Source organism: Panicum virgatum, chromosome 5N, assembly GCF_016808335.1.
Source record: "Panicum virgatum strain AP13 chromosome 5N, P.virgatum_v5, whole genome shotgun sequence".
Lineage (NCBI taxonomy): Eukaryota > Viridiplantae > Streptophyta > Magnoliopsida > Poales > Poaceae > Panicum > Panicum virgatum.
Window position 1 is genome coordinate 66,638,411 of NC_053149.1, and position 59,515 is coordinate 66,697,925.

Sequence of the window (59,515 nt, forward strand, 5' to 3'; positions counted from 1 at the left end):
TTATTTGTAATAAAAACAGGGTTCCAGGGGCTTTTCTGCTAAAACCGAGGACTAAAACGTAAATAAACATTAAATCTAAGGGCTATCGTGCAAAACCAACGGCTCTGGACGGCGGGTTTGAATTCTGGAAAGCTCAGGGTGTTAAGTGCTAAAAACCGGACCTGGATCTAATTGTTTTTGAACTACCAGGGACGGCGGGTTTATTAAAGAAAACTCCAGGGTCTAACTCGCAAAAAGGACAGGGCTGGACGGCGGGTTCTATTACTGGAAAGCTTAGGGGCTAAAGTGATAAAAACAGGACCTAACTGAGATTATTTTTGAATAAAGGTGGACTGCGGGTTGATATCAAGAAAACCGAGGGGCTCTTTAACAAAAACGCCAGGCGAACCGGTACGTTTGGATCCAGGCCGTTGGATCTCGATCTAGCGGCTCAGGATGGCTCGGGCTTGGATCTAATCTGGCGCGTTGAATCCGGATCGGACGGCCAGGGAGGTTTGGGGTGCTGGGCGGCGGCGCTGGGTCGCCGGAGCAGAGCTCCGCGGCGGCGCTCGGCCGGAGCTAGCGAAACGGGCGCTACAAAGCTCCGTTTGGGTCGAAGTTTGGCCGTGGAGCACGATATTGACATGCATAAACCACCTGGACACTCAGGTCGGGGGATTGGGGCTTGGTCGGGGCTCGTGGCAATGCAGGGCGGCACTGCGCGGCGGCGCCCGCCGGCATGCGGCGTCTGGCCACAGAAGTGGGCCACGTGCCTAGACATCAGGTGAGCAAGATAGAGGGGAAAGGGGAGATGCTCACCGGGCTCTGGAAAAAGGAGAAGAACGGGCGCAGGGTGTTTAGCGGCGTGGACCGGCGGCGGAGGGGAACAGGGCTCGCGTCCGAGGTCGAGGAAGGGGTGCGCCGGGCTCCTGGACGCCTCAGGTCGACGCGGGGTGCTCCTGTGGCGGCAGCGGAGGGGTCAGTGTGGCCAGAGATGCGGCGGCGGCGAGTAATCGGGAGAGGGAAAACTCACCGGCGGCGGCGGGGGTGTTCTGCTTCGACTCCGGGAACACGGGCGGCGAGGCTAGGGTTTTGGGGTGGCGGCAGGGTGGAGTGCGGAGGCAGGGGCCCGGGTGGGGGCTAATTAAAGGGAGGAGGCCGGGCCTCGGCGTGCGGGTCCAGGAGGTCCGCGGAGAGATCTTCGGCGGGGATTTCGGCGAGGCGTTGCGCTGCGGGGGAGAAGGAGCTGGCAGGCGGGCCCGGGCTGCAGCGAGACGGGGCGAGCGCGACGCTGGCAGGTGGGACCGGGGTGAACGGGCTGAGGCGCGCGGCGCGGGCGACGCTGGGCTGCTGCGCGCGCGCGGTTGGCTGGGCCGGAGTGGCGTGCGGGCTGGGCCGCCCGGGAAGGGAGAAGGGGGAAGTGGGCTTGGGCTGTTGGGTTTGCTGGGCTGGGTTTGAGTTTTGGGTTTTGGGTTTGGCTGGGTTTTCTATTTTCTCTTTCTATTTCTTTTCTATTTCTAATCCAAAACAAACAAAGTTTGATTTCAAACAAATTTGAATTCAAACTCCCTAGCACTCAACCAAAATAAACAACATATGCACCAGCATGAATGCAACAAAAATTTAAGCCTATGATAAATTTTAATTAATTAAGGAACAAAAATTAGATTAAATGCCAACTAAACACAATAAACCTTAGAAAATTAAATAAAGCCAATTTAATTTATTAATAAATGCTGAAATTTAAATTAGGGTGTTACACCTGCGCCACGAGCTCACGGAGGAGTGCCGTCTGCTCATCACGCCCAGTGAGCATGGCCGCAATGGCCTGGGCCAACTCAGGAGGGTTCGGTGGTTCTCCCATTCTGCATTCAACCATGACGAGGTTAGTTCCATCATCCATGGTAAATCAAGACAAAACCGATAGCAACTAATCCTTGCAAGTCATGGCACAATGCAGAATGTAGGGCTTCAAAACAATTCTGAAGGATACTAGCAGGCGGGGTCAGGCGATCGATCGGCGCCACCAATTGGTCTGACCGAGCTGCCCCGGTCCAGCCGAAATTAGTACGGCGGACCGTCCGCAGTACATGGGCGGACCGTCCGCTTCCCAAAATCCTAGTTGACCGGACTGTCCGCGGAGAGTCTGCGGACCGTCCGCCGTGCGCACTGTCCACCAGATTCAGTTCCACCCGGCTCTGGTAAATTTTTCTCAAGGTCTGGCGGACCGTCCGCGGGTCCTCACCGGACTGTCCGCTGAACATGTCTCGCGACAGTGCCTCCGGTCCGGCCGACGACACTCTCGCAACCTTTCACGCCCCCCTACCAGCCCTCTCGATCCGTACGTCATCTACAAAGGTCCTTAGGATCGTAGACTCACACCCCCATCAATTCCCACGGAAAAACCCCAGAAACCCTACAAAAATGAGATGCATACTCGCCGTACGCTCAAAACCCATTTTTATATTTTTAGAAAAACTCGAAATTTAGTGATGCCTGTACCACCCTCGGTGAGTTTCGGCTCTGATACCAGCTGTGACGGAACCGCCAAATTAAAACTCTAATTAAGCGTAATGGCCGTCATTTGAACACATCGGGCTCATTAGCTTAACGGCTTAATTTGGCGATCCTTTCTCAACCCATGTCCCGATCGAAACATCACCGATAGTCCCACGCGAAGGTGGGCGCAGATAGTACAAGCACGGCACATATTTGAATATACAACAAATATACATAGAACTTGACCTTAAGTTTTACAAACCGAGTTTGAATAAACACATAATTCACAAACTTTACAATACTGAAATCCTGGTTCGTCTAGAGGAACGGGGCCTACAGCTACCAAAAGTGAGCCCTAGAGGGATCCCTAACTAAACGTCCGGCTCCACGACCACCCATCCCTCTGCATCCCGGCGGATGAACTTGGCGCAGCAGGGACAAAAGTCTACGTCTGCGTGCCCTGAAAATATTGTGGCAACAAACCCTGAGTATACTAATACTCAGCAAGGCTTACCCGACCAGTGGGTATAACTTAGCCCACATATCTAGACATGCAAGGCTCTTGGCTGGTGGTTATTTTGCAGAAAAAGTAACTAAAGTAATTCCTTACTTTCATTATTTTAGCTTCAGATTCTATATAAATTAACTCTCATCTCATATTCGCAAAGACCTACTATAACAATCATGGTGATGCAAGCAAAATAATTCGATGAGCTCAATATTTTATATAAACATACCTAACTCACTTTCTACATTTTTGCTACGGTGTGACAAAGAGACCAAGGCCCTCATAACCGCGAGACACGGCGAATCGATCCGATTTAACCTTGCAAGGTGGACCTAACCAACACAGCACGTATTTGCCCCGTCGGACTATACATACCAACCATTCCCCTCCCCGCCTCGAACTACAGGAACCAGCCCAACGACATATGGTCAGCCGAGCTCAACGTGAGACCACCAAAAGTAAACACATGCATCCCAATTCTCCGCGACTACTCGACTCGCCCCAGGAGTTGGGTGCGGGTTCCTGTACTTTCGAAGCAAGGCAGTACTCGGCTTACCGGTTTCGACTACCTCCTACTCCCGGCATGCGGTTAGTACAGTTCAATCCCCGATCAGCACTGCCACATCCACCGGTCCTTAATCGACACAGACGGGGCTAAGACACCCAGGAACCCTGTCCTGCTGCCATACCTATCCATCATCCCCGCCCGGTCTCACATTTCCATGTTCATTTCGAAACCAATCTCACATACTGAATCATATAAAGATAATAACGTATCTCGCGAGTAACCGGAAATTACTCGACTCCTAACATCCTACATCTCGCGAGTGCAGGAGACCACTCGTCTTCTACCGGTAACATTAAGCTTAGCACAACTATCGTCCTATACATGCTAGTATAACTCCGGGAATCCTATGAATCATGCAACTAGGGTTCCAAATAATTCCTGAACTTAATGCACAAGTAGTAGAAACATACATATGTGTCTTAATTTAAAATACTAGGATGTGCACCGGGGCTTGCCTTGCGCCTGCTGCTCAACACTGGGGTCAGACGGGCCTTGGGCCGGGTGCTCACACCTCTCCTCTTGGGCTTGCGTCGGTTGCTCTTGTGGTGCCGCGATCACCTCAAAGACGGCTCCCTCAGATGCGGATGCTACACGTATGCATATGAATTAAAAGAGTGCAGCCCAAGAATGTAACTAGTTTACTTTAACTGAAATACCCTGCGGACTGTCCGCGCCCGAGTGGCGGACTGTCCGCCGCACTATCCTACCAACCCAGCAGAGCCAACAACGTCTCTGGAACTTTTTCCCATTTTACCTGCGGACTGTCCGGCCACCCCTGGCGGACTGTCCGCAGTTCAAGTACTCAACCCACCAGAGACGAAAATGTCTCTGGACAATTTCCTAGACTCTACTGCGGACTGTCCGCGCCCAAGTGGCGGACCGTCCGCAGTTCACCCCTGCGAACCCCCCAGAGACGACATCGTCTCTGGAACAATTTCAAGCCTCAACGGCGGACCGTCCGCAATCAATCCTGCAAGACAACCAGAGGCAACATCGCCTCTGGACAAAAACTAACCTGACCGGCGGACCGTCCGCTCCTCCCAGGCGGACCGTCCGCGATAACTAATTTCAGACCTTCGCACTAGGCGGCAGCAAGGGCGGTGACGACGGCGGAGGCCGTGCTCCGGCGCCGGCGACACGCCATGGAAGGGGAAAAAGGCTGTGAAGCATAAGAAACTCACCACGAATCCATTCCCGCGGTCGGTTCGAGTGGAGGGCGACCGGAGAGGCGGATCGGCGGTGGAATTGAGCTTCAACACCTCCAATGGCGTCTGGCGGTGGTGGGAAGGATTCCGGCCGTGAGGAGCCGGTCTGGAGGTTTGGGAAACTGGAGGAGGGGCTAGGGAAGGTACTCACGCAAGGAATCGAGTTAGGATGGCCGGAGAAGGGAGATCGAGGGGAGAGGACGATGTCGAGGCGAGCGGTCTAGCGTCGCTCGGTTCTGGACGAAATGAGGAGGAAGAGAGATCTGACCAGCGGGTTCCACATCCGTCCAGATAAATATCTGGCGATGCCTCGCGGACTGTCCGCCAGCCTCGAGCGGACTGTCCGCGAGTCAGGTGTTACACCCTGATGAAAACTAACCGGCTAAATACATATGCTTCAAATGGAAGTAGAGCATAAGTATGCCAACCTCGCCGTCGCTGGAGCCTAGCGGGTGGAATTTTCGAAGGGTCCGGTGCCTGCGGGCCCCGCATTTGTTCAACTTTCTTTCTCCAGGACATCCTTTCGCTCGTTTCCACCGCACCTCTGGAATCAAATTACTCCCTGCCTCCCCAATCATGCGCTAATTCTCTGCTGCTCACGCGTTTAATCGTTCACACGTGTGAACAACCGTGGCTCCACACTGTTGTCCGTGGCAGCATCATGTGCGAACTTTTTCTTTGGCGACTGTGTCGTGTACGAATTAGACACTAACAGAACTGTTGCTCGTTTAAGACGCGAGTACTTATGTACGGCCGAATCACATGAGATCAGGGCTTCACTGTGGGAAGACAGTCAAGCTAAACAACCCAAACCACTTTGATTCCTCAGAAGACGCCCAACGCTGGAGTACATGTACATCTTTCTTTTTTAGATTATTCCAAAGAGTCTGTACAGTCCACATATATACTTCCCCGTCTTAAAAGAAACATGTTACTCTATCATTCAAAATTTGCAAAACATCTCATTATATATAGCTTCTGAAAGACACGTGGAGCCACCAACATTGATCCGTTACCTCATCCAGTCGCACTGAACCTCCCTCGTCCATTCATTGGCGTTGCCGCTTCATTTAGGGTCCGTTTGGAAGGGTTGCATCCAAAACGGCTTTACTAGTGAAGCTAAAGTTGGAAGTAGAAAAAAAATATCCATTGTACACCCTTAAACTATTATAAAAATTCAATTTTCAATCTTTAACTACAAAACTGGATAACAAAGATCACTAACTATTGAAACCGGGCAAATTTGGCTCTTTAGATGGTTTGTGGTATTCTATTTTATGAGAATTAAAAATATTCAAATTTAAACTAAAAAATTTATACGCAATTCATTTTAAATAAAAAAATACAAAATGGGTATAAATTTTTTTCTTAAAATGTAACTTATCTATTGATACGATACTTTTCAGTTATTCAGATTTAAAATTTTTATTTGCATAATATTTAGTTGCTTGTAATTATGTCTATTGTTTTAAATAACTAAGATTCAAATAGAGCAATAATAAGTAGGTTATATTTTTAGAAAAAAATTGTACTAGTTTCATATTTTTTTGATTCAAAATGAATTAGTTTTGATTTCTTAAAGCTAATTAGTTTTTTTTATTTTTTTATAAAAATACAAAACCATCTTAGAAACCACCGAATGACTAAATTTGCCCGATTTCAACAGTTAGATAGCTTATATTATTCGGTTTTACTCAGCTTGTAGTACATTTTAGCACAATCTTATAAAACAGATCCCCGCTACATTATCATCTCATTTTGCGTGAAACAGGTTACGTCAAAGCCGAAATAAGCCCCACCAAACAGATATATACACGCCACAACTAGTGTGCAAGACTTTCCGAACCACAAATGTACAATGCCCGCTTGAGGAAAACTTTAAGGTCCATTGGTGCCTCGTAATATCCAATCAAATCTTTTTTTTCTTTTCTTTTTTTTGTGTGAGAACCATCACCCTGCTCGTTAGGAGGCTAGGAGTGAAGGAATTACAAACTCCCTTCACTTGACAAAGCAGGCCACCAACGAAGGCACATAGCAAACCTGTAGGGAACAAGAGGCCCATTAGAGGTAAAAAAAAAAAAGCCCAACAGATCAGTTAATTCGGCAATCTGCTGAAACTGGTCCCTCTCAAAAAAAAAACTGCTGAAACTGGTCTACAGCAACATTGCCTAGCACTAGCATATCGATTTGACAACGGCCTATAAAATTTGTCCGTCTGCTCCAAGTTCCGACAAAAATGGATCTAGGTGTCAAGGTTCATACTAGTTTGCACTAATTCCAGAACGTTGATGGAAAGATAATCAAACCCAAGCGGGCAAGGAGTGTGACGTCCGAAAGCCAGAGAAGTCAACAAGTTCCCTAATTGTTAACTGCAAATGCGACTTACTACTGACTTTGAACATCCCAGCAGGTCGTTCCTGCTGGCTGACTATTGACTACATCTTGGGCTGCCACCATCATATACCTTGTCATGGGGTGGATATTCAGCAGCACACTACTCCCTCCGTCCCGCAAATAATGTAGTTTTAGAAAATTTCAGACATATTACTCATCCAAAAAAATGACTTTGTTGCCCCTAATTACTTCTACCAATTATGATTGAAAACCTTAATTTTCTGGATCCTCAATGAATGCATATGCATTAGAACTAGAAAAGTAATAATATCTACTAAATATTTGATTGGCTCTATACGTTTTCCTATGCAATGTTTTCTTGGTACTTGATATTACTTTAATTAAATGGATCTCATTACAAGCTAAAACTACACTCTTTGTGGGACAAAATTTGAATGCTAAAACTACATTTTTTGTGGGACGGAGGGAGTATGTTCTTAACTTTTATCAAAGCCTTGACGGCATCGTAATGTGCTATTTCTTTACCAATTCAACGATCCTAGTGAATGCAGACACAATAAGAATCAGACTGCATGACCTTACTTGATAACCAGGATTATCCCAGACCGTTGTTCAGAATATAGCATTATTGCGGACTGAAATGTACATCCAAAGAAGGGCCTTTTTTTAACTAACGGCTTCAACATCAGGAGAGAATCACAGCACCGGATTTCCCTAGAAGAGGACTGGAATACGTACAGAAGTCAGATTAAATGACATCAAGAATAGCTTCACATATAAACAGCCAATGTGTTTCTGAACTGTGAGCTCATTGCAAGTAGCCCTTTGGAAAGTGAAGACCATCGCACCCCCCCCCCCCCCCACCCCGGGGGAATTATGGCTACACGGCTTTGTTCATGCACCCTATCCTTGCTTTTACTGCTCCTGTCTCTCAAACAGTCGCCATTGCATGCCTCTGATACCCTCACTACGAACCAGCAGCTCTCCGGGAACCAGAAGCTTATATCTCAGGATGGCAGTTTTGCACTGGGATTCTTTCAGCCTGCAGGTGAGTCTTAACTCTTATGCCGTGTTATTCACATAAAGATGAACAAATTGTGAAGTTTTTGAAGGGATTTTTTCCCCAGAAAGTTATCGGTAGAGAAGTTCTAAAGTGATTTACATATAACATAGAATTTCACGTTCAAGTCGAACGTTACAAGTACTAGAAAAGACAACAAAACCTTCCATGCTAATCTCTGAATTAGAATTTTGTAGCATAATTGGTTTATGATGTGACCTGTAACTATATCTGTAGCTGAAGGATCGAATGGCAAGTGGTACATAGGCATCTGGTACAATAAAATCCCAGAACAGACTATAGTGTGGGTGGCAAACAGAGAGAAACCAATCTCTGATCCAGTCTCATCAAGCCTAACGATCTCAGATGATGGTAACTTTGTTCTCCTAGTTAACCACTCAAAATCTCCCATCTGGTCTACGAATATTAAGAACACAGATGTTAGTTCTACAGTTGCCGTGCTCCTCAACAATGGAAACCTTTTAGTCAGACATGAGTCTAATACCTCTGCTGTGTTATGGCAAAGTTTTGATGATTTCACAGACACATGGCTCCCAGGAAACAAGCTCAGCCGCAACAAAAAAACTGGAGTCATCAAACGGATGATCTCTTGGAAAGACCGAGGTGATCCAGCACCAGGGATGTTCTCAATTCAGTTGGATCCCAATGGGTCATTGCAATATATTCTCCAATGGAATAGTTCGGTAGTGTACTGGACTACTGGCAACTGGACTAATAAAACTGGATTCATTGGCGTGCCAGAGATGTCACCTATGAATCCTTATCCCAGCTCAAGGTTTATTTTCCAGTTTGTTGACAATGATGAAGAGGCATATCTCACGTACTATATTAAGAATGATGCACTCTTATTTACAAGAACTATTATTGATGTATCAGGCCTGTTTCAGACTTTGGTATGGGCAGAGGCACAGCAAGCATGGACAATCGCTTTCACGAAACCAAAAGCTAAGTGCAGTGTTTATGGTGTGTGTGGGGAATACAGCAAGTGCAACGAGAATGCTGCTTCACCATGCAGTTGCCTCAAGGGCTTCAGTGAGAATCGCCCAAACAGTTGGAAACTAGATGACCAGACAACAGGTTGTAGGAGAAACATCCCGCTGCAGTGTGGCAATAATGGCTCGGTGACGGTGAAGCATGATAGATTCTATGCTATTAATGGTGTGAAGTTGCCAGATAACGCGCAGAGCATCGATGCAACCAATGTTCATGACTGTGAGTTGATTTGCCTGAACAACTGCTCTTGCACAGCTTACTCTCATAGTGGCACTTGCTTGGTTTGGTACAACCATTTGATGAATCTTCAAGATAATATTGATGGATCAAGTGATGGTATCTTTATTAGAGTGGCTGCATCAGAACTATCCAACTCGGAACATAAGAAGTTGTGGCTTATTGGGATAATCATTGGTGGATTTATTGTTCTAATTTTTGGTGTGGCCATTTTGTATTTTCTTCATAGAAGAAGAACAATAACTAATGGTTTAAATCATGTTGACGGGTCTTTGATCAGTTTCAAATACAGTAATTTGCAACTCCTAACAAGAAACTTCTCAGAGCGGTTGGGTGCAGGATCTTTCGGCTCTGTGTTCAAAGGGGTGGTATCAGACACCACTGCAGTGGCAGTCAAAAAGCTCGAGGGCTTTCATCAGGGGGAAAAGCAATTCAGAACAGAGGTGAGCACCATAGGAAATATTCACCACATTAACTTGATTCGGCTGCTTGGGTTTTGTTCTGAAGGAGTGAAAAGATTGCTTGTCTATGAATATATGCCCAATGGTTCACTTGATAAACATTTGTTTGGTTGCACCACTTTGAGTTGGAAAATGAGATATCAAATAGCTGTAGGGATTGCCAAGGGTTTGGCTTATCTGCATGAGGAGTGCAGGGATTTCATCATACACTGTGATATCAAGCCAGAAAACATACTGTTGGATGCTTCATTTGTTCCAAAAGTGGCAGACTTTGGAATGGCGAAGTTATTAGGTCGGGATTTTAGCAAAGTTCTAACATCTATGAGAGGAACCATTGGATATCTTGCACCGGAATGGATAAGTGGTGAAGCCATCACAACAAAGGCAGATGTTTTCAGCTATGGAATGGTGCTCTTCGAGATCATTTCAGGAAGGAGGAATCTAGAGCACAGAGAGACAAGCATGGAAACATTTTTTCCCGTGTTGGTTGCGAGGAAGCTTCTTGAAGGAGAAGTACAAGGACTGTTGGCCGAAGGTTTGATCAACGGTGTAGATGAAAGGGAGCCAGAAAGAGCATGCAAGGTTGCTTGCTGGTGTGTTCAAGGTAATGAAAGCTCCAGACCAACAATGGGGGAAATTGTCAAAATTCTGGAAGGGGTGATAGATGTTGATATGCCACCAGTTCCAAGGTATCTTGAAGTTCTTCCAGAAGGTTCAGAGAGCGTGAAATTCTTTTCTTATGAGGCAACTAAGTGAATAGGTTAGGAAAGATGTATTTTCTAGACATGTATGAGTGAGATCCTATACTGTAATTTGATGAGAGCAGTGTGAATCCCTCTTCTTAACAATGATTTGCGAAACCAAAAAAAAAGGTTGGCTCACTCATTTTTTCTACTTGTGCCACCAGGTCACCTTAGTCCCTCTACTTTTAAAATGCTCAAATTGGTCCCACCTTTACAGTTTTACTTGAATTGCATGTAATCTGACTTGGATAGTGTACACTGAGTTGGATGCTGCTGGCTCAATCAAGCCCCAAAAATTCCAATGTAATCCCTGTTCTGCTGCTTGGGTTCCAGTGGCAAAGCCAGGATTTCAACATATCCCGTGATGAAAACTAACCGGCTAAATATATATATATATATATATATATATATATATATATATATATATATATAGGACAGGGCTAATCTCTACCCTGGGTGTGGAATAGTTATTCCGTACCCGAGGCAGCCGTCCGTCCCCACGCGCGGCTCAGCGATCTGGCTTGCGCGCCCACAGGTAGCGAGTCACCGCCGGTTTTTTCCAGAGCGGTTTTTTTCCAGAGCGCTGCCGAGCGAGATTTTTTTTTTCGTGCTGCTCTCTTGGTCCATGTGGTTTGCGTTTTTTTCCCCCCGAGCGCTGCCTCGTTGGAACTTGTGGTCCCGCTTGGGTCAACCATCCACATTAATTTACGTTTAGCAACCAAACAGAAAGCACCAGTCAAAGAACGAATTAAATAAAAGAACACAACACGAGTAAAAGAAAAGCAATCGCTTCAAATGGAGGTTAAATGGCTTATATATTAATTTGCCACAAAAAATGAGTCTTCCTAATTAAAATTCTTAGATTTTTTTATTTCAAACAATGCCCTACAATTAAAAACAGAGTATTTATGATTGAAGTCAAACTTTTCCGTTCGAAGTGGGATGTTCTTTGCCGTTCTGCACATGGCTGAATGGTTTTCAATCCAAAACATAAATGTTTAATTAATAAATATTGCAGAAAATTTGGCTAATATGGTCGTCCAGTGAATATCTGGTGCACTAAATATTGGATTCGTTACCAAAAAAAAGTGTGCTATGCTACAGGAGGGATAGCAGTGCCGTGGCCACCAGAATTCATATCGACCAAAGAGAAGACTCTTTATCATGAAAAATTTTATAATTCATAATTTGACTCGATGTGTTGCCTCAGTGCCACAAAGCAGTAGCGCCTCTGTAAGCCAGTTTGACAAACCCTTGGTTGCGCCCATTTCTTGAGGAAGCCTTCACTCCTAGATTGTCACCTATACCTACCACCAAATTTCGATAAGCAAATCTAAATAGCAATTCAGCATCCCGTGGGTGAACAAATACCAGGTGGTAAAAAACAATGGAACTTAGCTCTGATTAGGATACCATGCTAGTGTTGAGAGAGAAAATTTGTTCAAGTGCATCAAAACAAAAGAGTAACCCCCTAGTGCTAGCAAATAGTTATTACAAGAATGTTCTACTGACACATCTATATTACTGTACAAAAAATCAGCATGGCAAGGTAATTGTTGTACTTCTATGTTACTGAAATATGAAGAGTATTAGATCAATTGTGCACCACAAAGCCATCAATTTTTAAGACATTACGCCATCAATTAATATAGCTCTAGTTATCTGAATAGGTATTCCCCCACCAACACCCTGTCAGGAAAACAATTAGTTGTAGTAAATTGCTTGGTTCTGGAGACAATCAACAACAGAACAGAAAGGTATGCAATTACGTCATGAAGCAATAAGGAATATAGACCAATCAGATAACAAAGGGAATGCTGAAGCACCTCACATACAACGAAAATATTGCATTACCGTATAACTTTATTTAATATTATTAATCTACATATACCTTAATTCTGAAGCCTAAATCAACTGTGCACCAGATTATTAATCCATCAAAACATATAGCTGATCTAGCATTATCATCAGTTGCACAAATCCGGCTGAAAATAGTAACTAAGGCTGAAGTTCAATATACATAAACTAAGATAAAAGAAACAGATAGCAAGATTCAGAAAATTAAACAAAACTAGTAGTTAGCAAAGCATGCATTCAGAGGAAAAGGTATTAAATAGCATGCCTTCAGAGAAAATCGTGTCCAATCAGTGAGAGATCGTGCTAGTGCTATACACATTGACGAGAATCAAAAACCATAGAATAAGGAAATAGGGAAAAGTATCACACAGCTAGCGATTGCAACAACCTATGACCTAACTTGAACTACATATCCTCCACAAATAATCGGCAGCTCAGAGGAAAATCAACCAAATCAACTGAAATCAATTAGGGTGAGGATAGAAGGGTACCTTGCGCCGGTGGGGGAAATACCAACGATATATCCAAGATTGAGCAGACGTTGGGGTGATGGCTGGGAAATCAGCTTGAGTGGGGGAGGACCTCATGTGGAGGATGATGAATCGGCGCGGATGGTCTCGAATTGGCAATGAAAGAACTTGAATCGGCCGACAGCACATGAGCCTGGGCATCATATTAGGGCATGTGCCTTACCAGTCCTGCTCTCAAATGTAGGTGCACTAGTAATGCTACTTGGTATTTCCCCAAGTCTCATTGCCTAAGAACACAAAAAATAAGGACAAACTTAAATAATATATTTATTATTTGGGTCAACAAATAGGTAATAAAGCTTCAAAAAAGTATTACAACATTCATCCTTAATCTTCCTTCACCATCCAACGACACAAACAAATCAGATGAAATAAACATAATGAGATAGATTGGGCTATTGTCAATAGTGGTCAGGGAAAGGGAGGTCTATGTTGCCAAAATAATTTGGTGGGCGCAATGATGAGCATTGTTTCTTAGTACTGTAAATTTACAAGTAATTATAAAACTAGTAAATTATATGGTTAATTGACCACATACTTTGTATGTCAAAATTACTGTAACACAACAGGAGATCAACAGAAGTTTCTGACTATGATTTGCTAGAAAGAAAATTCATGAAATATGAACTCATGAATTTACTATAACATTCAGGTTCTGATGTAATTGATATTTTAGCTTCATGCTACTTTGAACCCAAATCCGGATAAATCACTGACAGCTGTAGACTGTGGTGAGATCGACATAATTACAAATGCTAGTATATTACATGGGTAATTCACCACGACTGTAAGAGCAATAAAGTATTCAAAAATTTATTTGGTACCTAAAATCTGTGCGACCTAGTGCATGAAGGTTATCTGTTCCACACAGCCTTCATTCTACATCTGAAAAACCAGACTAGTTCAAGGATCTACAAAGCCTGAGTGATTTTTTGGACAAATTTACTGTAAGAAAACTGTGATTTTTATGTAGCTGGAAAAACACAGTATTAAATTATAATGCATTTGCAAGAGTGAAAGGACACTGAAGGCATAGTGATCTGAACAAACAAAATATTCTTCCATAGCATCTATAGGGGAATCACGAACCTATTTGCGGCAGCTCACCGTAGGATCCTGCCTCCTCTACGGGGATGGTGATTGACGGGGCCACCAGTACGAAATACGGCCACTGCAACGCAACAATGAAGCCCCAGGTGGATGGATGCCGCCAGCCGACGCAGGGGAACAGATTCGAGGTCGCCGTTGAGACTGGAAGGTAGTCGCATTCGCGAGAGATTTGGACCTTTCCTGATGGCGATTGAAGGCAAGGACTCTCCGCTCCGATCTGCACCCAAAAAATTAAATTGGGAACGAATTAATCAAGATCAAATGAGTAGACACGGGATCTTCTCTCAATCATACCTGGAATTGTGCCAAGGCATACTGCTCCGTATGGTAGCCTCCACTCAATTTGGAGCCAGCTGCAAAAGGGGATCTAGGGGTTTTCGAGGTGAACACATGAGCAGAATAGTAGCAGGGTTAGGAGAGTGGAGCAGGGAGCTGCCAGACCTGCTGCCCTCCTCCAATCCACTCGAGATCCAGCCATGGGTCTGGCTGATGAAGCACCGCCATACCGCCATGCGCGGGGGGAGACGGATCAGCACACGAGAACTAGGGGGTTACCTCCCATGATGGTGCTTGCCGCCATGGCTGGCCGCTGCTAAGTGCTAAGCCGCCTGGACCCGCCTCGCGCCACCCGCGCCACCCGCGCCTGGCCCTCGCCACGCCGACCTCCTGCCAGCGCTCGCGCGCCGCAGCTCGTGAGGACGGACGTCCTCGTCGGGGCAGTTACCGGCGGCGCAGCGCAACGTCCGGGACGGCGCGAGGGTCGCCGACGGGAGGCCGAGACGCGCCGGGATGAGGGTAGTGCGGCGCCGAGATTGGGGGCGGGTCTGGGGGATAGGAGAGCGGCGGCGGCCGATGGGACGGCACGATGGTCGCCGACGGGATTGGGGGCGCGTCTGGGGGAGGAGGGAGCGGCGACGACAGAAATCCGAGCTGGGCACGAGGATTGGGGGCGCGCCTGGGTGAGGGAGCGGCGGCGGCAGGGACCCTCGCGGAGCAGTTTTGGTGGTGCGGCGCGGGGGGGGGGGGGGTTCCGGGGGTGGGGGTAGTGGGGGCTGAGCCAAACCGTGGCGGATTGGATGCGGATGACCGGATGGAAAAACCGGGAGCGGTGGGTCGGATGCGCACCCACGCTCGGGTACTGAATAACCTTATTCTATATCCAGGGTGTTAATTAGACTTACTATATATATATATATATATATATATATATATATATATATATATATATATATATATGCTCCAAATGGAAGTAGAGCATAAGTATGCAACTGAATTTAAGTTTGAACTCATCGAATAACCACATAACAAAACGGATAAAACATGGCAACAGAAACACACACACAAAAGAGAGGTTGTAACAAAACATTGCAAGATGCATCCAACATTTCCCTGACTGTAACCCCTTTTAAACACCAATCACACACTATCTCATTATACTCGAGCACTTTGTATCGCAGATTTCAAAGGGAAAGGTAACTTACCCAAGAGACACAGCACGACGATGCTGAATCGCGGATGCCCCGCAAGGAGCCAAGGAGCAATGATATCCATGCCGTCAGACGCAGGCCCCGAGGGAGGACGCAGCGCTGAGACTGGGAGGCGGCAGGCAGGCAGGACTGCAGGATGGAGGGGAGGTTTCTGTGGTGGTGCGTCGAAGTCGGAGACGTAGAGCCGCAAGCGAGAAGTGACAAGATGGGAGAAAGGTGGGGCCGCCTGCTCTGTTGCCTCTGTCCTACTGGGCCGTGGGCTATCAGACTATCAGTGTGGGTTTCATATTTCATGGCCTGGCGCTACTGCATGGCAAATGGCAACATATACAAGGAAAAGAGGAGTGCGGAGGAATTCGTTCCACAATATAAAAAAAGGAGAACTGGTAGGATCTAGGATTGTCAGGTGGACAGACTATTGGGTGAACGAGACTGGGACCGGTAGATTTTATTGGGGTTTGTTTTCATTTTTTTCAATAGTACTGTTGGTTTGAGAATTGAGAAAAGCTTGCCTTCCTAGGAGGCCGCTAACCTATAGATGAAATTTAGGTAGGATTGGTAGACGTGTTATATCTTAGCAAGTCAGCAAAACGTGCCTCCTGTTGTAACCACTAAACCGGTCCACAGCTACGTGGCAAAGCAGAATCATGTAAAAGGAAGCTAAAACAGCTGATATAAACAGAGTAAATGGAATCTAGAAAGGAAAGAATAAGCAAAGAAAATCTGATGACCAGAGGACTAGTGGAATTTGGTGCAGTAAACGGAGGACAAGATACGGTTTAGAACAAACACATAATTGTATTGAGTTGCATGCACCCAGTGGCGGAGCCACCAAAAATTCCAAGGGGGGGCCAGAAGACCAAAATCAATATGTATACATTAGATAATATTGCCATTAAGTGTATTTGACACCAAATTTTTATGGTGTTCGTGTAGGCATGTAGTCAGAAACCATAGCCCATTCACAAAAGCTAGCTGCACTTTACAAAAGGCATATTTCTTTTCTTAGCTTCTAGTGTTCTACGGACTACAGATGCAAATATGCAATACTGAATCCTCGTTCCCAGCGTTGCTCGTTCCTCACCAAAGAACAGAATAGAATTGGGGGAAAAATGTTAGGTTTGCAGACCTTAGGCGTGGGGGCTGTCTGCTGGTTCCCTTCCGCCTCCACGCGTCGCTCCTGTCCGGCGTCGTCGAGGCTCGTGATTCCGCTCGTCGGCAGGGAAGGCGAGCTGCCGATAGCCATGGCCTGGGCTGGCGCCTGGCCGGCAGCCGCGACGGGCGATGGCGACGGCGCAGGGAATTACCCTCCGTGGCTGCCCTCCGCGGCTCCACGACCCTCTCCCGTGGGGCCGGGGCTTCTATTGGGCCTATGCAACACTGCCTATATGGGCTTTGCCGTGGCTACTGGATGAAGGATGAGGGGGTCCTAAAATTTTTTGTGAGATTGGGGGGTGCCGTGGCCCCTGCTGGCCCCCCTGGCTCCGCCGTTGCATGCACCGACCAGTTCAACCCAAAAGCTTAAACTGATGGGGAGAGGTAGACAATTCACTTATATTCCAACACTCCCCCTCACGTGAAGGCTCCCTCAGGCCTCAAACGTGGAATAGGAGCGAACAACAATTATTTTATTTAATTGCGCTAACCAGGATTCGAACTCGAGACCTCTGGTTTTAATACAATATTGAGTTGCATGCACTGACCAGTTCAATCCAAAAGCTTAAACTGATGGGGAGAGATAGGCAATTCACTTATATTCCAACAAATTGTCCCTTGTTGCTGCCAAACTAACCATTGACTGCACAGTCTGGCCATGACAATCCCTAGTCATCCACAGACATTTCTGACACCACACCTTGTCCTAGATCGTTTTCATGGACCTATTTACCTTTTAACGATTCAACGGTTAGAATGAAGACATTTCAAATCACTGTGGCTAATACTCACTGGTCAGAATTAACTAACAACCGGAATAATGTCGACTGAAAATGGACGGTAATGAAAACATCAAAGGCCATTGAAAGCTGAAACTAGAAGACACCTCTAGCCAGACAAACAACGGCTTCAACATCGAGAAAGGGACACAGAACTGGACTTCCAATGAAAAACAACGACAAATTCTGACATAGTCAAATTAATGCTACGACTAACATGAGTAGAGGCTGCTGCGCATATAAACAGCCAGTGTGGCAGTGTGTGTTGTGTGTGTCTGTGGGTTCATAACAAGTTCTTTCTCACCTCAAAAACAAATGCCACCCTTCCGTTTCCTTTAATTTTGTGGATGGCAGTCTCTCCTCCTTCATGCGCCCTATGCTTACTTCTGCTGCTTTTCCTCCAATATCAATCTCAACCCTCTGATACCCTCACTGCAAACCAGCAGCTCTCCGGGAACCAGAAACTGATCTCTCAGGACGGCAACTTCGCACTAGGATTCTTTAAGCCTGCAGGTGAGCCCGTTTATTAATCACTAGTTTGTCGTGATATAGCAATACAAATGAACAAGATTTGACACTGTAGGGGAAGAAAAGTTGATCAGTACAGAGAAACACAAACTCTTAAGGTGATTTACTGTACTATAGAATCTCAGTTCCAAGCAATGTTATGTTGAATAGGCTGAACACATTTCGATCCTAAATTGAGTAGAACAATCCCATCCTAGGTAGAATCTTAACAAAATTATGATCAAAGACAAAATGAGTATGATTTTAATCATCTTACTATTACTAATTGGAGGCTCCAAATGAGACTTCACAAGAAGCTACTTAGGATCCTAGGTGGACACTCTAAAAAAATAGATAAATTCTATAAATTCTCACAAAAATCAGAAATATCTAGCCATCAATCAACAACTCTAATTATAATCACCATCGGATCTGTTATTTTTTCTAATAAATTACCCACCTCTGTCATTATAAAAATAGACTAAAATAATCCCCTAAACATATATCTAAATTACTCATCTCTATCATTAAAAAAAATCTAAAGTAACCCCCAAATCTTTGTGTAAATTAGCCACCTATATCATTATAAAAATAATACAAATACCCCTAAATTTGTACATAAATTATCCAATTGTGTCATTATTATTACAAGTTAAATTACTCCTAAATCTGAATCTAAATTATAAAATTATAATAAAATAATAAAGTACACCAATATAAAATTCTAAATTACTATTTTTATCATTATTAATATATTATTTATATTATTGTTTATATAAAAATACTACCCACGACATATGTCACCATATATTCATGTATAGTGGAAGAGATAAGAATACCAATTCACAAATAAATAGCTCAACTAAATATATATCGAATACATATGGATGTGTGATGCAAAATGAAATCTATTATAATTAGACAATGATAATTATAAAGATATGTTAGAATATTTAATAGATGAAAAAGGGTGTGAGATAGATAACTATAATTATTAATTTTAGTTTTATATTAATTTTAATTAGCCCGTGCGGGAGCACGGGTTGATAGACTAGTAATTGTTAATTTGCAAGTGATCCTACAATATTCTTGATGAAACTACAAGGAACAGATTTACTGCATTTGCATTATATCATAGAAAGGCAAAGGATTGAAAAGTATGATTTAGAACATGATACAAAACTATATGGAAAATCTGCATTTAACTATTTGCACGACCATATATCATATCAATGAATGCAACTATAACTCTAAAAGGGTGCCATTATGAGTAAACAAATACTAACATCACCACTAAGAGATCAACCTACAATGGGATCCTAATAGTCCGATCATTTCTATGTCACAATTTTGAAGACTTTGTTTCCATATATATCAGTATTGGAATTATCAACAAAACCTCTCAAGATGATTCCAGAATGACTAGAACACAAGCAGTTTATTTTCATGCGGCATTGTCAGTTTCATTATCTGACCTTAATTTATCTTTCCATGGCTCTTGTAGAAGGGTCAAATGATAGGTGGTACATAGGCATTTGGTACAACAAAATCCCAACACAAACTATAGTGTGGGTGGCTAACAGAGGGAAACCAATCTCTGATCCAGTCTCGTCAAATCTAATCATCTCAGATGATGGAAATCTTGTTCTTTTAGCTAACCATTCTAAATCTCCAATGTGGTCTACCGATATTAAAAACAACACATCTAGCAGTTCCAAAATGGCTGTGCTAAACAACACCGGCAATCTTGTACTCAAACATGGTTCCAATAACGCCACTGTGCTGTGGCAAAGTTTCGATGATTTCACAGACACATGGCTTCCAGGAAACAAGCTCAGCCGCAACAAGAAAACTGGTGCAACCAAACGAATGGTCTCTTGGAAAGACCGTGGTGACCCAGCACCAGGATTGTTCTCCATTCAGTTGGATTCTAATGGTTCACCCCAATATATTCTCCAATGGAATAGCTCAATAGTGTACTGGAATACTGGGAATTGGAGCGGCAATGCATACACTGGTGTGCCAGAGTTGTCTCCAACCAATATGTATCCCAACTCAGATTATACATTCCAGTTTGTTGACAATGATGTGGAGACATACTTCACGTACACTGTCAAGAATGATGCACAAACATTCACTAGGGCTATTATCGATGTGTCAGGTTTGTTCCAAAGTTTTGTATGGACAAATGCAGCACAAGCATGGACTACTTTTTTCACGCAACCAACAGCTAAGTGCAGTGTCTATGGAGTGTGTGGGGAAAATAGCAAGTGTAGTGAGAATGCTGCATCATCATGCAGCTGCCTCATGGGCTTCATTGAAAAGTACCCAGACAATTGGAAACTGGATGATCATACAGCAGGCTGTAGGAGAAAAGTCCCACTGAAATGTGGGAACAATGGCTCAATGCAGATGAAGCAAGATAAATTCTATGTGATCAATAGTGTGAAGTTGCCAGATGATGCACACAGCATTGATGCAGCCAGTGTTCGTGCCTGTGAGCTAACTTGCTTGAACAATTGCTCATGCATTGCTTACTCTCACAATGGCACTTGTTGGGTTTGGTACAATCATTTAATGAATCTGCGAGATAATATTGATGGGTCGAGGGATAGTATCTCTATTAGATTAGATGCATCAGAACTACCCAACTCAGGAACCAAGAAATGGTGGATCATCATAATAATCATTGGCGGAGGCGGGCTTATTGTCCTAAGTTTTGGAGTGACCATATTATATTTTTCTCATCGAAGACAGAGATACATAAGTGGTATAAATCATGGTGATGGGGCTTTGATCAGCTTCAAATACAGGGATTTGCAATCCCTCACAAGAAACTTCTCAGAGAGGTTGGGTGCAGGGTCTTTCGGATCTGTGTTCAAAGGGGTTCTACCAGACGCAACTATAGTGGCCATAAAAAAGCTAGAGGGCTTTCATCAGGGGGACAAGCAATTCAGGGCAGAGGTGAGCACCATAGGAAATATTCATCACATAAACTTAATTCGGCTGCTCGGATTTTGTTCTAAAGGACCAATGAGATTGCTTGTCTATGAGTATATGCCTCGTGGTTCACTTGATAAACATTTGTTTGGTAGTAGCTCTACCAACTTGAGTTGGAAAATAAGATATCAAATTGCTGCAGGGATTGCCAAGGGTTTGGCTTATCTGCATGAGGAGTGTCGGGATTGCATCATACATTGCGATATCAAGCCACAAAATATATTGTTGGATGCTTCATTTGTTCCAAAAGTGGCAGACTTTGGATTGGCAAAATTACTAGGTCGGGATTTTAGCAGAGTTTTAATGTCTATGAGAGGCACCATAGGATATCTTGCACCAGAATGGATAAGTGGTGAAGCCATCACAACAAAGGCAGACGTCTTCAGCTATGGAATGATGCTTTTTGAGATCATTTCAGGAAGGAGGAATCTGGAGCACAGAGAGACAAGCATGGAAACATTTTTTCCCATGCTGGTTGCGAGGAAGCTTCTTGAAGGAGAAGTACAGGGACTGCTGGCCGAAGGATTGATCAATGGTGTAAATGAAAGGGAGCTAGAAAGAGCATGCAAGGTTGCTTGCTGGTGTGTTCAAGATAGTGAAAGTTCCAGACCAACAATGGGGGAAGTTGTCAAAATTCTGGAAGGGTTGGTAGATGTTGAAATGCCGCCGGTCCCGAGGTATCTTAACATTCTTGCTGAAGGTTCAAGGAGTGCAAAATCCTCTTCCTATTAACCAACAAAGTGAACATGTTACGAGAAATGTGTCTTCGACAAACATACGGATATGATCCTATAGTGAAGGTAAAAATGATGGCTTCAGTGTAAAGCCCCTTATGATACAACAACAACATAGCCTTTTTTCCCAAGCAAGTTGTGATAGGCTAGAGATGAAACCCGAAAGAAATAAGTTCAAGGTTCAGGCACATTGATAGCTAGTCTCCAAGCGCTCCTATCCAAATCTATCTCTTTAGAGATATTCCAATCCTTAAGGTCTCTCTTAACCGACTCATCCCACGTCAGTTTAGGTCTACCTCTACCCCTCTTTACATTATCGACCCGCTCAAGAACCCCATTACGCATCAGCGCCTCAGGAGGCCTTCGTTAGACATGTCCAAACCATCTCAGCCGATGCTGGGTAAGTTTCTCCTCAATTGGTGCCACCCCGACTCTATCCCGAATAACTTCATTCCGGACTCTATCCCTCCTTGTGTGCCCGCAAAACCACCGCAACATCCGCATCGTAAAGCCCCTTACGATGAGTAAAATAAAATTATTAGGCATGTATAGGCTTGTATATTGTGTATGTATACACTTGGTCCATATTGGGCGTGTAGGCCTATATTGGGCATGTACAACTTGTACTCCAAGCCACCTGGCCTATATAATGAAAGATCAACCCCGATTAGGGTGCACGGTGTTTCACATCTCTCCCTACCTCTCTACAAAAATAAATCAGACGTTGGCGCATTTGGTGTTCTACTTTTGCCACCAGATCACCTTTGTAATTGGTTCCGACTCCTTTACTTAATTGCATGTAATCTAACATGGCACCCTGGATACTTAGGTGGATCCTGCTGGCTCAATCAAGATTTCATCAAGATTACTCATCACATAAGAAATGTCCCAAATAATCTAATCTGATTCTAGTTCTGCTACTTGGATTGCAGTGGCAGAGGCAGGATGTCAACACATCCCGGCTGAAAACTAATCGGACAAATACCAAATGATTCATACACCTAGGCTTAACAAAACAAAGTAGAGCACAGGCACGACTAAAAAAGAAACTTGAACTTATTGATGAACGGCACAACAGAACCGACCAAACATGGCAACCCGTGTATAATAGCAGATTGAAACCGAAGCTAATACAAAACATTGCAAGATATATCATATATGCCTCCAATAACCCCTAGTGAACACATCACAATCAGACATTATCACACTGTACCCAAGTGCATTGATCCAGATTTCAAAGGCTAGGGTAACTTACCCGGGGGACACCGCATTTTGATGCTGAATGGCACCGCGGAGGACCGCACTGGGAATGAGCCCATGAAGAACCGACGCAGCAGCGCATTGGCGGGGACGGGGTGAGTGCAGGAATTACTTCAGGCACACGAATGGAAGCAGTTCCGTCTTGCCGAGGACCGCGGGAGGGAGGGGAGTGCGGCACGGCGGCGGGTTCACGACGAGCGCGGTGTGAGACGGTTCCTCCGAGGCTCGTGTCCAGCTGGGCTGAATACCAACCAGAAAATCCAAACCCCTTTGCTCGACGCAGCTTAGGGCTGCTGCGAGACTGTCGAGAGGAAGAAGAGGCACCCAAGCGGCGCCAGGCGTGATGCGGCGCTCCGGCGAGCCGCGGCGGACGGGAGATAGTTATCGGGAGTTTTGCAGAAGCACCCTGGATTATCGGGAGTTTTGCAGAAGCACCCTGGATTGGATCGCGAATATTAACCGCGATCCAGTTTTTTTCAAAATGCCCCCTATTGTCTTACATGTAGCCCCCTTATTTGGACCGTACTCACGCGGGCCTCCTCCGATGGCTCCTGGAGGCGAGAAGCCCGGAAGCTGCTCGGTGAAATGATGAGCCAGGTAAGAACCGGCCGGCTAACATGGAAGGGGAGCTAGCGGTTTCAGGACGGAAAGCCCTTGTTGGAGTAGCCGCTGCCATCGTCATTGGGTCGTATCTGGCCTGGCGAGATGGATCATCTGGATCTGCGTCCCCAACGCACTGCTCATCAGAGCTGATGTCAACTTGATGCTCGTGTGCTCCATGTACCAGCTCGATATGAATTAGGTCAGGCGTCGTCGTGCAGCGAACATCGAAGACGAACCGGCCAAAATGCTGGATTTAATTCTCTGTTCCGGATTTCGAATAAGAATTTAGGATTTAGGATCGTCGTCATCTTTGTGCAGGAACAGCATAGAGATATGCAGACGGAGTGATCAAATCCGAATCGAGTTAGCTTTGCTCGCTGCCATGGAGTGTACACAGCAAAGTCTTTACAATGTCCAGCTCCAAGGAATCTATATCACTTTTGATGGCAGAACGTTATGGAAGGCTCGTGCTGAGGGAGAACATAAATTCTTCACTTGGTTACTGCTTCAGTCTAAGATCCTGACAGAGTGACAGCCGACAAGCTTTTGGCTAGAAACTAGCCTTGTGATCCAGTTTGCATCTTATATGATCGGGAATTGGAGACTGTGCAGTGCACTTGTGTTTGAATTGCAGTTTTGCGAAGGAAGTTTGGCACGTGGTTTTCACTTGGGCGAACCTGACAGCTGAGTCCGCTCCCTTGTATTCAAGCAGATGATCTCGATCTTCAGTTTTGGTGAGCTTCGGTGCTGAAGCCACATCCCTTAAAAAAAACAAAGATCGGTAGCGGCTATTTTGATGATTACAGCTTGGAACATTTGGAACGAGATGAATAGATAGAAGAAGAAAAAATTATTTCCTTTAGCTTGCTTGCTTGATCCTATGTGGATAAATAAAAAAGTAGAAGGCTCGTTTCCAACTTGTCTGGGTGGTGTAGTTGGTTATCACGTTAGTCTCACACACTAAAGGTCCCCAGTTCGAACCTGGGCTCAGACAAAGTCTTTTTGCTCAATTTTTTTCCAAGAACTCGTGTCCGCACTCCTGTTCTTCCCTGGCATCCCTGCTTCAGTTTGTAGAAAACTTAGATAATAATTCTTTCTCAATAGATTAGAAATTAGTCAATATTTCTGTTTGATGATTGGATTTGAGATAGTACCAGCAATCACATTTTTTTTATCAACAGGTCTCAGCATTACAGGACGACAAACAGAAATTGCAGGGGAGGATTCAATTGTTCTTGGATAACAAAGGATTAAAACATTAATACAAACAGTGAATCTCGTAGTAACTAGTGAGAATCGAGAAAATTTTGCAGTGGAATTTGGGATCATTTTTTTACCTTCAAAAAGGAATTTGGGATCATTTTTCAGTGGAAAACAATGATGCAGCCAGTTCATTCGTTCAGTTCTCTTCCAGAATGCTCCCTGTATAAAAACGGAGCAGGCGAGCAGCTGGCACGGCAATCAGCAACCATTTCAAAATTCGAATTCTCCCCCACTTCCCCGTGCTTGAATCTCTTCTCTTCTCCAGTCTCCGCCCGCTGCCGCCACTCCCACGCCTGACACCCCGCCTCCCTTGTCGCGCAAAACCACCCAATTCGATCGGAAGCTGCCGAATCCTAAACCCCATGAAGATCTCCGAGCTCTCCCCCGAGTACCGGCAGCCGCCGCCGCACGCCGGCCTCCTCACCGACCTCAACAGGGTCGTCGCCGACGTCGAGGCGTTCGACACCTCCGATTCCTCCTCCCCGGAGAAGCTCGCCGCCGATCTCCGCCGCCTCCTCACCAACCTCGCCTCCGCCGCTTCCTCCTCCTCGGGCCTCGACGGGGCGTTCAGGGTCAAGGTGTGGCACCTCGCCTTCCGCCTCTGGAATGCGTGCGTCGACCGCGCCAACCACAGCTTCCCCTCGAGGGTCGCGGAAGCGGAGATCCGGCAGGCGGCGCCGGAGCTCCTCCTCGTCGCTGGCCTCCCGGAGGACATCCCCGACGCCCCAGCGAAGGCGGCGTCCTTTTTCCACCGCACAGGACTGGTCTGGCTTGACCTCGGCCGCCCCGACCTCGCCTCCGCCTGCTTCGAGAAGGCCACGCCGCTGGTCTCCGCCGCCGACACGGAAGGGGATCGGGCCGTCCTGCTGGACCTCAACCTCGCGCGGGCGCGCGCGGCGTCGATCGTGGGCGAGCAAGCCCTCGCCGTCGCGCTGCTGAGCCGGTCCAAGCCCCTCGCGGCGTCGTCTCCGGAGGGCGTCAAAGCCCTCGCCGAGGAGTACCTCCGCATCGGCCAGGCTGCCCTCGCCACGAAACCCCCGGATCCCGCCATCGACGCGTCCAGCCTCTTAACTGAGGCGCTTGATCTCTGTGAGAAGGCCGCGGCCTCCCCGACCACGCCAACGACCCCGGGATCCACTCCTGCAACTCCGAATCTCCAAGGGATCAAGGATCAATGCCTCCGCTTCCTCGCCGTCGAGCGTCTCGAAGCCAAAGACTACGAGGGCACCCTGCGCTGTATTAGTGTCAGGAGAACCTTGCTGGGGCTGGGGGAGGAGCACCCGAGCATTGGGTTCATGGCGCTGCGCGCGTGCCTCGGCAGCGGGAACATGGCGGAGGCCGAGAGGGAGCTCGAGACGCTCATGGCGAACGCCAGAGCGCCGGACTTTCTGTGCGTGTCGGCAGCTGAGCTGTACCTTGCCAGCACGGGGCCGGATGCTGCGTTTAAGGTGCTCAATGTGCTTGCCGCACGGTGCTGTGCTGGTGCTGCAGCTGCTGCTGTGAGGGTGTTGAAGAAGGTGGTTGAGACTGCAGGCGGCGGAACTGGGCGTGCAAGAGTGATTGCTGAGCTCGTGTCCGATGAGAGGGTGGTGAAGCTGTTCGATGGCCCTGCTAACACCCACGAGCGCAACACGATGCATGCATTGCTATGGACCTGGTTTGCACTCTCTTACACTACTGAACTTATATGCAGTACTTTTTTAAATAAAATGTGTGCACCTGCTGAACCTGGCATTGCAATTTGGAACAGTGGCACTGAGCATTTCCACGCAAAGAACTACGAGATCGGTGCAGATTTGATTGAGAGGTCAATGCTTTATGTTTCCCGTGATGAGGAAAGCAGATCCCGCCGCGCAGACTGCTTCCGAGTACTTTGCCTTTGCCATATGGCACTTCGGCATCTTGATCGAGCTCAAGAGTTCATCACTGAGGCTGAGAAGGTATTGATCTTTCTCCCTGTCGCTTTGTTGAATGATCTTGTATGATGCTTCTCACATTGGCTTAAAATTTATATATCTGTAGGTTGAACCCAATATCCGCTGTGCTTTTCTGAAGGTAATAGTCTCTGTACATGCTGTTAGTTTAGAGGGACCTCATTTTTGTGTAGCACTTCTTACTAATACAGATATATATTTTTTAGTTTAAGATCCTTCTGCAGAAGGAGGAGGAGGACGAGGCTATCAAGCTGATGAGAACCATGGTGGGTTATGTAGACTTCAACCCTGAGTTCCTGACACTCTCAATTCATGAAGCTATGGCCTGCAAATCTGTTCGTGTGGCAATTGCTGCATCGACCTTTCTTCTAGGTCTGTACTCTGCTGGAAAGCCAATGCCAATGACCGAGGCTGCTGTCCTCCGCAACATTATAGCCCTCCTTCTCCGTGAGCCAGGATCTGAGGCTGAGATCCTGAAGTACTCAAGACGTGCCAAGCTACGGATGGCTGAGCTTGGCATGGAAGCTGTTTGTGGCAAGGGAACTGTTGGGCTACGTGAACGGAATTGGTTTGCAGTCAAGTTATGGAATATGGCTATAAAGATGGCAAAGGAGAAGAAGTATGATTACTGTACTGAGTTCTTTGAGCTTGCAGCTGAATTTTTCAGCTCAGGTAATGGTGAGGATGATGCTAACCATCTCTTGGTTTGCAAATCATTGATCATGAGTGTCGCTGCCAAGCTCCTTACTGACGAGCTAAACAAATCTCCATTATCTGATTCTGACCTTAAAAAGGGCATTGAGATGCTCAGCAGAGCTGGCAAGGTAAAAATTGATGCATGCCAATTATCAAGAGTCACTGATATCTGTGTGTTCTTGCATGATTTGATTTTCTTGGACATTCTTTTGATTCAGCTGTACTGATCTGCAGTTGCCTTCGGTTCTAATGACCTCTGATCAGTTGGAGGATAATAACTTGCCCTTTCTACATACCTTCAACTTCTACAAGCTTCTCAACAGGATGGACACTAGCGCACACCCTCAGCAGCTCCAATTGGTCAAGAATTTTGCTGCATCTAAAGCATGTACACCAGGTCATCTTCTCAAACTTGAAGAAATAGCTTCTCAAGGTACCCAACCAAACCTACAGGTTGCTGAGTTTCTCCTGAAGGCCAGCATCACTACTGCCCTTGCTTCTCACTCGCCAAACTATGGGATAATCAGCATTGCCCTTAGAAGGTTAGCGCGCATTGCTGGTCTCCAAGACTCCAGTGGTAGCATGAGTGATGCAGTCTATGACGTATTTCGACAAGCTTACCAGATTGTGGTTGGACTTAGAGATGGTGAATATCCATTTGAGGAAGCACAGTGGCTTACATTGACTGCATGGAACAAGTCAGGTTTAGCTTCACGGCTTGGGCAATGTTCAATTGCTAGGAAATGGATGAAGATGGCAATAGATCTTGCTCGGCATTTTGAGAGCATGAAGCAGTACGTATCAGGAATGGAGGAACACTTTGAGCGCTTTCAGAAAGTATCTGGTAAAGAACCTGATGAATGTAGCCAGCAAGATGGGGCACCAAGTACTAGCTTGTCTGGTAGCGTGTCTCAACCTGGATTAGCTTAGACATTTTGAACGGTGGAAATTCATGGCTGGATATAAATAGAGCATTTCTTTGAATCATACATTTCAATATTCTTCGTCTGATTGATGTGCAGTTGTGCACACACATATTCTTTCATTTGACGATGAAAATTGTTCATCCATTCAATGATCTGTAGACAAGTATGTGGACTATTTTCTTGGCATATAAATGTCGGACTTTAAGTATGCTTGTGTGCAGGGAAAAGTAAAAAATTTCTCTTATATTGGGTGATTTCTCTATAAGTATGTGGACCTTGCGTTGGCATAAGGGTGTTCAATTTTAGCATGCTCATGTAGTCATGTGTAAAAGAGATATTGATTGTGTGCATTAAAATCTATTTTCACAGCAAATTGGTTTTCTTGGACTAGTTTTCTGTTCAAGACCACCAGTCAGTGAACTCTGTAAGGACCTGTTATCATTTCATTACCATACTATGGAGACCTCATAGCCATCCAAATTATTATGGAAGAAAATTGGGGTTGAAGAGGAGCAAAAAAAAGGACATGAAACATTCTACACAAACAAAGACCACCTATCTGACATACACTATGCTGAACATAACAACGGGGGTAAAAGTGAATCCTTTTCCTTCATGGAATGACTGGTTTTCATCTGTGAATGCCTGTTTCCCTTTTGTTATGGATATTCTATTGCCTTACACAGGGACCAGGTTCTGCTGGTGATGCACGACCATAACCAGCTAGTGGTGCAGCAGCTACTCCTCTTTGGTTCAGCAAACACCTGAAGCGTGCCAATCTTGATGTTACTAATCTTGTGTCATTTGCAAGCTTCTCAATCGGAGTCCAAAGTCTCTCTTCAAGGCAATGCAATGTAAGAGGATTGGTGAGTCAGAAATTGCTCGTACAGATGGTAGTGCATTCATTCATTCCTTGGTTTGTTAGATGAGAAAGCACTATTAAGTTGCATGAACATTTCATCCCCTGCTGTTTCTTTTCAAAAAAAGTATGTTCTATTAAGTTGCATGAACATTCCATACTATCATAGGTTACAAGGTTGCATGTAAACTCTGCTTCTGTTACAACAGATCATGCCTTTAAATGATGTTTTGATATACTATGTATGTTAAATCTGAAAGCAAATATCTATTATTGTTCGACAACCTGCAAAGTTTTTGCGTGCCTTTGAGAATTTATACTATGCAGTATGTTCTTCTCTCTTTAAAATAATGTACTAGTAAATAGAAGTGAGCATATATCTGTAACCTTTCTTGCTAGGATAGGAATTTTGCTGACATCTTATTATACTACCATATGGGAATATGAATATCTGCTTGCTTTTTCAGTGTTCTCATTTTTTCGCTCACATGTCCACAGGTTAGGAATATATTGGGTTGAATTTATCATTCTAAGTAGACCAGGTTGTTGCACAAAGTTAAGTGATTGGACTATTGGAGTACTGTGTCACCTACTCTATTTCTCCTAGATTCATTAAAAGAGTATTAGGTGATGATGCGTTGAAAATAAGATTAGTTTGGATAATGATGCACATTAAATTTGAAATATTTCAAGGCATTAATAAGGATGATCAGGCTTTTTCCATCACTTACCTGCAGCTGCTGCTGCACGTGGCCAAATTGTTTGTTCAATGTCTGACGCATCAATTTCCTCGCCCCACATGCATACTTCACCTCCGACGACCAATTGTTGCTGTTTTGTGTCATCTATACCTTGCAGGGGTTCGTTCATGTAAAATCCTTCCCATGAGGCATCCAAGTGATCCAGGTACCACTTATCCTGGTTGCTTACTATGCATCTAAGCCCTGCAGCAACAACTTTTGGTGCTACATCTTCTCCAAGCCTGTTAATTCGTGGGCAAATCTGCCAACTGTTAACTATTGATAGCAATAAGAAGAACCAGAATGAACTTAGTATGAGTATGTTTTGTAATGTACTACCTCCTTTTCTTTGTGTAAGGCGTATTAGATTTGAAAAGGTCAAACTTTGTAAGTTCTGTCCAACAATTAGTTAAACTATATGCATATACTTGCTAAAAGTTGCTCCAATAGAATCATATTTCACATATCTTCAATATGCTATCGATTTTGTAGCAATTGATGATGTATTATAAGAGAACTTGTTTGTCAATATTTCTTTCCAAAGTTTAAAGAAAAGGAGGGAAAAACTTAACTGAATCTAAACTCTTATTTCACTGAACATGCAAGCAGGCCAAAAATGGAAGACCTTTTGTTTCAGAACTGTATTAGTTTGTGTGCTTTGCGGGTTGCATGATTATTTCTGGGGCCTTAAGTAGCAAAATTTGGCCTGGAGGACTCTGGACTGAGAGTTGTAGTACTTATTGTTTCCCAGAGGGGCGGTTAAGCTAAGTACTGTAATGACTATAATCTTTGCCCTCACATAAAGAGATAGAAGGGGGAGCTTGTTTTGGCTCTCTGGAACTTTTTTTAAAAAAATTATATGCATGCATGCTGCAAGCTACTATAAATTCAAGGAAAGCATCATATAAAACTGGGAGTCACTATGCTACTGTTGCAAGCAATTAATTTCCTATGTTACAAATCAAGCACAGTGAGTAAAATACCAGTTATGCACCACAGTTTTACGATCCAGTTTATCTCCAAAATTGTTAAATGTTTCTTCCCTGTAAACATAAAAGATGTCTGTTAAATTTTAGTGTCAATAACTTTTTGGTGCCTGTCAGATTGGCAAATAGCATACCAGTTAATGATATCGTAGCCATGTGATATTGCTATCTTTTGAGATCTTAATACGAAATCTCTGTATGCATCTGATACATTCATATGGTTATTATTCAACCTGTAAAAGGATTATCTTCCATTAGTTCACTGATACAAGAACATGGCCAAATTATTTTCTAGTTATGATGATAGGAATTCATCAAAACACCGTTATCAAATTATGAGTTATATACCATCCTTCAATGTGTGGTGTTTTGGTCCAGCAGCCTGAAATTCAGAGAGAGGAGTGAATGGGTATGGTTTATAGATCTACTATTCTATCACTGCATTATATCAACTGAACAACTGCAGATGCAATCCTTGTGCTTACTTGTGTTTACTTCATCACCGCCTAAGTGGGCAAATTTGAACTTAAAAACCTTGCTAAAATCTGAAAGACAATGCAAACTTTGAACTCTGTTAGGCAGTTGTAATATATTTACTATTGGCTATCAGTGGTGACTGTATGCAGATCATGTATTCATTATATCTGGTTCCCTATTTTAACTCTCTTTCAGGACATGCCCACAAACTACTGATCTTTTCAAATAACAAACTTAGGAGCCACTTCATTTTCGTTGACAAAATCATGATGTACCTGAAAGAATGCCATCAATGACTTCGAATGTAAAGTTTTTACTGACATCAAGGGGTTCTCTGCAGCTATCTGATGGCCACAATGACGGGTAGCCAACGCCCCTGAAAAGATACAAATTTCACGATTTTACTTGTTGAATAACTCTAGTCTGTCACCTTGAATGGCTTCAATGCATAATAATGAGTATGGATCTTCTCCACTGAATGATTCCAAGTAATCTGGAACACATTATTTGTATTATACATCAATGAACATCTGAACATAATGAAGTTACTTACCATGAACGGGCATGACCAGGAACATCAATCTCAGCCAACACATTTACACCTCGCCTTTCAGCATACCTGCGAGGAGAGGTGTAGCTACCTAAGTTTTATGATGATAATATCTAATGGAGGTGAAGAACGGATACATCGAATATGCAATAAAGGTATTCAGCTTGACTGACAAATCAGCTTTGCCTGTGTGTGTGCTTACAAAACTTTGAAAGTGTCATTGAAGTGCATTTATATTGTTTTGCAATCATACTGCTTTAGTGCTTATGCGTCATTGCCTTAGCCCCATTAAGGGCTCCATGTTAGAGACACCTAACGATGTGGCCAAACTGATATATTAAATTTGCATACTGCTCTGTTTCATGCTTTGTTTATTATTGAATACCAAATTCTCCTCTTTTTGTGTACATAATTGTTGAGCAATTGCAGAAAGAAAATCCTTCTGCTGGACATGTTTGTGATGTTCCCGTACTTTTGAAGGCATTTACCTCTAATTATTTAGTGCTGGTATTGTAAAATTTCGTAATATTGATAACAAAAATAGAACGCACCGTACAATGTCAATTGCATCAGACATTGTGTATCTCTCCGAATAAGAGTATGAACCATTCCACAGTTTGGGATATGAAGGTATTTCAATGGGAAAGGATTGTTCGTCTATGATGTGCCAATGGAGAACATTCTGCATGATGAAATAACAAAGGATTAACATACAGTAACTGGAACTGTAATTTAGGAGCATAAATAGATTACCCGACAACAGTCCATGTCTTCTATAATTTATCAGTCAAGGAAATAAAATTCAATGGCCATCAAACCTACCAGTTTACTGTAGGTCATTGCATCTATCACTCCTTTGATTATCTTAACAGGTAGGTAGTGCCTTGCAGTATCTGCCAGCATATATAAGCTTAAGTTAATGGTGTAATGGAGCCACTGTACGTCCACATTATTAACATTTGGTAGTTAGAAGCTTGTGAAAGGTGGAAATGCTGATTATATCTAACCAATAAGTAGTCCCCGGTAAGGAAATCTTGGTGTGTCAGTAATTATCCAAGGAGCTGAATTGAGTCCGATGAGTCGTGATGTGAAATCAAAGTAACACAACTGACCAAATGTCTGCATTGATTAAAAGAGTTACTGATGGACAGGATTGTGAGCTTAAACCTCGCTTGCCTTATGTATTGTGCTTGTATATGGATCATATGAATTACTTACCTGTAAGCCATGAAGTGCTCCAAAAACGGTTTGAGCCTACAAAAGTATTGCAAGGTGTCATCAGCATGAAATGATTTGAAGTGACTTGCTTTGTGCATATAAATGATAGATGTGAGCTCATAGTTCTTCAAAAAAAAAAGTGAGCTCATTACTGATTCCACTCTCTTTGCAGCCTAACAAGGTTTCCCATGTCATGGAAGTTTAAACATAGACACCTTGGGAGGGGATATTTCATTTCATTGTTGAGTTAATGTTATATTACATGATACTCATTATGAGGATTAACTTGTGATTTGCTTGCAATCCATCTGTTTACTTGTATTATATGTTAATTTGTATTTCAGAGAATTACAAGAGAAAGGCCTATTAAGATGGTTTTGGTCAGCAATATGCATGCTACAGGAGGTACTGAAGGCATGAACTGCGCTAGGATTCTCAGAATTCATTATCAAGAAAAAAGGAATTGCAGAAACTACATGTAAGTTTCAAGTCATCAAGTGTCTGTGCATTCAGTGGATACACTAGATGATGCTATTATATAATGCTCACAACATAAAACAAATGAGCTTTTTTATACTAGCCTCAATTTGTGCATACAGTGGATCTCCTGTAGTTGGAACAGTTAAGTTATACGACTCATCTGCGCCAAAGTTGAGCTGCAGGAGATGAACAATGCGAAGTATATTAATTGAAAGATGAAAAATTCAATCTGTAGATGGACTTGCAGTTTGTCAGATCAAACAAGCAGGTTACCTCATCTTCAGGTGTATGGACAACTATATTAACACAGGTGAGAACCAAAGAACTTGGGTTCATTCCATCGACGACGTGGTTTAGTGTGATCAAATCAACCATCCTCTGGAAGGCATCCTTCAGGATTGATTTCTCGTCAGAATAGGTGCTTCCCACCATTGACATTGTGATATCTTTCTTGACGTAGAGCTTCTGTGTTCCATGGGACACCGTCTTGGGCATCGGCCACAAGTCGATGTTGTCAGCAGCGATGCAGGATCCAATTGCCAGAAATGCTAGCAGCAGCCTCAGAGCCGGTGTCATCTCTGCAGAGTGGTTCATACCCCTTCTCTACAGAAACTGAAAAATGCCTAGAGTAAGAAAAGAATCAATGAGTTGTGAGTTTTGACAGGCATCTCGCAACCACTGCAGGTGACACAATCTTTTCTTGGCAAGCTCGAATGGCCAGCGTCACCTCCGAGAAAAAGAAATGATGGTGAAAAGAGAAGTCGCAAGGAAGAATGCAGCAATCTGCAAGCGTGAGGCGAGTACCTTTTCTCTCTCCTCCCCGAGCTGTCTGAAAGAGAACCAATGGGAAAGCCAGTTGAACTCCTATCTTAGGATGAAGACGAGCGACGAGGAGGTATATGAGGAGGGGCCACCACGGGCATTGCAGACTGGGGTCAAGGAGTGGTTAGATGGAGGGAAGAAAAGGCATGCACAGGCACAGGTATGGTGCACTTCGGTGACCCAGAACAGGTACGGATGGCCAGGCAATCAGCTCAGCTCACTTATATGCTAATTTTGGTAGCTTCACTGCTCCGTACCCATGGCTCGCTCATAACAAATATGTTTGCAGCTTAGCAGTTTCGTGATAAATACGTGCCTAAACGCCGGCCACGTTCTCCCATTTTGTGCTAATGCATTTTTCATTTTGACATAATATGAACCGGAGGCACCGAGTGATGATTTTTTTATTATATATTCCTGGTTATTTTGCAGATCGCTGTGTCTGCTCTAGGGCTGCTGGCTGGCGAGATGGTGGGAGTGGGGAGGTGCCGCGGGTTGTGGCTAGTAAAAAGGCGTGACAAGGATCTGGTTGGTAGGTTGATCACACTTTGTTGCCCGTTGTCACACTCCAACGGAGCGTCACGGCGCTGGCCCTCTCGAGGGAACCTTTAGCTTGTTTAACAGGCCTTCCCCTGCTGTTGGTTAGTATTGTTGGCCTTCCCCTGCTGTTGGTTAACCTTTTTTATTGTATCTTGTGAAAGCTATTAGTTAATCTAATGATGGCTCATGCAGGCATGCAGCAGCCACAACTGCGATTAATTTTAGTCTAACAATTATAAATACTTTGCAAGAACAAATAAGATATCGACCCTGATAGCACATCTGGTTGTTTCCTCAGGTGGCGGCGGCATGGTGCATGGCTTTGCAATAGTGGGACTATGCCACATCCGATCATCCGAGCAGGATTGAAGCTGCTAAGTCCTCCGTAGGTGAGCCATCCTTAAGGAGTTGGTACACGGAATTTGCGTGCTGGTGGTGGCTTGCTGAAAAGATGAGTGGGGTGGCGCAAGAAAGGAACGCATTGTGGACTTTAGGTCTTGAAACCCACGGCATGAACTTGGGCCAGATTTACTTTGGACAAACGGTTTTTTCCCATTTTTGCTGATCTGGCCCATGCACCTGAAAGCGGACGGGGCTGATCAGTATTTTTGGCCCGTTATCACTAGTCAGACGTTGTCGCTAACATTATCTTGTGGATTGGGTCCAATAAGGTTTCCCAAATGGTCGCACAGTAACATTATCTTGTTCTGTACTGTCATTGCGTCAATCAGTCACTCTAAATAAAGAAAAGTACTAGTAGCTGATTGTGATTGGTGAACAGCAAGCCAAACCTAAGTCTTGTTCGCTTGAACGAAGTAGTTGTTGACTAGAACACATGCCATTGCCGGCAGGTCTGCCTAGGCTGGGTTGAGACGTACCCAACCCACCACTGCAGTAGTAGTCAAATTTGCTCCCTCGCAACAGTCTCGCACGCCCAACCCAACAATCTCAGGGATTTTGGACTGCTAGTTCGACGATACGACATGTTCCTAGCTAGTTTCTAAATTCTACCTGTGTTTCCACGATGGTCGTTTCCGATGGTCAAAAGTTCAATCGTCTTGTGGCCAGTTTGTGCTGATGGTAGTAGAAAGCGAGCTCGATGAAAAACCTAATTGCATGAGCCTCCGATCTTGATCCCCAATGCAGAAAGAAGAAGTCGGTGAATGTTCCACCAACTGAACGGCTCCAAAATGGGTGTAAATTCAGAAATGGGATAGCTTTAGTTTCAGTTGATCGATCAAGTAGATTTCGGTATTAATTCTGGAGACGCCTTTTTGAATTCTGGGCTGAAGTTTCGGCTCATTCACGAATTTTCTTGAAATGGCTTTGTTTCTTGATTCGGTAGGTTCAGGAAGTTATTATTCTTTAGAGCAACTCCAGCCGGGCCCTTAAATGGGACTCTATCTCTTGTTTTAGTCTCCCAATAGAAAAAACATCTCCAACCGGGCCCCTATACGAGCCCCCATTTTGGGGAGGCCACTAAATTTTGGTCCAGAGTCCCTAGAACTGGAGGCCCTCTAAATTTAGTCACCCTGCTGGAGTTTGAAGCCCCTAAATTTTTATAGGCTGGCTCCTAAAAGCAATATAGGGGCTCAAATTTAGTCTCTCCGTTGGAGTTGCTCTTACGAATTTTGGGCCTCTTCTCCGGATGGTCTGCAAAAGCTGCATTATACTTTGCGTTAGCTGATGCTGGCACCTCCTTGTATTTGTATCTAGTGATGATGTTGATGATCTTGATGGGACTGGAGTGGTTGCATTTGTCCACAAGTCCCAGAAATACGCCCTCAATCTTGACGTGTATTCACGGGGAGCTCCAACCCTGCGCCGCTTACGAAAATTCTTGCATCCTTCAACGATTCAGTGACCAACGATCAGCTTCAGCTCATCATGCAAAAGCAACGATGGCAGTCGTAGACACTGTGTATGCTCGCCACTGCTTCCTCCGTCCAAAAAAAAGTCATTCTACATTCAAAATTTGTCCTCAAAAAATAAGACATCTTACCATATTTAGAAAGTGCATATGCATGTAAGAATCAATTAGTACTAAATATGGAAAGTAAATGGAGACAAACATGACCATTTTACTCTTTTGTTAACTTGTCCTAGAATTCCTAGACTGATTTGTTTTTTTGGGCGGAGGGAGTACTATCTATCACTCGGCAAAAAAGCAGTATACGCATGTGAAATGCGTACCTTGCCATGAGTTGTTTCCAAGAACTCACCAAAACCATACTCTGTCCAGTCTTCAATGGTCAATGCCGCATGTAAAAGTTTACTAAACCAAAATGGTCTCGTCTCGTCTCGTCTCGTCTCCCAGGTTAGGTTTCTGAATCTCGCACTCAGCTGCTTACCACGTCCTGCATCGCTCTCAGATTCTCCCCCCTATTTTTTTTCTTCATTTCCAAAAGACACGCTCTCGATTTCTTGCTCGCCCACTAAAATCCTTCCCAAAATGTTTTACCCCATGCTAGCGTAGATGTCTCTACGTACTATAAATACACGTGTGCAAGTCATCGCATCATCGAACCCATACCTAACTATCACCTGCAAAGCCTGCGGCGTCCCAACTCGCCGCTCGCGTCGCGTGCACCCGGAGGCCGGCCGGATCGGAACTCACATGGCCATGGCCAAGCCGCTCCTGAGCTTGCTCGCGCACCTGCACGCCGCGCTCCTGTTCCAGCCGGCGGACCCGGCCGCCGGCGCAATGATGTACAACGTGCTGCGGTACGGCGCCCGCCCCGACGGCGCGGCGGACGCGGCGGGGCCGTTCCTCCGCGCGTGGGCCGACGCGTGCCGCTCGACGCGCCCGGCCACCGTGTTCGTGCCACCCGGCCGGTACCTGGTGTCGAGCGCCACGTTCACCGGCCCGTGCCACAGCCGCGCCGCCGTGACGTTCGCCGTCGCCGGCACGGTCGTCGCCCCCGCGGGCTCCGGCGGGCGCGGCTCATCAGGGCGGTGGATCACGTTCGAGAACGTGGACGGCCTTGTCGTCTCCGGCGGCACCCTCGACGGCCGCGGCCGGGCGCTCTGGGAGTGCAGGCGGCGCGGGCAGGGCAGCTGTCCGACCCCGGCGTCGGTGCGTTCGCCGTCGTCGAAGCTCGAAATAAACCTGAAGGTGTGTGTTCCCTACCCGACGACGATCAACAGCTAACTTTCGCTCGCCGTACTTGCCATGGTCGCAGTCGCTGACGATCGCGAACTCGAGGGACGTGGTGGTGGCCGGGGTGCGGTCGGTGGACAGCGAGCTGTTCCACCTGGTGGTGCTGCAGTGCCACGGCGTGACGGTGCGCGGGGTGACGGTGGAGGCGCCGGCGGACAGCCCCAACACCGACGGCATCCACCTCCACATGTCCAGCCAGGTGTCGGTGTACGACGCCAGGATCAGCACCGGCGACGACTGCATCTCCATCGGCCCGGGGAACTCCCACATCTGGATCGAGCGCGTCGCCTGCGGCCCCGGCCACGGCATCAGGTACGTCGCCGGCCGGCTGTCGTCAGTTCGTGCTTTGATCGGCCAGGCCGCCGTGACGCCCGGTAATTTGTCTGCATGAAAAACGCAGAAATGCTCTCATTTTAGGAATTAAATCGAGAAAAATCAAATCATAGGAATGGTAGCTTGAGCTAGTGCATGTATGGAAATCAATCCATTATAATTTATAGCTGCTGCTTTGAGTTGACTGAAACGGCCTTGAAAAATCTTACTACTAGAACTCAAGAGACGCTGGCTGGTGGTGGTAACGTTAGTGGAAATAAACCAGACATGGGCCCACCTCATATAATCTGACTGATTTCGCATGCATGGCGTGTGCACACAAGCTATTCAGATTCAGTTGGGGTTTTACCTACCCACTAACTTAATGACCTGTGCTATTATTAATGTAATTAGCATCGGGAGCCTGGGCAAGCAGGAAGGCATGGCGGTGGAGGGGGTGCAGAACGTGACGGTGAAGACGACGTGGTTCACCGGCACGACGAATGGGCTGCGGATCAAGACGTGGGGCGGCTCCAAGCGCGGCTTCGTCAGGGGGGTCACCTTCGCGGACGCCACCATGTCCGGCGTCGACAACCCCATCATCATCGACCAGCGCTACTGCCCCACCAGCGGCGGCGGCTGCCCCGGCGGGAGCTCGAGCATCAGCATCAGCGACGTCAGGTACGTCGGCGTCCGCGGCTCGTCGGCGACGCCCGTGGCGGTGAGCTTCGACTGCAGCCGGAGCAACCCGTGCAGCGGCATCCGCCTGCAGGACGTGGCGCTTACGTACCGGAACCGCCCCGCCGCCGCCAGGTCCTACTGCCGGAACGCGCGGGGGAGCACGCTCGGGCTAGTGCTGCCGCCGAGCTGCCTCTGATCCGACACGACAGCGCCGAACCAGATCGATGCATCGCCATGTCACGTGTGTATAGATGCATACGCGTCGGGTGTATCATGTATATGTAGTGAGTGCTTAGACTATACGTGACACGTACCGTAGATGAATAGTAGAACATACATCTGTTGGTTGGTTTGTTCTCTCTTTGCCTTTTCCATAAAAAAAATGATTAGTAGATTGCAGTGATTAGGCACATATAAAAGAGGTCACTGAGGATCGATCAGCCAGATTGCATCGTGTAATTATCAAACATCAATCTTGCGAATAAGACCGTGCAATCAGTTGCGAGAAATGCTTAAAACAAAAGATGGGGAAAATACAGTAGATCTGGGTCGTCTTAGTGCAAATGCGCACGCATTTTGTTGTCTGCCACTGGCAGCTTCCCTTTCGGTACTGGACCGGAACAACAATCTTTCTAAACTTGGGCCGTTAAAATAAACTTGCACCGAAGCCCACGATCTGACTTTCACATCCGCCTTTTTTCATTTTTATATTAAAAAAACAAAATTTCAAAAATATATACCGAATAGGGAAATTTTCAAAAAATGAGTGCATGTCGCCCCTCTAATGGGCGACAGGGTGCCTATCACCCATCCAGTTGGCGACAGGACCTAAATGTAAAAAAATTACATTTAGGTCCTGGCGCCCGGGGCGCATTAAACAGTGAACTTGTAAAATTAATATAAAATCGTACAAAACTCGGAAAAATACAAAGTCAACTGTTATGGATTCTATGAAATAATATCTACAACTTTTGTTACATAAAGTTTTTCATTTGATCAATGTATCTAAATCAAGAAAAATAGTTCTTGTACCTAGAAAAATCTGGAATAATTCATTTGGTCTAGTTGTGCTTATCTAAAATTTACCAAACTTGTTTTATAGCTCTTAGGAAATAAAATAATGGTACTGTAAAAGTTATGGCTTCTAATACTCAGTATAGCAGCATGGATAAATAACCCATTTAAACTAGATATATTGCAAGATTTAATTTAAAAACTTATTCTAGAAATATTTTCTGGGCCTACCAATTTTTTCCAAGCCTATGCTCACCATATGCAACACTCTGGCCAAAGATGACATGTATCCAAAGGATGGATCTTGAGATTTAAATAAAAGTGCATTAAACTGGTATTTAAAATAGAGCAAGATACATTGATAAAATAAAAAACTTTATGTAACAAAAATTGTAGATCTTGTTTCATAGAATCCAGAACAGTTGATTTGTATTTTTCTGATTTTTATACAATTTTATATCGATTTTACAAGTTCACTGTTTAATGCGCCCTGGGCGCTAGGACCTAAATGTAATTTTTTTTTACATTTAGGTCCTGTAGCCAACTGGATGGGCGACAGGGGGCGACAGGCACCCATTTTTAAAATTTTTTCTATTCAACATATATTTTTAAAATTTTGTTTTTTAATATAAAAATGAAAAAAACGCTTCACATCCCGCAGAGCACAAGGAAGAAGCCACCGGCCCAACAACGATCAGGCCCACCGTGCCCCGTGGCCTTGTTGGTGTTTTTTTAGTTAATTGGATATGTTCCATTACAATTATTATAGTTCGGAGATATGCCATTACTATTCGTGATATCGTAGATATGCTATTACTTGAAGATATGTTATTTTGATCCAAATATTTTTATAAACACATTGAAAGGGTAAATAATGGCATATCTTCAAGAAATGTGAAATTATAATGGCACATCTACAATATGACGAATAGTAATGGTATATCTCGTAATTATAATAGCACATATCCAATTAATTTTTTTTAGAGAAGCTTGGGAGAGGGTCAAACCAGATGATCGGTTGACCCGGGTCCCACACAAAACCAGCCTTGTTGGGAGTTGGGACGCGTAGAGCGGGGGGTAGCACGCGCGTAGGCACATGGCGCCCCAAATCCCCAAGACGGCAAGACCCCAACCAACCGCTCCACACCGTCCGATTCAACCACCACCCGACGCCACGCCGGCGGGGCGCCCGCCGTGTCGCGGTCGGCGCGGTCGGCGTCCTTGGCGGGTTTCAAAAGAACCCCAACCAACCTGCTGCTCCGGAACGGGCACGCCGGCGGCGGCATGGAGAGAGAGGCGTCGGCTCCGGCGGTGGCAAGGAACAGGAAGGTGGTGCTGCGCGGGTACATCGACCGCGCGCCGAGGGAGGACGACATGGAGCTCGTCGACGGCGGCGACGTGGCGCTGCGCGTCCCCGGGGGCGCCGCCGGCCCCGCGGTGCTGGTGAAGAACCTCTACCTCTCCTGCGACCCCTACATGCGCGGCCGGATGCGGGACTTCCAGGGCTCCTACATCCCGCCCTTCAAGCCTGGATCAGTGAGCATCTTCCTTCAAATTGTTTCCTCAGCTTGGGCTTGGTTGTAAGTTGCTGGAGCAACCTGTTGCGTCGCATTGGTCTTGTGCAAACTGCTAACTGGACTGAACTTGCTCACTGATTGAACGATTTCTTGATGTGTGAAGCCTATTGAAGGATTCGGCGTGGGGAGGGTGGTCGACTCCACTCATCCAGGATTCATTGCTGGTGATTTTGTTTCGGGGATGACTGGTTGGGAGGACTACAGTCTGATCACCAAACCTGAACAGCTCAGGAAGATTCAGCAAAGTGACATACCGCTCTCTTATCATTTGGGCCTTCTTGGTTAGTTCCTTACCTATGTTTGTTGTTCAACATTTTATCAGTTGTACATTCTAAAGCAGACAAAATAAAATACCCACAATGAAAAGTTAGGCCGTTGAGCATTGAGCAGCAGCAGCTAGCAAGCAGCGTTTGTGTTTTTTCAGAAAGACTAACTTTGGTAAAAAAAAAAGGTATAAAAGGGGCTTGAAAAGTAGATAATCAAAGAGTTAAATACGCCAGCGGCTCTCGAATTTGTCCTGAGGTGCCACTTAGGTCTACGAACTTGCAAAATCAAAATTTAGCACCCTGAACTTGTTAAATTGTGCTACTTAGGTCCACACCTCTCAATATGGCGCCACGTGGCATAAATATATGCACAAAATCCCTCTAAAATTACTATCTTCTACCTTCAGCCCCTCCCTCCCGTTCTCTCTCCCCATGCCTCCCCTGCTTCCTCGGAGCTCGCCGCCGCCCCCCTGCCTCTTCGCCTTCCACTGGAGCTCGCGGACGCCGCCACCCCCTGAAGCTCGCCGACGTGCTCGCCCCCGGGGCCAGAGTAACTCGTTGTCAGGTCCGATCCCGGGTTCTCTCCGGAGGTTCGCGGCCGAAGATTTCGCCGGCAACGACGGGCTCTGCGGGGTGCCTCTGGACCGTAAGTGCAAGAAGCGGTTGCGCCGGCGGATGCGGCTCGGCCTGCGCAGGCCGCAGGGTCAACGACACGTCCAGCGTCGGCGCCGCGGTGGGTTTCGTCGTGGGGTTCGTGGCGGCGTTCTACTCCCCGCACTGGTTCGTCTTTGTTAAGCAGCTGTGCAACGGCCTGCAGCACCGATCCGCTCCAGGCCGCGCGCACGACGCCGTGGACTCGCTCGCCACGCCATCCGCGATCCGCGCCGCCGCAGACTCGCTAGTCAGCTAGGCTGCACAAGCTCTTGTACCAGTATATATATCATCAGTACGACAGTACAGTATATGTATAACCATAAGGCTGGAAGAGTTATGTAAGTGTTATGAATATTAAATTTGCTGATATGACAGAAAGGAGAGAAAAGATAGTGTCATAGAATATGAGAGGAGTGTCTTCGGTTCAGTTACCTAGTTTACAGTCTAGATAACTGTATGATGACACTTCCCACTAAAACTAGTCTAAAATGATATATATCTGTGATAGATCCGATTCTCTTCTCCCGCCCTACATCTGCTGTGCGTGCGTGTCATTCGTCGGTCGGAGATTATGATTATCAGCGTCAAGCCACTGGGCAACGTGTAATCGGTGAATTGAAATTGATTTGCGCATCTTTTTTTTAGGGCAATTGATTAGATACAAAAAAAAGTGAAGCTCTAAATATCACATCGGATATGCCGTCACATATTTGAAGTATTAAACATTGATTAATTACAAAATAAAATACAGAATCTGTGTGTAAACTGCGAGACGAATCTAATGAGCCTAATTAATCCGTCATTAGAGTATATGTTACTGTAGCAGTTTGGTGTATAACTAGTGAGGTGACCGCACATTTGCATGGCTAGTATTAATATTCTAAATATATTTTGCATTCTTTATCTAATTATTATTCATAAATTTAACTCTTTCTCATCACATGCTACTTGCTTTAGTAATCAAGAGTGCTTCTCTGCTGCTAGTGCGTGGTGCCTCCTTTTGCCAACATCTTTCTTTGTCAGTGATGTGACCGCATAGCTAGCGCACAACCCTAATCCTATCACGACTGCCTATCTACTCGATCTTAGATATTATCATTTGTTAGTAGTAGTAGTAACATGTTTCTTATCTGCCAGTCGTTGTAATAATATTGCCCACTGCTCAGTTTAACTGACTCAGTTGTTCTTTTGTTACCTCCCTATTTTATGATCCTCTTGATCGTTTATTGCTACTCTGTTGGGGAACAATCAATCTAAGTTTCTTGATTTTTGAAAACCAACAAATCTCCATACTGCAGAGCACAAGATTCCATTCAGAATTTTAGCAACCTATGTTCATGTTCAAGCCCGATGAGCTTACTATACCAATCATGGCCTGATCGATATTGTCCTAATTTTTGATCTGCTTGTGGTTTTTTTTGAGCTTGTGGTGTTAATTGTGAGGTGCGGTAGTGTCTTGTAGCAATGTTGGCAACAAATCTTTGGAGTAATGTCAAAGACCCTCTTTCGGCAAGGGCAGGGGTGCGCGATATGTAGCTTGATATGCAAAATGATATTGGTATATGAGTATTTTAATGATATTGGTGGATAATTTATAAACATGTATATGAGTATTTATACTAATTTTTCGTAATGGCAGTGGTGAGTAATTTTAATTTTTCTTTTTTCTTCGATTAACATGAGAATTTCTAGGTCTTGAGAGCGAACATGGAGGCTCCGTTTGTTGGCCCAAAAATGAGATAAACATGGATAGATGTATATTTATAAATAGAAATATATTTTAATGGCATTGGTGGGTAATCTCTAAATATGTATATGGATACTTTATGTTAATTTTTTTTATAATGGCAGTGGTGGCAGTTTTAAGTTTTTCTTTTTTTCTTCGATTAACGTGGGAATTTTGAAGCTTTGAGAGTGAACGTTGTGACTGTTTTTTTTCCGTAATGACCGTGGTGGGTAATTTTCTTTTTTCTTTTTTTCGATTAACGTAAAAATTTCTAGACCTTGAGAGTGAATGTGAAGGCTTCGTTTGTTGTCCAAATAATAAGATAATAAATTACGACCTAATTAGGCTCATTAGATTAATCTCGCAATTTATAAGTAAATTATGCAATTGGTTTTTTATTTCATCTAGATTTAATAGTTCATGCATTATGCTGCAACATTCAATGTGATAATTTTGAAATTTTGAATTTTGCATCTAATGAAGGCTTTGATCGATAAATTTACAGCTACGTTCCAAACGTGGAAATCGGGCTATGCGACGGCGAGGCGAGCAGACCCAGTCAATCAGTCAGTCACCGTCGCACCACGGCCGCAGTTGGTGGCGGCGCGCCACCGCGGAGAACAAGTGCCAGTCGACTCGGTCAAGCACGGCACAGATTCCAGTGGCGATGTGCGTGCCCGCCCAATGCCGGCACGGCGACGTCCCATCTCCTTCGCTTTTTCCACTTGCACCTCCGGCGACCGCCGCTGCCACGATCAAGAAGTCAGATCCGACTACCAGCTGCTCGCCGCCACCGCACCTAAATCGTCTTGCTGCTCTCCGGCCTGGATCCAGCATCCAGAATTCCGTGCTCTCCGGCGGCCACCTACTATCATTTTAGCGAGGCCGACCGTCCACCTCGTCCGGCCCTGGTTTCGTGCTGCCTCCTCTTCTGTTCCCGTCGGGTGTACACGGCCGTGCACACACAGCACGTCCTGCAATTAGCACTCTGCAAGGCAGCATCTCGTCTCCATCCAACAAGACTAGCTGGGCCGTGCAGTGATGCCTTCTGCAGTTCTGCTTTGCTTGGATCAACTAAGAGCCGCCGGTAATTCTACTCCCTGTCCTCTCTCTCTCTCTCTCTCTCTCTCTCTCTCTCTCTCTCTCTCTCTCTCTCTCTCTCTCTCTCTCTCTCTCTCTCTCACACACACACACACACACACCCCTATGCATCAAGCTTTGTGGTTGTGGCATCACCATATTTTGTGCCTATGTAGCAACGATATTTCTTCATTTCAAGAGGAGCTTTAATTTTGAGTATTCTTTCACAGCTTTGAGCAGGTGATATCATACTTTGGGAACCTTCAATTTGTTGGCTGGCAAGCTCTGAATAGGATAAACTATGTATTGGATGGTCTGTGGTATCAGGTTCTTCCTCTGGTTCCTGCTTTTGATGAGCACCTCATCTTTTTGTTCTGGTTCTGAACTTGATGTAAGATGCTTGAAGTCTCTACAGAGATCAGTGATTGATTCTAGGGGCGTATTAGAATCCTCATGGAATTTTAGCAGCTTCATATGCTTCTTCACTGGCGTGGAATGCTCTGGAACGAGTCTGGTGAAGAAGTGAGGGTTCTCTCGCTGCGTCTCAGCAACATGGGCCTTGAAGGCCAATTTCCTCAAGGTCTTTTTTTTCGAAAGATTCTAAACCTTACGGTTCGGCGTTCAATAATAAAAAGAAGAGAATTGACCTTGTTTATAGGTAAACCGAGCCAAAAAAATCGAACAACCACAACTAGTACACCTACAACTACAACACATACAACTAAACAACAGCCAGTTGGATTGGGACATCAACCGGGACTCACTCAAACTTGGCCGGTCGGATTGAGACATCGACACAAGCCACCACAACCAACACCCATTCGCGGCCATCGCCTCCAGACAAGCTCAACGCTCAACGACCAGCAGCACAAGAAGCAGCCAGGAGCCTCCAGCCGCGCCACCATGGCGCCACTGGCACCCTGCTTGGTTACTGCCAGCCAAGCCACCATGGCATCGCTGGCAATTACCGAAGCAAACTGCTGCCGGCCACGCCGCCACGGCGTTTCCGACACACCCCCGCAGCTGGCCGGAGTGGGAAGACACCGTGACAACACCTCCAAGAAGGTAAACAGCGCCCGAGGGCGTCGGCGTCATCTTGCCGGAAGAGCCAGCATGGCTTTCACCAGTGCCTGTCCAATGCCCAACCGAGCTAAACAAGGAGCCCCCCACTGCGGCGCCTCGCCGTTCCTCCTGCGACGGCCGCTGCAGAGCCCAGCACTGCGCGCCCTCGCTGCGGCCGCCGTGCGCCTCGCCACGCGCCCCGGCACCGCGCGCCCTCGCCGCGGCCGCCGTGCGCCCCACGCGCCTCGCGCCCCGGCACCGCGCACCCTCGCCGCGGCCGCCGTGCGCCTCGCCACGCGCCCGGCACCGCGCGCCCTCGCCGTGGCCGCCATGCGCCTCGCCTCGCGCCCCGGAACCGCGCGCCCACGCCACGCCCGCCGCCCCGGGCCGCCGCCGCCGCCAAGCACGGCGCGCCACGAGCCCGCCGGGGGCCCGCCGCAGTAGATCAGCTCCCGGGGGCGCCGGATCCGGTCCCCAGGACGCCGGATCCGCAGCCCCGGGCCGCCGCCACCGCGCATGGCACCCGGCTCTACCACCGCTCGTCGAGCGCGGCCGCGCGCGCACGCCGCACAGGAGAGGCCCCGCCGCCGCCTTCCCTGCAGGTGCACGGGCTTCCGGCGCCCTGCTCTGGCGGCGGCGAGGTGGAGGGGGGGTCGGGAGGGTGATGCGCGGCGGCGGGTGCCGCCCGAGTCGCCTCCGGAGGGAGACGACGCGGGGGGCGCGATCTAGTTTCTGATTTCTTCCTCAAGGTCTTGTGTATTGCACAAGTCTAGTCACCCTTGACCTGTCAAGTAACAATTTTTCAGGGCCCATCCCTTCCGACATTGCAAGGCAGCTGCCCTATTTGTCAACTCTGGACCTTTCAGACAATATTTTTTCAGGTGAAATCCCTCCTGGCATCTCAAATATGACATATCTGAACGTCCTGACATTCAGCACAACCAACTCAGCGGTCAAATTCCAAGAGACTTCGATGAGCTTCGGTTAAGATCGCTCAATGTCGCAGACAACCAGTTGTCTGGGCTTATCCCTTCGTCTTGGTCCAAGTTCCCGGTTTCGAGCTTCTCTGGTAATCAAGGGCTCTGCGGTCCACCGTTGGATGATTGTGCGGATACAAAGCAAGCGAGTCTGATTCGTACATCATCAATGACATGATCAAAGACGACTTCATTGTTGTCGGCGCGGCTGCGGGGGTCGTGGTGGGATTCGTGGTGGCGTTCTACTTCCCGCACTTGTTCGTCTTCTCCCAAAAGCTCCATCCATATGTCTACCGCATCTGTTGATATGTTACATGGTCTGCAGCCTTTCATTTGTTCCACTACATCTGTCCTCCGATTTCTTGTCATCTGTCTCAAATAAGATTAAGTATCATGCTGAATCCAACTTACATGCTTTTTTTGCAGAAACTTTTTCCCCGCACGAAAAAATAACTGTGATCTGCACGACTTGTTAAAACTATCCACTGATTGTACTTCTTATTCAAATCAGTTATGCCTTCTGATAGTACTTCCAATCATGTTCAATTTAACATTGGTCTTATAATAAAGATAAAGTTTTTTTTTGAAACCTCCACGACAAAGTTGGAATTGAGGTTAAAACTGTGAACATGGGGGAAAACGGGTACTATTAATATCTATGTGGTCCTGTGTGGATTAAGCAGTAGGCAGATGGCTGCTGCATGTGGGGTTACATGGATATTTGCAGTCAATATATTTCACTTCTTCCCTTCTACCAAAATACCAATCCCCAACAGCCTCGGCGATAGTCTGTCATGCGAAAAGGGAAAAAAGAAAAGAATTCAGGAGATATAATCCATCCAACGTTTTCACACTATAGACTATAGAGTTCAGTGATCTGAACCTCACCTTATTACCAAGTCTTGGGGAGATCCGTGAGATCCATGAGATTCTAAATGGTGATTGACAATGGGTGAAGCATGAATCGATGAACAGCCCCCAGTCCCTCTTATCTTCAGCAACCTTCAATTCACTGACTAATTTCTTCCTAAATCCTGCGGCTCGGAGAATGAGAATCTACAGTGTCAAAGAAACAGCATGACCACCAAATTTGCATCAAAGATATTGGCAAGCTGTGCTAACCATGCAGTATATCCATTTGTGTGGAACTGCAGTTCCGAATATCTGCTTTGCAACTGGACCATGCCTGTCCAGGATAGGATCCATTTGGCGCAAGAGCATTTCGTATCTGGAGAGAAGAAGCAGTCCGGAATTTTAAACTTTTGACAAGTGGAAAGAAACTTAAAGATTGAAATCACCTGCCAAGAATCGTAATCAGAATTCAGAATGAATGTGGGGGTGTTGATGCTCTTTATCAGCTCAGCAGGAAAAAAACACTGGAGCAACGACTCGTCAGTAAGTGAATTTAGGAACATCACAAAAAGAACTGAATTGGATATATGGGAAGATACCTCTGTTGGGTCCTTATTTGCAAGGCAGCCCTTGGGCAAAGCTTCTCTAACATTCTGGAAGAATTCAAAAAATGTGATTCAATCAACGTTTGCTACCAAAATGCGTGCGAAACCATTTTATGATATGCATTCTGGAACAGATCTCTTGAGGGCTTGTTTGGTTAATCCCCTCCACAAGGGAATTGGGAGGGATTGGATGGGATTGAGGGGGATTTTGACTTGCTGGGGGTTTAATCCCCCCCCCCCAACCCCCTCCAAACCAAACAAGCCCTGAAGGGGAACAACTCTTTTCCATGTCTAACCTGAAGGTGGACTATTGCATTGATGAGCGTCCGCAGAGACCTTTCTCCAGATAAATCCTTCCTGTGGTAGAAAAATTGTATTTCATTTAGTACAAGTGCAATGCTAATGGGCTAAACTAATTTTTAGAGCCTTACTCATCAATAAAAAATCCAGCATCAGAAAGGCATTTAATTGAAACATCCTGAGGAAATCGTTCGCGAAAATTATCGCAGTGCAGTAGGGCAGCCAGACTACCAGCAGAGCAGCCTGTAAGCAAGGCCTGGAAAGTGTGGTGGAGAAAATGCAGTTGGACATGGCTCGTGATTAGGACTTGTGTTTATATTACTTGTTCTAAACCTGTGGAGTAAAATTCCTTGTCAAATTACATGGAACCAACATGAACCTGTTTAGCAGTGTCCATTCCTTTTGCCATGAGTTCATCAACAACTGCTTCCCAGATGCGCAATCCTCTGAAGAAAAGTTTGGTTCCATCCTTATATAAATGCCGATACATCATCAGTTTATATGAATTAAGATGGGCTTCTCATATTCAGAATTCAGAGAATTCACCTGATCTTCACCCTCTGCATCCCCAGCAAATGATGCCCCATCGCAATACCTTATAACTACTATATTCCAGTTGTGGAAATCTGATCAGAACTGATTGGAATTAGCGCAAAGACAGATTTGGAAGGTAGTAGAGATTGCAACTCAATTCAAAATCTGATCGTGACAGAATCACAGGAAGTAACTTTTTTATACCAGGATTTTCTTGGTGCCGATTGCTGAGTATCCCGGTGAACTCTACTGCTTCCATAAGTTTTGACGAACCAAATTCAGTCATTTTGCGCTCGGAACAACTTTCCGTGGTGTTGCACCATCCTCCTCCCTGAGATTTTTGTAATACAAAACTTGTAACGGGGTCTTTAGTCTGCTAGGCACCCATCATGTTGGAAAGAAACTCATTCAACTTGAACCACTTTTGTCACACAGGTTATCAGGCATCTCAATTCTCAGCTCTCTTGCAGATTTCAGTCAGCAGTCTTTGGTGGATGCATGCCTAATTCTTGAAAACGATGGAGTTTTTACTGGGAGGAAAAAAAAGGGGGTCACACCTGAAGATAGACGAGCCAGTTGTGGGCACCGGAGCCGAAGCCTCTCTGCAGATGGTAACCTGGCGGGCTCCCATCCAAGCACACTGCAACGAACGACACGGTACAGGTCTGTCAGCGACCAACTTCTCCGGGCATACCGTCGATTGAAAAGGGAAGGAGGCGACCGAATACCTGCTCCCTTCTCCCGGGCGCCGGCGAGGAGGGTCAGCTCGACGAGCTCCGGGGCCCTCGGCGCCACCGGTGAGCACGAGAAGGTGACAACGGCCAGGAGCAAGAGCAGGGGCGCCGCGGCGGCGACAGAGAGGCCCCGACATCGCTGCGGGAGGAGAGGCGACAGCAGCTCGGTCGCCATGGCCGTCGCCGGTCGCCCGCGGGTGTAGCCGAAGCAACGCGTGAAAGCTGGAAGCCCAAAGCTTGGGCCCTCGCTTGTCGGGTCATACCGCAGCTCGCCAATGTGGACCGAAACCGAATCACACAGTCGACTCGACGCCTCAAGCTGGTGGAGCGTGGTGAAACTTCTCCGCTCCCCAGCAACTACGACTCCAAATCAAGATCCCCGTCACCGTCAGTCCATCACTCGCTCCCATTCGGCCATTTCCCCGAACTGGCAGCTTAGCATAGTCAAACAGCCTCTTCAAAAAAAAAAAAACCCTCTTCAAAGCATAGTCAAACAGTACGCGATTCCTGGGCAGAAAAAAAAAGTTGTCCCAAACTATGAGGCATAGCCGCATAGCACACTTTCTCCAGAACCAAAAGATAACCAACTTTATTCTCCAAATCCCAAACAGATGAATATTATTGAATCCACATCAAAACAAATTTGTACTTGAGGTAAAAAAGAACTGTGAAAAATGAGAAAAGACTGGTGATATCAACGCAGTCCTGAGTGAATCAAGCAGTAGATAGAAGACTGCTGCATGTGGGATTACATGGGTACTCGCAGTCGATCAGTTTCACATCTTGCCTTCTACCAAAATACCAATCCCCAACAGCCTCTGCGATAGTCTGTTATGCAAACAACAGATGGAATTCAGAAGATATCTGTCCAACTGAAGACACAGAAAACAGCAGTACTGAAGCTATTGCAGTGTGCTGTTCAAATGGTTTAAACCTCACCCTGTCATCAAGTCTTGGTGAGACCGGCGAATGCCATGAGATGTTGGATGGCGTTTGACAGTGGGTGAAGCATGAATCGATGAAGAGCCCCCAGTTCCTCTTATCTTCAGCAACCTTCAATTTACTGACTAATTTCTTCCTGAATCCTGAAACACAAAGAATTAAAAATCTGCACTGTCAAGGAAAACAGGATGATCAACAATGATTATAGAAAGCTAAAGGATTGGCAAGCTTGAACAATGATTATAGAAAGCTAAAGGATTGGCAAGCTTGACTGACCATGCAGCACATCAATTTGTGTGGAACTGCAGTTCCGAATATCTGCTTTGCAACTCGACCATGCCTGTCCAGGATAGGATCCATTTGGTGCGAGAATGTTTTGTATCTAGAGAGAAGAAGCAGTTAGTGTGTTATCCGTTTGAGTAGTGGGAAGAAATATAAAGATTGAAATCACCTGCCAAACATCGTAATCTGAGTTCAGAATAAATGTGGGGGTGCTGATGCTCTTAATCAGTTCAGAAGCAAAGAAACACTGGGAGCAACATGTCAGCAGAGAAATGGTTTAAGGCCCTGTTTAATTCCCACCCCATAAACCCCGTAAACACAAAAAAAAACGTCACATCGAATGTTTCGACACAAGCCTACCCCAACTTGCTTGGGAAAAAAAGCTATGTTGTTGTTGTTGAATGTTTCGACACATGCATGGAGTACTAAATGAATTATATTTACAAAACTTTTTGCATGGATGAGCTGTAAATCGCGAGACGAATCTAATGAGCCTACTTAATCTATGATTTGCAACAGTAATGCTACAGTAACCATCCGCTAATTATTGATTAATCATGGATTAATTAGCATCATTAGATTCGTCTCGCGATTTACAACCCATCTGTGCAAAAAGTTTTATAAATAGACTTCATTTAGTACTTCAAATTAGTAAGATTCCATCGCAAAATTTTTTTGCGTTCGAACTAAACACGGCCTAAGACCATCACAAAGATAATTGAATTAGATATGGGAACATACCTCTGTTGGATCCTTATTTTGGAGGCAGTCCTTGGGTAGAACTTCTCTAATATTCTGAAACAAATTTTAAAATGTAAGTCAACCAACATTTACTACCAAACTGCATATGTGAAGTTTTGTCATGCATCCCGTCAAAAGGATCTCTCGAAAGCTAACATGAAGGTGAACTACTCCATTGAAGAACGACCATATGGACCTTTCTCCAGATAAATCTTTCCTGTGGCAGAGAAATGTACTTCATTTAGTACAAGTATAATGCTAATGGGCTATACTAATTTTTAGAGACTTACACGTCAATAAAAAATCCAGCATCAGAAAGGCATTTAACTGGAACCTCTTGAGGTAACCGTCCACGAAAATTATCACAGTGCAGCAATGCAGCTAGAGAACCAGCAGAACAGCCTGTGAGCAACGTCTGGAAAATGGGGGAGAACAAAGTTGGATGGCTCTGTAATAGGACTTGTGTGGTCAAAGCTTTGTGCAATCCTTGGACAAACCATGTGAAATCAAGGAAAACCTGTTTAGCATTGTCCATTCCTTTTCCCATTAGTTCATCAACAACTGCTTCCCAGATGCGCAATCCTCTGAAGAAAAGTTTGGTTCCATCCTATGCAGATGCTACTAGCACAGCATCAGTTTGTGGATTAAGATGGGCAGCTCAAATCAGAATCAGAATTCAGAAAATTCACCAGATCTTCACCCTCTGCATCCCCAGCAAATGATGCTCCGTCACAGTACCTTACATAAACTATATTCCAGTCGTAGAAATCTGATCACGACTAACAAAATTAGTGCAAATCTGATCACGACTGAGCAGGTAGTAGCATCACAAGTTCACAGCTCAATTCAAAATATTTGTGATTAAGAAAAGACCAACACAACGCGATTTTGCATCTGCATTATTCCAAATTCGAATATGACTAATTGGGACATGAAAAATGATAGCAGACTAGTAGGTGCTTCCTAAAAGAAACATCTCGATGAAGACAAATATAGCAATAGGAAATCCATGACAGAAGCAACTTTGTATACCAGGATTTTCTAGGTGATCTTTGCTGAGTATCCCACTAAAGTTTACTGGTCTCATAAACTTAGATGAACCAAAGTTGCTCATTGTTTGCGCATAGCAACTTTGTGTGGTGTTGCACCAACTTCCTCCCTGAGATTTATCCATGGAAAATCTGTAAGCCAGCTAGACATCGCAACCCATCATGCTGGAAAGAAGTCATTTAAGTTCAACCATTTTTTTGTGGGGTCACCGGTTTTACTACCTCAATTCTCAGCTACCTTCTCTCATCCAAAAACAGAAATTTCTTTACAGATTTCAGCAAAATTGAACATGGGACGCCCATTTGTGTAGGAGCCTCTGTGATGCACGTTATAAATTCATGATAGCAACAGCAATTCGCAATTGGAAAAGAACATTCGGTCACCTCAAGATAGATGAGCCAGTTGTGAGCACCGGAGCCGGAGCCTCTCCGCAGTTGGTAAGCAGGCGGGCTCCCATCCAAGCACACTGCAACAATTCGATGCGTCATGAATAACCAATTCAGACATCGGGGACGCTTAAGAAGGAACTGAGGCTGCAGTTAAGGGACTTGTTACCCGCGCCCTTCTCCCGAGCGCCGGCGACCAGAGTCAGGTCGACGCGCTCCGGAGAGCTCACCGTCGTCGTCAGCGGTGCGCGGAAGAAGATGACAGCGACGAGGAGGAGCGCGAGCAGTGGCGCCGCCGCGGCGACAGCGAGGCCCCGTCGACGCCGCGGTAGGAGCGGCGACAGGAGCTCGGCCGCCATGGCCGTCGCTGGCGCGGGGCGTGCAGGTGTAGGCGTGTAGTTACTAGTTAGAGCAATTATGTGGTTGGTGGGTGGAGACCATGGTCGAAAGCTGCTCACCAATTAACACAGCAACAGGTGGAAGTCGACACGATGAATCTGCTGGATCTAGAGATGCAAATCGACACTTCGTATCTATTATCAAAATTGAACTAATTTTAGAAAAAAAAACTTTCACTTTAAAAAATTAGTACAAACGTTTAAATTAAAAATAGGTGCCCGTAGGCCGTAGCTAGAACCTCAAACAGACGGCTGGAGACGGACACAACGTGGATACGTGATGGTGGACGTGGCATACTGAGTCACTGACTGCCTAGTTTCCCCACCCATACCTGCCCAACCGTCGTCTTTCTCCACCCGCGGCCAGCGATGGCCCCGCTGCCTCGCCGCTCCACCACCGTGGCTGCCTCCTATGCCTCACCAACCTCTCATATCTCTTTCCATGGGATTTTTAATAGACTAACTAAATCTCACTCTCTAAAATCTTATTTAACTATCAATTTAGGTAGGACTCCTTTTCTATATCTCTTCTTCCTCGATCAAAATCATCTATCGAAAGTTGCGGAGGACCGCGTTGCTCTCCTCGGGGGCGACTCGGGCGGACCCGAGGTCTCGCGCTGCCACCCTCTCCCCCCGCCCCGCTCCCTCGCCGCCGCCCGAGCAGGACGGAAGTCCGCCCAGCTGCTGCAAGGAAGGCGGCGGCGAGGCACTCATCATCCTCGTGCCCGGGACACGGTCACTCGTCGCGCTCGCCGCCGGTGACCTCGACGGCCGGCTTCCGTTTCCATTCGCCCGGCTTCCGATTCCGGCCACCCGGCGGCAGATCCGTCGTCTCCATGGTTTGATCTACTCCCTCCGGGATTGGATCTGGGCTAAAAGCTAGGAGATCGACGCAGCGGCCTCCGACTTCTTCACCGGCTGCTGGTGCCGATGGCGACGCCGCCATGCGCCGCCCACCTCCCGGGCCGGCGTCCTCCCGCCCTGGAACCGACGCCTCCATGCCTGGATCCGCACCCCCCCCCCCCCGCCTTCCAGTCAAGCTGCTGCTGGCGACAGTCTGCAGCGGTGGCTCCGGCCGCTCTGTTCGGTGTCGGCGGCAGTAGCCCGAACTGCCACCCGGGCTCTGCTCATGGGCGCCAGTGGGGCCCCCAGCTCGGCCTCTCCGGGTTGGGGCCCCTGAACTAGTGCCGGCACCCTCAGCCTCCCCGACGTTCGCCTGCTGTTCGCGCGAGCCGTAGGGGCTCAAACAGCAGGTTCGAAGTCCCTAAAACCCCCCGTGTCGCCCTCCTTTGGGCGACTCGGGCCGCGACCGACCCTCGCCGCCGGCAGACTGCCTCCTCGCTCCTTCCTCCCTGCTGCCGCCAGTGCCTAAGGCTGAAAGTCCGTGCTACCTTGTCTTGTGCTTTAATTGGATTCTACCGTGGTTCCGCAAAGGGTCCGCTGCTGGCGGCTCTACTTCGTCGACGCTCTCCTTGTTGATGGGGACTCCAAACCAATTGCCGGGTGGTGAAGTTCGTCATTTGCCGGCCCTCTCCCCTTTGGGGCTTCCTCCCCTCAAAGGGCGTTGGATGGCGGTGGGCGGCGCCCGGATGTGCCTACTTGGTGTCGTTGTCAGCTCGAAGGGATATCGTTGTTTTCGGCGACATTCTAGGCTAGTTGTCTCCCCCAGCCTTAGCCCCCATTCTGTTGGGCGAGCCCTCCCAAATCGTAGGAGGGTGGCTCACAGGGCAGCGCAGCTGCGAGGGGTGGGTGGATGCAATTTAGCTCTTGTGAACCTGGCAAGCAAGTTGTTCGATTGCGGCTCCCTTTGACGGTCGTTGGATTCTACCGTGGTTCTGCAAGTGCCCGCTGCTGGCGCCTCTACTTCGTCGACGCTCTCCTTGTTGACAGAGACCCCAAACCAATTGCCGGGTGGTGAAGTTCGTCCTTTACCGGCCCTCCCCCTTTGGGGCTTCCTCCCCTCAAAGGGCATTGGATGGCGGTGGGCGGCGCCCGGATGTGCCTTACTTGGTGTCGTTGTCAGCTTGAAGGGAGATCGTTGTTTCTGGCAACACTCTGGGCTAGTTGCCTCCCCCAACCTTAACCCCCATTCTGTTGGGTGAGTCCTCCCAAATCGTAGGAGGGTGGCTCACAGGGCGGCGCAGCTGCGAGGGGTGGGTGGATGTAATTTGGCTCTTGTGAACCTGGCAAGCAGGTTGTTCGGTTGTGGCTCTCATTGACGATTGGTAAAATGCACTCTCTATGTTGTTCTCTCTTTTTCAATCCTTTCTCTCGCTGTGTGTGAGAGCTTATGTAATCTCATCCTGGAATGCCAGGATTATGTTTTGTACTGGACTGTGTTACTTTCGATCAATGAAATGAAGTAGGTGGGGATCTTCCCCCGAATTGTTCGAAAAAAATATCTCTTCTTTCTCCAATAGACTAGCTAAATCTCCTCTCTTCAACTCACTGGCGTCTAGACAAGGCCTGATCATCTGTCGGGTCGGGTCGGGTTCGGGTCGGGTCACTTCGGGTTTTGGGTCAAAAAATGTTGGCCCATGACATGGTCGGGTCGGGTCGGGTTCGAGTTGGGTCGGGTTAGCCCGCAATTTTGTGAGTAATTTTCGAGTTGGATCGGGTTTTTTTGAGTTTCGAGTCAAAAATTCCTACCCGTACCCGACCCGTCACTTGGTCGGGTCGGGTTTTTTTCGGGCGGGTTGGGTCGGGTTTATCGAGTCAGGTGGCCCGTGATCAGGTCTAGTCTAGACTCCACAATATTATCTACTCTTCTTCTCCTTGTGCTCCTCATCTCTTCTTCCTCCAACAGACTAGCTAAATCTCCTCTCTTCAACTCACTGGCGTCTAGACTCCATAACATTATCTACTCCCCATTTTCTCCTTGTGCTCCCATCCATGACAGCAGCTAGCAGGTCTCTCCTCTGCTCCTCTCCCCCTTCTTTTCTCCTTGTGGTTGCCTTTCCCTCTTCCTAGCATTGGCGTTCCGGCTGCTGGCCGCCGCCGTCATCCTTTGCCGAGGGAGCAAATCAGGCACTGGTGGTTGCTGATGTTTTGCCTGCCGGTCCATCTGGGCTGCCCTTCGCGGATCGGCTGGGGTGTGGTTGGCCGTCACGGCCATGGTTCACCAAACCGGTGGGAACCGGTCCGGTTTGACCGGTTACCGGTCAAACCGGTCCGGCCCGGTTCCGGTACTCAACCGGCCAAAATTCAAAATTTAAATTTAAATTCAAAAAATGAAAAATTCCCAAAAAAATTCCTAAAAATACTTTAAGGTGCAATGAATCTAATAGTGTCAAATTTTCTCAAAAATTCGTTCATTTAGTATAGTTTGCGGGGATTTAAATTTAAATCAAAAAAGAAAAAAGGAAAAATGGGCCGGCCCATTAAAGCCCACCGGTCAAACCGGCCGGTAAACCGGTCAAACCGGTCGGTAAACCGGTAAAACCGGCCGGTAAACCGGTTGCACGGGAGCTTTTGAATTTGAATTTGAATTCAAACCGGTCAAACCGACCGGTAAACCGGTAAAACCGGCCGGTAAACCGGTCGGAACCGGTTGCACGGGATTTTTTGAATTTATTTGAATTTGGATTTGAATTCAACCGGTTTCCACCGGTTACCGGTCAAACCGGTCTGGTAAACCGCTACCGGAGGGTGGCGGTTTGACCGGACCGGTCGGTTCGGTTAACCCTGGTCACGGCTCGTGGAGCGGCACCTCCGCGGCTCGACGCCCATGGCGGCCTCCTAGCCTGCGCAGGAGTCGGGGATGAGAGACGCTTTGACACTCCACTATTCTGCTCGCCCTGCATTTAAGGGTTTGTTTGGGAGTACTCCACTCCACCAAAAACAACTCCACACTACGAAAAAAGTCCATTCTAAGGTGCTCCACTCCAACAAAAATAGCTCCACTTCACCTTTTTTTGTGGAGCTCCTCAATAGGTGCTCCACCAATTTTTGGAGCTGGTGGAGTTGGGTAAAATTACCCATCATACCACTAGTTACACAGGTTTGTTCTTTTTTTTCATCCCACCAACACTCCCATGGCCCCATCACTACTGTAGGCCAACGCAGCCGCTCCCGCTAGCCGCTACAACCGTTGATCCCGCCGGCCGCCGCCGCTATCGCTCCCTCTGGCCGCCCCTGTCGCTGCTCCCACGGGCCGCCGCCGCTACAGCCCGCCGCCACAGGCCGGTCCCACAGGCCGCTACCGCTTCGCCGCTACTCGTGCCGGCAGCCCTCCCGCCGCTCCCGCCGGCCGTTGCCGCTCTGGTCGGCCTCCTACGCCACCATCGCTCCCACCGTTGGTCGCCGCTGCCGTTCCCGCCGGCCGCCCCTGTATCTGCTCAGGCGGGCCGCCGCCGCTAAAGGCCGTGGCCGCATGCCCATCACGCAGGCCGCCGCCGCTCACACCGCCCGTCGCTCCAGCAGGCCGGTCCCATAGGGTGCCGCCGCTCCAGCCGGCTGCCGCCATAGCTCCAACAGGCCGACACCGCCGCAGCTCCCGCACGACGACGAGGAAGGGCATGGGGAGGCGGCGTGCCTGTCAGCGAGGTAGAAGAGTACTCTGATAGGTGGGCCCCATATGGAATTGACATGATGAAAGGTGGGCTGAGTTGGGCTAGTACCTTGCACACTGGGCTGCGGGGTGGAGGAGCTGGGCCATTGGCTTGTACACTGAGCTGGCCTGCTACAACTGGTGGAGTGAAGTTATACAATAGTCAAACATCTTTGATGGAGTGGAGTTTGTGGAGTGGAGCAGTTTTTTTCTGGAGGGGAGTGCTCTCAAACAGACCCCCTGTTGCTGACGGAGCAGCATGCGGCCGACGGCTGTGCGTGGGGGAGGGGCTCTTCCTCCTCTCAATCTGTGTGGGCCCAGCCTCACCTGTGGCTGCTTTTGGGTAGGCGCTGGTCCGGTTCGTCTACGACTGCCTCCAGCTGCACAAACTAAGGCTGGATGAAAAACTCATTGCTCAGTAGCTTGCTCGACTCGGCTCGTTAGTGGCTCAGCTCGACTCGACTCGTTTTGAAATATTAGCGAGCTGAGCC

At 46.6% G+C, this 59,515-nt stretch overlaps 8 protein-coding genes, 2 long non-coding RNA genes and 1 other non-coding gene across 37 annotated transcripts; 7 read left to right on the forward strand and 4 right to left on the reverse strand.

Annotated features, from left to right (window-relative positions):
- Positions 1–6,684: 6,684 nt before the first annotated feature.
- On the reverse strand, positions 6,685–23,618 carry LOC120672688. The gene is made up of 4 exons (XR_005674253.1): positions 23,044–23,618; positions 15,608–18,054; positions 7,697–8,156; positions 6,685–6,799 (listed from the first exon to the last, which is right to left on the reverse strand). It is a non-coding gene; the product is annotated as an uncharacterized LOC120672688 (long non-coding RNA).
- LOC120672687 (G-type lectin S-receptor-like serine/threonine-protein kinase At2g19130) lies at positions 7,857–10,674 on the forward strand. Its single transcript, XM_039953221.1, has 2 exons — positions 7,857–8,162; positions 8,412–10,674. Exons 1-2 carry the CDS (start codon positions 7,991–7,993, stop codon positions 10,640–10,642), a joined length of 2,403 nt encoding a protein of 800 aa, XP_039809155.1. The 5' UTR covers positions 7,857–7,990; the 3' UTR covers positions 10,643–10,674.
- On the reverse strand, positions 11,277–15,090 carry LOC120672686. Of its 10 annotated transcripts, none has more exons than XR_005674248.1 (4): positions 14,421–15,090; positions 14,106–14,343; positions 12,978–13,243; positions 11,277–11,936 (listed from the first exon to the last, which is right to left on the reverse strand). XR_005674248.1 is itself a non-coding variant. In XM_039953219.1 (4 exons), the coding sequence occupies exons 1-4, from the start codon at positions 14,636–14,638 to the stop codon at positions 13,237–13,239; spliced, it is 357 nt and encodes a 118-aa protein (XP_039809153.1). In that variant the 5' UTR covers positions 14,639–14,755; the 3' UTR covers positions 12,357–13,236. The 10 variants fall into 10 exon arrangements, 6 of the variants coding, with proteins under 6 accessions (XP_039809153.1, XP_039809150.1, XP_039809152.1 ...); XR_005674249.1 differs by lacking the exon at positions 11,277–11,936 and adding an exon at positions 12,005–12,318; XM_039953219.1 differs by lacking the exon at positions 11,277–11,936 and having other exon boundaries at positions 12,357–13,243; positions 14,124–14,343; positions 14,421–14,479; positions 14,568–14,755.
- Positions 17,858–21,935, forward strand: LOC120672685 (G-type lectin S-receptor-like serine/threonine-protein kinase At2g19130). Its single transcript, XM_039953214.1, has 2 exons — positions 17,858–18,060; positions 19,559–21,935. The coding sequence occupies exons 1-2, from the start codon at positions 17,895–17,897 to the stop codon at positions 21,784–21,786; spliced, it is 2,394 nt and encodes a 797-aa protein (XP_039809148.1). The 5' UTR covers positions 17,858–17,894; the 3' UTR covers positions 21,787–21,935.
- Positions 23,619–24,571: 953 nt separating the features above from the next.
- Positions 24,572–24,645, forward strand: TRNAV-CAC. The gene has a single exon. It is a non-coding gene; the product is annotated as a tRNA-Val (tRNA).
- Positions 24,646–24,808: 163 nt separating this feature from the next.
- Positions 24,809–35,901, forward strand: LOC120672733 (TPR repeat-containing protein ZIP4-like). Of its 9 annotated transcripts, XM_039953293.1 has the most exons (14): positions 24,809–26,571; positions 26,665–26,854; positions 26,937–26,969; positions 27,055–27,672; positions 27,779–28,445; positions 29,157–29,336; positions 30,067–30,235; positions 30,679–32,020; positions 32,105–32,237; positions 33,645–33,778; positions 33,900–34,090; positions 34,241–34,368; positions 34,465–35,243; positions 35,441–35,901. In XM_039953293.1, the coding sequence occupies exons 1-6, from the start codon at positions 25,277–25,279 to the stop codon at positions 29,174–29,176; spliced, it is 2,823 nt and encodes a 940-aa protein (XP_039809227.1). In that variant the 5' UTR covers positions 24,809–25,276; the 3' UTR covers positions 29,177–29,336; positions 30,067–30,235; positions 30,679–32,020; positions 32,105–32,237; positions 33,645–33,778; positions 33,900–34,090; positions 34,241–34,368; positions 34,465–35,243; positions 35,441–35,901. The 9 variants fall into 9 exon arrangements, with proteins under 9 accessions (XP_039809227.1, XP_039809220.1, XP_039809221.1 ...); XM_039953286.1 differs by having other exon boundaries at positions 27,779–29,336; positions 31,728–32,020; positions 35,441–35,854; XM_039953287.1 differs by having other exon boundaries at positions 27,779–29,336; positions 31,873–32,020; positions 35,441–35,854.
- Positions 28,887–34,721, reverse strand: LOC120672734 (beta-hexosaminidase 3-like). Of its 2 annotated transcripts, none has more exons than XM_039953295.1 (15): positions 34,585–34,721; positions 34,054–34,392; positions 33,882–33,956; positions 33,301–33,336; positions 33,090–33,201; positions 32,905–32,975; positions 32,634–32,764; positions 32,086–32,151; positions 31,808–31,908; positions 31,541–31,600; positions 31,404–31,437; positions 31,190–31,288; positions 31,053–31,112; positions 30,061–30,311; positions 28,887–29,307 (listed from the first exon to the last, which is right to left on the reverse strand). In XM_039953295.1, exons 2-15 carry the CDS (start codon positions 34,372–34,374, stop codon positions 29,141–29,143), a joined length of 1,584 nt encoding a protein of 527 aa, XP_039809229.1. In that variant the 5' UTR covers positions 34,375–34,392; positions 34,585–34,721; the 3' UTR covers positions 28,887–29,140. The 2 variants fall into 2 exon arrangements, with proteins under 2 accessions (XP_039809229.1, XP_039809228.1); XM_039953294.1 differs by having other exon boundaries at positions 34,054–34,403; positions 34,585–34,720.
- Positions 35,902–37,682: 1,781 nt separating the features above from the next.
- LOC120675165 (polygalacturonase-like) lies at positions 37,683–39,793 on the forward strand. The gene is made up of 3 exons (XM_039956266.1): positions 37,683–38,218; positions 38,325–38,614; positions 39,029–39,793. The coding sequence occupies exons 1-3, from the start codon at positions 37,760–37,762 to the stop codon at positions 39,489–39,491; spliced, it is 1,212 nt and encodes a 403-aa protein (XP_039812200.1). The 5' UTR covers positions 37,683–37,759; the 3' UTR covers positions 39,492–39,793.
- Positions 39,794–41,405: 1,612 nt separating this feature from the next.
- Positions 41,406–42,204, forward strand: LOC120675166 (2-alkenal reductase (NADP(+)-dependent)-like). The gene is made up of 2 exons (XM_039956267.1): positions 41,406–41,845; positions 41,990–42,204. The coding sequence occupies exons 1-2, from the start codon at positions 41,594–41,596 to the stop codon at positions 42,170–42,172; spliced, it is 435 nt and encodes a 144-aa protein (XP_039812201.1). The 5' UTR covers positions 41,406–41,593; the 3' UTR covers positions 42,173–42,204.
- Positions 42,205–44,849: 2,645 nt separating this feature from the next.
- LOC120675167 lies at positions 44,850–48,212 on the forward strand. Of its 3 annotated transcripts, XR_005675229.1 has the most exons (4): positions 44,850–45,619; positions 45,843–46,192; positions 47,481–47,968; positions 48,078–48,212. It is a non-coding gene; the product is annotated as an uncharacterized LOC120675167 (long non-coding RNA). The 3 variants fall into 3 exon arrangements; XR_005675227.1 differs by lacking the exon at positions 48,078–48,212 and having other exon boundaries at positions 44,863–45,619; positions 47,481–48,042; XR_005675228.1 differs by lacking the exon at positions 48,078–48,212 and having other exon boundaries at positions 44,863–45,619; positions 47,556–48,042.
- On the reverse strand, positions 48,176–54,581 carry LOC120675163 (pectin acetylesterase 5-like). Of its 7 annotated transcripts, XM_039956262.1 has the most exons (14): positions 51,895–52,191; positions 51,616–51,761; positions 50,671–51,504; positions 50,500–50,582; positions 50,147–50,273; positions 49,955–50,034; positions 49,788–49,877; positions 49,540–49,664; positions 49,405–49,465; positions 49,103–49,156; positions 48,950–49,027; positions 48,774–48,879; positions 48,540–48,685; positions 48,176–48,440 (listed from the first exon to the last, which is right to left on the reverse strand). In XM_039956262.1, the coding sequence occupies exons 3-14, from the start codon at positions 50,849–50,851 to the stop codon at positions 48,327–48,329; spliced, it is 1,245 nt and encodes a 414-aa protein (XP_039812196.1). In that variant the 5' UTR covers positions 50,852–51,504; positions 51,616–51,761; positions 51,895–52,191; the 3' UTR covers positions 48,176–48,326. The 7 variants fall into 7 exon arrangements, with proteins under 7 accessions (XP_039812196.1, XP_039812198.1, XP_039812192.1 ...); XM_039956264.1 differs by lacking the exon at positions 48,950–49,027 and having other exon boundaries at positions 48,193–48,440; XM_039956258.1 differs by having other exon boundaries at positions 48,193–48,440; positions 48,950–49,156.
- Between the last annotated feature and the right edge of the window lie 4,934 nt (positions 54,582–59,515).

Coding starts and splice junctions, on each gene's coding strand:
- LOC120672687 (XM_039953221.1), top strand. CDS start 7,991: ATGGCTACACGGCTTTGTTCATGCACCCTATCCTTGCTTTTACTGCTC. Junction 8,163..8,411: donor GGGATTCTTTCAGCCTGCAG/GTGAGTCTTAAC, acceptor CTATATCTGTAG/CTGAAGGATCGAATGGCAAG.
- LOC120672686 (XM_039953215.1), bottom strand. CDS start 14,638: ATGGCGGTATGGCGGTGCTTCATCAGCCAGACCCATGGCTGGATCTCG. Junction 14,344..14,420: donor ATGCCTTGGCACAATTCCAG/GTATGATTGAGA, acceptor TTTTGGGTGCAG/ATCGGAGCGGAGAGTCCTTG. Junction 13,244..14,105: donor CGGTGAGCTGCCGCAAATAG/GTTCGTGATTCC, acceptor TTGTGTTCTTAG/GCAATGAGACTTGGGGAAAT.
- LOC120672685 (XM_039953214.1), top strand. CDS start 17,895: ATGGCAGTCTCTCCTCCTTCATGCGCCCTATGCTTACTTCTGCTGCTT. Junction 18,061..19,558: donor AGGATTCTTTAAGCCTGCAG/GTGAGCCCGTTT, acceptor TGGCTCTTGTAG/AAGGGTCAAATGATAGGTGG.
- LOC120672733 (XM_039953286.1), top strand. CDS start 25,277: ATGAAGATCTCCGAGCTCTCCCCCGAGTACCGGCAGCCGCCGCCGCAC. Junction 26,572..26,664: donor CATGCATTGCTATGGACCTG/GTTTGCACTCTC, acceptor AATTTGGAACAG/TGGCACTGAGCATTTCCACG. Junction 27,673..27,778: donor TGCTCAGCAGAGCTGGCAAG/GTAAAAATTGAT, acceptor ACTGATCTGCAG/TTGCCTTCGGTTCTAATGAC.
- LOC120672734 (XM_039953295.1), bottom strand. CDS start 34,374: ATGAACCACTCTGCAGAGATGACACCGGCTCTGAGGCTGCTGCTAGCA. Junction 31,909..32,085: donor CCTGGTCATGCCCGTTCATG/GTAAGTAACTTC, acceptor GTATCTTTTCAG/GGGCGTTGGCTACCCGTCAT. Junction 30,312..31,052: donor AAAACTGTGGTGCATAACTG/GTATTTTACTCA, acceptor ACGAATTAACAG/GCTTGGAGAAGATGTAGCAC.
- LOC120675165 (XM_039956266.1), top strand. CDS start 37,760: ATGGCCATGGCCAAGCCGCTCCTGAGCTTGCTCGCGCACCTGCACGCC. Junction 38,219..38,324: donor GCTGTCCGACCCCGGCGTCG/GTGCGTTCGCCG, acceptor CCATGGTCGCAG/TCGCTGACGATCGCGAACTC. Junction 38,615..39,028: donor GGCCCCGGCCACGGCATCAG/GTACGTCGCCGG, acceptor TAATGTAATTAG/CATCGGGAGCCTGGGCAAGC.
- LOC120675166 (XM_039956267.1), top strand. CDS start 41,594: ATGGAGAGAGAGGCGTCGGCTCCGGCGGTGGCAAGGAACAGGAAGGTG. Junction 41,846..41,989: donor CGCCCTTCAAGCCTGGATCA/GTGAGCATCTTC, acceptor TGATGTGTGAAG/CCTATTGAAGGATTCGGCGT.
- LOC120675163 (XM_039956258.1), bottom strand. CDS start 50,851: ATGGCGACCGAGCTGCTGTCGCCTCTCCTCCCGCAGCGATGTCGGGGC. Junction 49,665..49,787: donor GAATGGACACTGCTAAACAG/GTTCATGTTGGT, acceptor CACACTTTCCAG/GCCTTGCTTACAGGCTGCTC. Junction 49,466..49,539: donor GCTGGATTTTTTATTGATGA/GTAAGGCTCTAA, acceptor TTTCTACCACAG/GAAGGATTTATCTGGAGAAA.